The sequence below is a fragment of the Delphinus delphis genome, chromosome 4 (assembly GCF_949987515.2).
Source record: "Delphinus delphis chromosome 4, mDelDel1.2, whole genome shotgun sequence".
NCBI lineage: Eukaryota > Metazoa > Chordata > Mammalia > Artiodactyla > Delphinidae > Delphinus > Delphinus delphis.
This window is the reverse complement of record NC_082686.1, coordinates 103,371,778-103,433,745: the sequence shown is the minus strand read 5'-3', so window position 1 is coordinate 103,433,745 and position 61,968 is coordinate 103,371,778. Positions and strand designations below refer to the sequence as shown.

The following is a 61,968-nucleotide window of genomic DNA, read 5'->3' as shown; positions in this document are numbered from 1 at the left end:
CAAGTCCTGACAAGAAGTGAGCAATTTTAACTAACAGTGGTTTAAGTCCCAATCAGAGTTGTGTGGTTTCACTTGGGGTCCCACTGGCAGGGACCGGTTCACAAGAGTCTGCTGTGGGAAAAAGCGGGAGGGCGCGGAAGGGGCTGGCAGCTCAGCAGTGAGCCAGCCTTTTCCCACGACATCTTCTGACCCTGCTTTTTACCTTTACCTAAATTTGTTCATATATTGTTAAAACATTTATGTTATAAAAGTAATTTATCCTTGTTGTTGAGAATGAAGTAATAAAAGGTACTTCAAAGGGAGCAAAGTCATTGACAGGCAACTCCTGTTAACATTTTGGTATCTCCTGCTTGTTTCTGTTCGGTTTCTACAGGGAGAAAGGGGGAAGGGGGAGAAGGGGGAAGAGTGTTATTTAAAACCTTCGCTGCAGCTGCTGCAGCCTTTTAAGAGAATGATGTTAACTCACCACGAGGGGCCTTGATTTTTCATCTGGGAAATGTCTCAAAGGGGGTACTTTAAGGGGGAAATGTAAGTAGCGCTAACCTCCACCCTCCCTCCCACGTGGTCTAAAGGGTGAGAGTAAAACATAAAAAGGGCTAAGTTGGCAGACGTTTTAGACATTGTTCATTGAAAACCTAAAGGAAGGGTAAGGCTTGCAAATGCGAAGAAAGGGTCACATGTGAGGAGAGACTATCTAAGCGCACGTTTTGTGCTTCCATCACTTACCTTAAATACAGAGCAACGGTATCCATCCTTGTTGGGCCCTACTTTGACTTTACAAGACCCATGAGTCGGCTCTTCCCCTGGGCACAAATTCTGCCAAGGGCCTGCCCACTCAAACTGCCTCTTGGCTTTCGGGGCCCATTTCCCACGCTCGCTTCCATCTCCTACCAACACATCCATCAACACGTGTCACCTGTTTTGACTCCTTAAAGGGTTGGTCCTATATTACCTACACATGGGATAATCAAGCAGCTGATGGAGACTGTGAGAGGGTTCTAATCGCTCACACAAAATCCAGAGGAGCTGACTTAATATAAAGATTAATTCCCAGTGGATTAAAAGAACCCCAAAGACGTCAGATGGGCCTGCCACATTTCTCATACTCACCCTTCCCATCTCTCTCTCCCTCCATCCTGCAATAAATGCCTACCAGACGCCAGGAGGAAAGAGCTTTATCCCCAAGCTCACACTCAGAAATACTGTTATAAATAGCTCAGCTCCGGCTGCTCTTCATCTGGCGAGTTGATGGGAACATGATCATGCCAAGACCATTTAGCGTAGAGCTGGGGAAAGAGTAAGGAGGGTGAAAGGGCAGCCCTCTCAGGAAAGGGCTCAAAGCACCAGATCCAAGTAAGCCAGAAAACCTCTGATGCACTGGGGCCGGCCTCAGAATCCAGGTCCCTGAGCCCCTTCTCCCTTTCACGCACTAGGTGTGGCAGATTACTGTACCCCACTATTCCTTGCCCACCCTGTAAAAGAACACAATATTCCTGGCTGCCAAAAAATGACGTGCACTACTTCCTGTGAGCCCAAACCCCTGCCCCACCCTGCCACGGACACTGGGCTGGGCATGGGCTTTGCTTTGGTCAGCAGATATAGATGTTAGTGTTTCCACCAGCTCTTTCTCCTTCCACCAGCTCTTTGTCCTCTCCCTCTACAAGAACGGCATGTTCCAAACAGGCGTTGCCCTTCAGCTGGGACCCTGAGGTGAGAAGATACACACAGCAGCCAAGGCTGGTAACCAGTAGTGTGCGGTGTGGATGCAAAGAACACATGGTTGTTGTCAACCTCTGAGATCTGGGAGCTGTTCTTGCAGCAGAATCTGGCAAAGGCTAACATGCTGGGGTCACAGACTCAATGCTTACAGGCAAGCAAAGTAAATGAGTGAGGCAGAGAGCAGGTAAGACCACGGGGATGTGGCAGGGCTGTGGATGGCAGAAAAGCAGCCGCCTAAGGTTAGGCTCTGTATTAAACTCTGTTACCAGTTAAAATAAAAGGTGCTATTCATGTGGTTAAACGTCAGAGGCCAAGATTTTAATAACACAGCTGACTAATACTACTTGAAAGCAAACATGAAGTTAAAGACAAAAAATATAACGACCCAACCTCAATGTTTTTCATAATCATTTAACTCTTTAGAGATCTCTTAAGCACCAACCTGCAGTTGAAAAGGAACAATCTTCTAACTGGCAATTACTCACGTTTTACTGCTTTTTTTGGTCTCATCTTAAAGGGAAGGGAAGTTATCTTTTATTTTAAAAGTTTTCCCTCTATAAATTATTTGACTTAGCTTCCCAAATACCAATATAAAGTTAGGCAAATTTGATCAAATCTAATCCTACCATAAAAATACCCACCACCTGTGTCTTAAAGAAAGTGACTCCCGGGGGGTGGGTGGTGGTGGTGGGATAATTTGGGAGACTGGGATTGACATGTATACATTAATAGGTATAAAATAGATAACTAATAAGAACCTGCTGTATAAAAATAAATAAAATTAAAAAGAAAAGAAAGTGACTCCGTACGGATGGGAATTAGCAAGGACATAGATGGATTCCACAGAGTATTTCATTTAATTGATTTTACTGTAACTGGATCAGGTCTGAGAGGAGGGAAATGGAAATAGCCTTGTTATCAAGAATCAAACATTATAATGTTTCTAACTGAAATTAAGCTTTTCTTATAGGAGAATTATAAATATATGAGTATTACAAGAGCTGACTATATATTTTCAAGTTCGTATTTTCTGCCAACAGATTTGATCTTTCACCATCATGTAATCCAGAAAAAAGGAAATCACTTGTCCCGTATCAGGCATAATGGGAAACTGCACAATCCCAAGAACATGGGGGCAAGGAGTGCTTCTCTTGGACCAACCAGCAGGTCAAAGCTGACCTACATCACCACTCCTATGAAAAAACGTGCTTCTCCATGACATGGAAATCAGACTTGATTTTAGACCACATAGTGGGGCTTTCCTCTTGATGTGAAACTAATAACAATAGCAGCAGTGTTTTTTTCTTCCTTTTTATTCTCAAACTGATTGTTAATTTAAAAAAAACACGGAGCAGTTAACAATGCAACTTGAATCTTTAGTCTTCTCTTTCCAGCTCAAGCACTGAAATATGCCACTCCTTTCATAATATTCTGGCCATCACGTTCTCTCTTTTTGGCTTCAGAGTCCTTTCCAAAAGGAAACATGCTGCCTGGCGCTCTACATTACTCCTAATTTCCAGTTGGAACAATGAGACAGATGAAGTGACATCTAAAAACACCAGGGATTATATTTTTAAAAACAAGACAATAATTTAGATCTTCTTGCTTTAATTCTTCTCTATATTACCACGAAGAAATATTTATCAAAGTTCAGGAGATTACTGATATGAAATAATGACCGATATCTACACATTAATGGAGCTATTCATAATAAACTCATCAGTGAAGTAACTGGAAAAGAAGTTTAAATATAAAGAGTGATTTTTCACTATTCTGTTTATACAGTATTGAAACAACCATAACATTCAAACACCCATAAAAGTGCAAAACTTTAAGTACCATTAAATAATAACTGATAACTGAAATACTGCAACATCCTGAAGTATCTTCCGAATGACCAAAAAGAGATGAAATTTTGTTCAGCATAACTTCACTTGTTTTACACACAACTATATATTTTAAAAAACTGTAATCCATGTAAGATATACACAAAACCCTGAACTGACTAGATTGTTCAATGAATAATACTCCACACTGCTTTGTTGTTATGGACAGATGAGCTTATAATTCAACGAAACCCATTTAAGAAGTTTTAATCTATAGAACGACACGTTCAAATTGTTTGGTCCTATGTGTTTTATTAACAAAAACCTCCCATTCCTTTATAAGATGTTTAATTCCTCTGAATATCATCTTTAAAAGGCCTGACTTGATTGTTGTCAAAATAAACCACAGGTCAAGTACAACCCTCCAGTCTCCAGCCTATAGCCTCTTCATGAGTTTCAGTTCCGTGTAAGCCACACAGTGACCTTCCCATGAGTTTTCCATTGGAGATTTCATAGTCTAACTTTAACGTTTTCCACAAAGTGTCCCTCCCTTCTCTAGGCCTTGGGTAGAATGTCAAATTAATAATGGCATGTGGTGTTCCTTAGCATAACCTGCCAAAATGTGATAATTTCCTTGGAAGAAAACCCATGGGCTGCAATCACGCGTCTGAGTTGACAGACATCCAAATGGATCCTATATAAAAAGAAAAGGTTGGTGTCCTCTGGAATGTGAATGTCCACTTTTAATAAATTCAAACAGATCCCAACATAAACATCTTCAAACTTGATGGGTTTTACGTGACTCATCATTTCATAGATTCTTGGCACCAAATCTCTGGACATTATATAACCCAACCCACTGCAGTAGGGAGGAAACACCTTGAAGGGATACTCCTGGTATGAAATATGGGTTTTTTGGTAAAATCCTCTATAGGAATAATTATCAATTAGAGGATAACCTGTGAAAAACTTCTCTGAGTGGTTTAAATTTAAAAGATACTTCACTAAATTGCCAGTATTGATGAAGACATCAGTGTCTGTCTTCATGATGTACCTGGCATTGGGGCAAAACTCAGTTACCCACCTAAATGCCATAATCGTTTTCAAGGTCAGGTTATTGTACGTGTCTAAAAAATCTTGTCTTATTATGTCGCCATAAAGGAGGTGTTCATCCTCTAAGGATAATGTTAACATTTTGTCTTCCCTTTCAGCCTGCTGGCCTAATAAGAAAAATGTAAGAACCTCATATCCCCACCAAGACTTCTTTTCACCCCAAGTAACTCTAATGGCCTGTCTGGCTTTCACATCTGAGGGGTGTGAGGTCACCAGGATGACCAGAAATGGGTTTTGATGAGAGCAGTTCGAATGCTCTCGAAGTGTGAAGCGGAAGTCTTGTCTGTAAATGGGCTCATACTCATAGAAGTACATCCAGTTCACGCGTTCTATCACATTGTAGTGGGGAAGACTGAGGTACCACATCACCAGGAAGCTCAGGAGTGACAGCAGCAGGAGGCTCCATTTCAGGGATCTCAGCGACATCCTACCCGGAAGAGTGGTCAGGAGCGCTGGGGCCATTCACAGCGACTCAGGAGCACGCGAGCCTCGGGTTCTGGAAGATTTATCAAAGACCTGCTTAGCATGCCCCACCCAAAACACATTTTCAAATGATACCTGATCATCTACTTAAGGAAGAAGAGTTGGGAGAACAAAAGCTCCAAAGCAAAACCAAAAATCCTGACCTGAATCTACTTAACTTCATTTAACTAGAAGCAAACAGATACCAACAACCAAAAGTATATTTCAGCTTTTTACATCAAGACCAATGTTAAAAACATATCCTCAATTATTTGAGGAAAATTAATACTTCTTGTTTGACCTAACTGTTGAAATAATTCTTGACTTCTTTTTCATAATGGTAAAGAAGAGAAGCAGTTTGCTTTATTTTTTACTGTAGATTTATCTTGTAACTCCCCCATTACTCATCTTTTCCTGTCCCTCTGGATATCTAGAATAAAATCATTAATGCAAAGAGATATTATCAGCAACATGTCCAAAAAAACCAAGGGTCTTTCTCAGCTGTGTGATCTGATGTGAATTCTAGCAAATCCGGAGGAAGAAAAACCCAACAGCTACAATTATTCACAGTGATCTGCTTGATATGGGATGAGATAAAGGTGGAGATGCTTCCCCTGAAAGGTCAGGCCTCTAAACACAAGAAGAGTAACCATCTCTGGAGTTTTCAAATGCACAAGACTATGAAACAGCGTTTACCTGCCCAAAATACCACCCCAGCCCCCTTTCTACCTCACTAGCTGAACTCAATGCTCAGTTTGGACAGCAAGTGCTTAAATTAAAGGCCTGTCCATAGTATGAGTTTTTGTGAGTTTCCCATTCTAAGCTTACTCCCATCTAATCTAATCTAACTTCCCTGTTCAGAAATCCTGCACCAGATCAGAATCATGGGATGGAACCTCCTAGAACACTTGCTTTTACAGGGAACTTCTAGCTGAGACAAGAAAACTGAGCTAGGAGACACGGTGCATTCACGGTCGCAGCCTCAGCTCTGCTTTGGATCCCAAGGATAAGGTTGGTTTACAATTCGGGATCCCACAGGGCTTTCCTGGTGCCATGATCGTGGGCCTCAGTACAAAGACATTCATGTACTAAGTGTTTACTAGAACTTCAACATCCACAGACTGCACCAGGCACTAAGGAGGCCACAGGAAGAAGGAAATGGGAGGAGTGCAAATCCCAAGGCAACACGTAAACATGTCACAGCAATGTAGTACAGACTGTTTACATCAAATGCTAAAGAACTTCAGAATGAGGGACAGATCAACAACATGAAGGGCAGGTTGAGGAAGCTTCTGACCATGCCCTTTCACCCACAATCAACTGGGGGAGAGATCCTGGGAACCCAGAATTTGCTGTGGAGGGCATACATTAATGTCATTATATGGAAAGGCTGGTCTACCAAGGGTTCTACCTTGGGGCAATCTTAGGTCTTTGGACATACAGTTCTTCTGCCTCTTAATACATATAAAAATGACAGGATCTCAAGACTCTTTGTCCTTTCCCTCTGGCCATATCTTACCTGCCCTGATTACCTCTTGCTACAATATCCTTTCCTACCTCTAATGTTTTTTATATTTTAAGTCACACAATACAATGGAATGTTTCGGCAAACTCTCTAGTTCGGTTTCATGTATACGTGTCTTGCCTTTCCACTTATATTCTATGACCTTGTCGGAAAGAACATTTTTCTTTTGACAAGAGTCAAAGTACAAGACAGAGACCTACAGCAAGAGTGCAATGAACACTGACCTGTCTGATGTGCTATTTCTATTTGTAGAAACATAAAATGTAGGTCTATCCATCCCACCCCCATCCTCCTTTCTCCCCCTTACTAGCCTTACACAGCTAGCTCCCAGAAAAAGCTGAAACAGAATAGACCTAGAACGAGAATTATGGAAGGAATTAATATCTTCTTACACTTTCTCCTCACCTGGCTACTAGACACAGCACAACCCTCGGGAGCTCCATCTAATCTCAGCCATCGATGACCTGTACATTTATTACAACTGTCATCAAATGGCAGTTTTACTTATTCTAACAAACTGGCACATTATAACAAATTTCGGACACATGGAAGGAAAGCATCTGAGTAGGGGGCTTCCTGTATAACTGCACACAGGCAATGGAGGCCCGGCTACTCTTCAATAATGGGAAGAACTCAAATCTTACTATAAAAGTTATCTTTTATGCATTCTACAAGCCACAGTTCATAAATGTGAAATTGTGTCTGTAGTTATGATGTCTACTGCTTATGGGCCTACGAAGAAAATAAAGTAGCAGCAAAAAGAACAGGAACTATCTATTCCAAAAGTGGGGGAAGGTCTTTGAAGGACTGGCTGGAACAGACTTCAGGTTACCCACAACACAGGTGGCTCCAAAGGCAGAGACCAGAGCCCACACCTAGTTCTGTCCTTTGCCAACCAGGGAGAGCTACGGGTATGTTATTTACCTCCGGAAGCCTCAGTTTCCTCATCTCTACAGAATGAAGATGTTAATACAGTGTGAATTAACAGATGGCCCGTGTCAGGTACGCAACAAACAGAAGCTATCGTCGTGAGCCGTGTTCTACGCTTTGCCGCTATTCCATCCTGTTTATGTTCACTAAATTTGATTTTTATTGTCAAAAGGGATTATCCTAAAGAAATAATCTTGATGAATTCTTCCTACTTGATGAATGTTTCGAAGCGTCAAAAGATTTTATTTCTTACCTTCTTGATTTATTTCTTCTGAGTGAAAGACCTTCAATTTCATCAACTGAACATTCAGTAGCAAGTAGTAGTCAAAAATAGTGCTTGAAATTTCTGTAAGATACATAAGAAACTTAACAGCATCTACTTATGGGTCAGGGAATTAGACGTCAAAGAGGGGAACGGAACCCCTTCCCCATTCCAATTTCTTTCTGAACATATGCTGAAATAAAACGTTAAAAAAAGCCCACGAATCCACAGAATTCAGAGAGTTCATGGGTTCATCAGGGAAGAAGAGCACTTGGTATTCAAGACGTAAAACCTCTAAGTCCTCACGTCAGATGGTGTCTTATGACATCCTACCACAGTTCCACTTCCCTGGATAAAGAACTCAGGGTCACTAAAAGAAGTGAAACACGAAACTTCTAAGAGACACTCTGCTGGTATCCTCTCTTTAATTCTCTGTTCCATACACATACACAGAAGGTAACCCTGACATGAGACTGTTAACTACCACTTCCCAATCCACTCCCTCCCCTTTGAACCTCTATCTCTACTTACAAATACCCAAGACACATTAGTAAACCGAAAACTATGAAGCACATCTCATTCCTGCCATGCTTTAGGATGCTCATATATTGATTTTCATCAGTCAAATTTAAAAACCACAACAGGATGTGACAAACAGGAAGGCACTGATGTGTATCACTCCTTATACCAAAAACACTCCAAAGGGATTAAAGATTCAAATGGGAGAAAAATAAACTGCTAGGAGCACAGACACACAAAATATACAAATGAACATTTAACAGTTTTGAAGTGGGGAAGAACTTTTAGTTATCCCATCTAAGGAAACAACCCAGAACTCATAAAGGAAATTTTGATCAAATAAAAATTTCATAAAGTTCTTGAACAAGGTTGAAAAGCAAAAAAACAACGCGATAAAAAGCACAAACAAGGTTAAAAGATTAAAAAAAAAAAGAGGGAAAAAATAAGATATTTATAATAATTTATAAACCAAATAAGAGTTCATACAGCTTAATAAGAAATAGAAAGCAAAAAGAGAATAAACAGCCAAAGGGGAAGTTCTCAAAAGAATTACAAATGAACGATAAAACAAGAAAAGATATTCAAACTCACAAGTAAGCAGAGATATTGACAATAATCTCAAACTGGAAAATTAAGGGGGAAAAATGACAATACTTAGTTTGTGTGAGGAAAAGAGGCATTCTTGTGCACTTTTTGGAGAGATTTATTAAACATGTATCAAAGACTTGAATGTGCACACTCTTCGACCAATATCACTGCTAGCAATTTATCTTAAAGAAATAATCAGGCAACTGTGCATAATTTATAATATAAAAAATTATTTTAAAGTCTCCCAATAGGGAATTGGTTAAACAAAATTATGATACATCCATACAACGGTATACATTTATTCATTATATGCAATGATACTTAGCTATATTCTCTTGATATATTACTTAGTGAAAAATGCAGTAGCAAAATTGCATATGTAGTATGATTCTTTTTGAAAGATGAAAAGACAAGTCTCCAGAATCCACACAGCCACACCTGCAGAGCAAGATGTCTGGAAGGATGTGTCCCAATATGTCAATGGTTTCAATTCTATGGACTTCCTGGAAGATTTCTTTCTCTCTTTCTTTTATCATTTGGATTTTCCACACTATTTGTGTATTGTCTTTGTAAATAGATAAAAACAAAGTAAAAAAATTGGACTTCATGCTTGCGTATCTCAAAGTTCCAATGAATGGGAGTAACCCTAAGCTAGCAGTTAGGATCCCGAGTTTCACCTTATCTCAGCTCTTCTCCCAAGGTGTGAGCATGTACAATTCATGATATTTCTAGTAGGTATTATTCTCTTTTGTCTCAGTAAATATTAACTAAGTACAGTAAGCAATGATTTTTAAAATCCATTCAAAACACTGTAATTCTAATATAACTCTAATAGGATGTATATTAGCTAATAATAATAGCACTACGTACACACACAAAACCGTTTATAAAGTATTTCAACAAATTTTATTAGTTCCCCCCAATAACCCTATATTGTGGGCCAACTGGTTTTACTGTACATATTTTACAGGTGAATTTTAGAGTTCAAGTAAAATGAAGGTGAAATAAAAACACTGTGAAATGGACTAGGACTTATAAAGTGCACAAACTCTAGCTAAAAGGAGTACCAAGGGAATGTATTTTAGTATGAAGAAAAATGAACTCAGGAGGAAGGAACAGAATTCAAGAAACAAAGGTAAGTAAAGAGATTATTGAAAGATAATGAAAACTAATAAATATACATAGTAAAAGAGAGAGAGAGAGAGAGAGCGAAGAACAAAAACTGTTTTTTGGTGTGGTTAAAAAAGTGAAACCAAAATACTACATAAAAATGATGTGGTTGCTTTAAAAAGAGTTTCATTTAATAATGTGTATTAACCTTTAGAGTGACGACCCTGAAAGAACAGATACTGAACATATACATTCCACACAGATTAAGAAATAAAAGAAACAAAGCAAGCTATCAACTCAACAGAGGGCAGGAAAAAAGGAAAAAAGCAGAGAAAACGCATGGCAAATGGAAAACCACAGAAGGAGGTGGCGAAAGTAAATTTAAATGCATCCGATATCAGAGTAAATATAAACGTAAACTCACCTACTGAAAAACAGACTCTCAGATTGGCTTAAAACTCTGCCATATACTACTTATAAGATACATGCCTAAAACAAAACAACACAAGAAGTTTAAAAATTAGGAAATTTTTTAAAAATCAGGAAAATGCCAATCAGAAATCTGCTGTAGTTATTTATTAACCTCATGTATTTAAATGAACAGCATTTAAAAGGGACAAGGAGATTTTGTTACTAATAAAAGGAACCAACATATACATTCCACACAGATCAAGATAATTTAACAATCATGAAGCTATAGAAACATAGAAACAGTCTCAAAATACATAAAGCCAACTCTGAAAAGTATGAGTACAAATGGGAAAATCTATAATCCTAAGAGGAGATTTTTAACAAATCTCTCTAAATAACTAAATACATCAAGCAGAAAAAAATAAGGATGAAAGTGTTTCAAATAAAATTATTATTATTATTAATAGTCTTGATTTAGTACCTTTCATTCAATTAAAAAGAACAGGAATATTCTTTTCAAGACCACACGAAACATTTACTAAAAAACTGATCATGGGCTTCCTTGGTGGCGCAGTGGTTAAGAATCCACCTGCCAATGCAGGGGACACGGGTTTGATCCTTGGTCTGGGAAGATCCCACATGCCGCGGGCTAACTAAGCCCATGCACCACAACTGCTGAGCCTGCATGCCACAACTACCGAAGCCCACATGCTCTGGGGCCTGCATGCCACAACTACTGAGCCTGCATGCTGCAACTACTGAAGCCCGCATGCCTAGAGCCCATGCTCCTCAACAAGAGAAGCCACCGCTCGCTGCAACTAGAGAAAGCCCGTGTGCAGCAACAAAGACCCAGTGAGCCAAAAAAAACAAATATATAAAAATAAATAAAATGATTATACTAAAAAGAAAACTGATCATATTAGGTTACATAAGCTGTCTCCAAAATTCAAAACTTAATTTAACACAGGCCCCATTATCTGATCACAGTATTATTTCAGCTTAACTACCAAAACATATCTTGAAAAACACATAAACAGACAAAAAATCCTGTCAGGAAACTCAAAACCCTTACACACCCAACTTTTGTTTAATCCATAAACTTAAAGAGAACACCACAGTGGTAATCATAAAATACATGCAACTGAATACCAGCAATGTATAACATTTCAATGAGGAAGATATTATACCAGTCCCTTACTTGAAAATTACTGGGGGAGAAGACAAGTCAAATTTTTTCTCTTGTTGTTTTGTTTTAAAGAGTGATTTGTAGTTCAGGGAAGACAAATAGCTCCAAGTGAAAAGGAGAAGCTCTTCTTAATAGAAAACTGCCAATTATGAATGTAGATAGGATGACAGAATAAGAAAACTATCATGTTGCAACCTTTCATGAAATTACTGATTCAGGCAATGATTATCAATCAGAGTTTTAATCATCAAATGAAAGACTGATGGGGAATTATACATCGTATGGTACCAAAGTAACACCACAAAGATTACTTTTTACTTGTAAGGACTGAAAAAAATATAAAATTCACAGTGAAGGAATGCTACCACTCTCATCCATCATCAATCTCAGCATAAATAATGGAACAAACACATATTATGTGTCTCCAAATGAGATACAATGTGAAGTGTACATCCTAGCCAAAATGTTTAACTGGAATCTAATCACATTTTATATGAAATACAGAGAACAGAAGAACAAGCTAAGAACTCCACAGGGAAACACTCCAACAAACCCAGGAGGTGGGGTGTTCTATGGGACAACTAGCATGGTGTCTACAGCTAGTCAATCCCGTAAAACAAGGGATGCCTCAATATTAAAAGAGATTAAGAGACATACACAATTGCAGTGTATGATCCCAGACTGGATCCTGGAGAAACTGAAGACAATGTTGATATTAGGTGATGTGAAAAGGATTATTTATTTTGTTAGGTGTGATCATGTTAACTGGAAATGTTCCTGGGTAAATAAATGTGCTATATCCATACAATGGAATACTATTCAGCTGTAAAAAGAAACAAAGTACTGATACTTTGTTTGGCTATAACATTTTATTTAAGAATTCAGAACATGGGGATGGCTTCACTGGGGAATTTACCAAACATACAAAGAAGAACTTATACCAATCATTCTCAAACTCTTCCAAAAGACTGAAGAGGAGGGAACACTCCCAAAGTCATTCTATGAAGCCACTATCACCCTGATACCAAAATCAGACAAAGCACCAAAAAAGAAAATTACAGGCCAATATCTTTAATGAATATAGATGCAAAAATTCTCAACAAAATACTAGCAAACCAAATTCAAGAACACAAAAAAAAGATCATACAACATGATCAAGTTGGATTCATTCATCCCAGGGTCACAAGGATGGTTCAACGTATGCAAATCAATCAATGTGACACACCACATCCACGAAAGAAAAGACAAAACCATATGATCATTTCAACAGATGCAGAAAAGGCATCTGATAAAATTCAACATACATTCATGTTAATAACTCTTATCAAAGTGAGTATAGAGGGAACATATCTCAACATAATAAAAGCTATTTTTGACAAACCCACAGCCAACATAATACTTGGTAAAAAGCTTAAAACCTTCTCACTAAAATCTGGAAGAAGACGAGGATGCCCACTCTCACCACTTCTATTCAACGTAGTATTGGAAGTCCTAGCCATGGCAATCAGAGAAGAAAAAGAAATAAAAGGTATCCAAGTTGGAAAGGAAGATGTAAAAATTGTCATTATATGTAGATGACATGATACCATATATAAAAAACTCCACACAAAAACTACTAGAATTGATAAACAAACTCAGTACGTTAGCAGGATACAAAATCACCGTACAGAAATCTGTTGCATTTCTTTACACTAACAATGAAATGTAGAAAGGGAAAGTTTTTTTAAAATCCCTTATAAAATTGCATTAAAAAAGAAAAACACTTAGGAATAAACCTCACCAAGGAGGAGAAAGACTTATATATTGAGAACTATAAGACATTGATAAAGGAAACTGAAGCTGATTCAAAGAAATGGAAAGATATACCATGCTATTGGATTAGAAGAATTAATATTGTTAAAATGGCCATACTACCCAAAACAATCTACAGATTTAATGTGATCCCTATCAAATTACACATGACATTTTTCACAGAACCAGAACAAATAATCCTAAAATTTATATGGAATCACAAAAGACCCAGAATTACCAAAGCAATCCTGAGAAAAAAGATCAAAGCTGGAGGCATAACTCTCCCAGACTTCAGACAATACTACAAAGCTACAGTAATCAAAACAGCATGGGCTTCCATGGTGGCGCAGTGGTTGAGAGTCCGCCTGCCGATGCAGGGGACACGGGTTCGTGCCCCAGTCTGGGAAGATCCCACATGCCGCGGAGCGGCTGGGCCCATGAGCCATGGCCACTGAGCCTGTGCATCCGGAGCCTGTGCTCCGCAACGGGAGAGGCCACAACAGTGAGAGGCCTGCGTACCGCAAAAAAAAAAACAAAACAAAAAAACAGCATGGTACTGGCACATAAACAGACATATGGATCAATGGAACAGAACAGAAAGCCCAAAAATAAACCTATACACCTATAGTCAATTAATCTTTGAAAGGAGAAAAGAATATACAATGGAGAAAAGACAGTCTCTTCAGCAAGTGGTGTTGGGAAAGCTGGACAGCCTCATGTAAACCAATGAAGTTAGAACACTCCCTCACACCATACACAAAAAGAAACTCAAAATGGCTTAAAGACTTTATATATAAGATTTGACACCATAAAACTCCTAAAAGAGAACATAGGCAAAACATTCTCTGACATAAATTGTAGCAATATTTTCTTAGGTCAGTCTCCCAAGGCAATAGAAATAAAAGCAAAAATAAGCAAATGGGATATAATGAAACTTACAGGCTTTTGCAAAGCAAAAGAAACTATAAACAAAACAAAAAGACAAATTACAGACTGGGAAAAATATCTGAAAACGATGTAACTGACAAGGGCTTAATTTCCAAAATATACAAAAGCTCACACAACTCAGTTACAAAAAAACAAACAACCCAATAAAAAAAATGGGCAGAAGACCTAAGCAGACATTTCTCCAAAGAAAACATATAGCTGGCCAATAGGCACATGAAAGGATGCTCAACTTCACTAATTATTAGAGAACGACAAATCAAAACTACAATGAGGTATCACCTCACACTGGTCAGAATGGTCATTATCAAAAAGTCTACAAATAATAAATGCCGGAAAGGGAGTGGAGAAAAGGGAACCCTTCTACACTGTTGGTGAGAATGCAAACTGTTGCAGCCACTATGGAAAGCAGTATGGAAGTTCCTTAAAAAACTAAAACTAGAGTTACCATATGATACAGCAAACCCGCTCCTCATTATATCCTGAAAAAAACTCTAGTTTGAAAAGATACATGCACCCCAATGTTCACAGCAGCACTATTTACAATAGCCAAGACGTGGAAGCAACCCTAAATTTCCATTGACAGATGAATGGATAAAGAAAATGTGGAATACAATGGAATGCTACTCAGCCACAGAAAAGAGTGAAATAATGCCATTTGCAGCAACATGGATGGACCTAGAGATCATCACATTAAATGAAGTCAGACAGAGAAAAACAAGTATCATATGGCATCATCTATATGTGGAATCTAAAATATGATACGAATGAACTTATTTACAAAACAGAAACAGACTCACCAACACAGAAAACAAACTTATGGTTACCAAAGGGGAAGGGGGATGTGGGATAAATTAGGAGTCTGGGATTAGCAGATACAAACTACAATATATAAAGTAAATAAACAAGTTCCTACTGTATAGCACAAGGAACTATATCCAATATCCTGTAATAAACCATAATGAAAAAGAATATTTATGTGTGTGTGTATATATATATATGTGTGTGTATATATATATTTACAGACACACACACACACACACATATATATAAATGAATCACTTTGCTGTACACCAGAAACTAACACAACATTGTAAATTAACTACACTTCAAGAAAAAAAAAAAATTATTCAGAAAATGGGTGAACCTAAAAAACATTATGCTAAGTAAATGAAACCCAACACAAAAGACCATATTATCATATGAAATGCCCCTATAGGCAGTAGGTTAGTGGTTACCTGGGGGTGGGTCCGTGACTGACTACAAATGGACACAAAGGATCTTTTTAGGGTAATGGAAATATTTTAAAATTTGACTGTGGTAATGGTTGCAGAACCCTGTAAATTTAGTAAAAATCATTCAGTTGTATAATTAAAATGAAATAATTATATGGTATGTAAGTCATACCTCAATAAAGCTGTTAAAAATTTTTTAAATTTAAAAAATATATTCCTATTTTTAAGAGTCATACACTGATATACTTAGGAGTAGAATGTCACAACATCTATACCTAATTTAAAATATTTCAGTAATAAAAACTAAAGAGAGTTAAGAAAAGAAAAAAATTCCCTCTCTCATGTATTTCTGGTAGAGTAAAAAGTGGTAACACCTCTATGGAGGGCAGTTTGGAAATACACACTTATACAAATTACAAATACTTTTATTATTTTATCAGTAATTTTGTTCCTGAAGTTTATTTCAGATACAGGTGCATATGTCCAAAATGATGCATGTATATAAGGTTATTGGCTGCAAAATTGTTTGTAACAGTAAATAATTAAAAATAAGCCAAGGGATCACAATGAGAGATTTCATATATAAACCATGATACATCCACCCAATAGAAAACTTTACAGCAGTTAAAAAAAAAAAGAATAAGGATGTTCTCTAAGTACTGACATGGAAAGATTTCTAGAATACATCAAGTGAGGAAGTAAGATATAGAACAATGTTTATAATATGTTAACTTTTGTGTTAGAAAGGAATACAAAATAAAACCAATATTTGTATGTACATATGAAAAACAGTGGAAAGACACACAGAGTGGACAGAGGGGAATGCGGTGGATAAGAAAGAAAGGTGAGAGCACTCCTTTTTATACTACTTTGTTATACTACTTGGCATCACTTTGTTATATTACTTAGTAATATCACTTTGTTATATTACATTGTTACCTATATATTTTTTTAAATATTATTTTGACTCTTGAATACATTAAAATTCAAAACAATGAAAACAAAAATTTTCCCTCCTCATTTAAAAAAGTACTACATATGAAAATGCACTAGGTATTACTAAAACAATCCTTACAGAAAATTAACTTTTAAAAATAATGTACTTTTTTAGGACTTCCCTGGTGGCACAGTGGTTAACAATCCGCTTCCCAATGCAAGAGACACGGGTTCGATCCCTGGTCCAGGAAGATCCCACATGCTGCAGAGCAACTGAGCCCGTGCACCACAACTACTGAGCCTGTGCTCTAGAGCCCGCAAGCCACAACTACTGAGCCTGAGCGCCACAACTACTGAAGCCCACATGCCTAGAGCCCATGCTCTGCAACAAGAGAAGGCATCGCAATGAGAAGCATGCACATCGCAACAAAGAGTAGCCCCTACTCGCTGCAACTAGAGAGCCCGTGCACAGCAACGAAGACCCAATGCAGCCAAAAATAAATTTATAAAAGAGGAAAAAAGAAAACATAAAAATAATGCACCTTTTTTAAAAAGTAGAATTACTTTATGTATTTTTTGTATCCATGTGATATATTTTTTGTATCCATGTGATTTTTTTTTACTGGCTTATAATTTACATACAGTAAAATTCATCCATTTTGTTGTACTGTTCTGTAAGTTTTGACGCTTATGTAACCACCAGCACAATCAAGATATGAAACAGTTCCATCACAACAAACATTCTACTGGTGTCCCTTTGTAATCAATCCTTCCCCCAACATGCAGGCAACCACTGATGTTTTTCATCCCTATATTTTTGCCTTTACCAGAATGTCACATAAATGAAATGATATGTTATGCAGAGTTTTTAGTCTGTCTTCTTTCATCAGCATTAACAGATAACATATTTTAAAAAAAAGATTGAAAATAAATGATCTGAGTATAAGAAATTTTAAAAATTCCTATGTTATTACTAAGAAAATAAAAGGAATAATAAAGATAAAACAGAAAATAATGAAAAACAAAAAAACCAACACAGGTGATTATTAAAAAAAAAAATTAGGAATAGAAAGGAAGTTCCTTAACCTATTGAAGAAACCATAGCAAACTTAATGATGAAACTTCAGAAGTATTTCCATTAAAGTCAGGAAAAAGACAAGGATGCCCACTATCACTTCTACTATTCAGTGTTTTTCTAGTGACCCTTACTATCCCCTAAACAAGAAGAGGAAATATGATATAAAAATTGTCAAGGAAGAGAAAAAACTGCCCTTATTTTCATATTATATAATCATCTACATAGAAAACTCAAAGGGAAAAAGATGACATGAAAGAACTAACAGGTTTTTTGTTTTTTTTTTTGTGGTATGCAGGCCTCTCACTGTTGTGGCCTCTTCCGTTGGGGAGCACAGGCCCCGGACGTGCAGGCCCAGCGGCGATGGCTCACGGGCCCAGCCACTTCGCGGCATGTAGGATCTTCCCGGACCAGGGCACGAACCCGTGTCCCCTGCATCTGCAGGCAGACTCTCAACCACTGCGCCACCAGGGAAGCCTGAACTAACAAGTTTACCAAGATGCTGGATATAAGCTTACATACAAATCAGAAACATTAAAACGATAAATAAAATTAAAATCTAACACGAAAAACACAATAGCAACAAAAATTACAGCATCAAATAAAGGTAACAAAAGATGTGCCGAACACTGATGTAGAAAACTTAAAAAATTTCTGAAGAGTATAAAAAAGATGTGAATAAACAAGAGAGATAACATGTTCGGGGATAAGAAAACTCCAATGTAAGATTCCACTTCCCCAAACTGATCAATAAATTCATAGGATTATGAAAGGAACTTAATGATCTAGGAATAACCACCAAAATTTTGAGAACAAAGAATGAAGCTGGTGTTCGGGTGGATTTGGTGTTATCAAATATTTTGCAGAGCTCAGTAATTAAACCAGAGGAATAGAACAATGTATTAAACAGCTGGATAACAAGACCAGAAATAAACCCATCCATCCATAGGGACTTGAAAAATGGCAGAGATGGCTCTTCAAACCAATGGGGAAAGGATTCAATAAACTGTTTTGGAATAAATCTGGAAAAAATAAAATTATATTCATATTTCCAAAATAAAATACCGAGTCGATAAAAGAATTAAATGTAAAAAAAGCAAAACTAATACCACGATAAGAAATACAGAATAGATTTGTGACCTTAGCATGGGGAAAGTCTTTGTAAACAAGTCACAAAAAGCATATCCCATAAAAGAAAGGTGAAAGAGATTGGGTCACAACAAAATATAAAACTACTTATAAGACAAGACACCATAAACACAGTTAAAGGATGAGCCACATGGGACTTCCCTGGTGGTCCAGTGGTTAAGACTCCATGCTTCCACTGCAGGGGGCGTGGGTATGATCCCTGCTCAGGGAACTAAGATCCTGCATGTCACGTGGTGCCACCAAAAATAATAAAATATTTTAAAAAAATTGATGAGCCACAGGCTCAGAGAAGATATTTACAACAAGTAAAAACAAAGGACTGGATATATATTCATTATATAATATATATTTGTAATAATCTGCTGTCATTTTCTGTTTATATGAAGTTTATATAAAACTTACAAATCAAAAGGAAAATGAGTGACATGAACAAGAAGCTCACAGAAGAGGAAATAAAGAGCGGCCAACGGACATGAAAAGAGGGTTGATCTCAAAAGTAATCAGGGAAATGCAAATTAAAGTCAGATACAACATTTTTAAACCATCAAAAAATCTCAAAGTTTAATATTAATCAGGTACTGGAGTAAATGCTATTTGTCACACACTGTGAAGCACAAACTGTTGCAGCCCCTCTGGTAAGCAATAGGGCTGCAACTAGCAAAACTGAAAACCAGTCACTCCTTTTCTGGGAACACACCCTAGAAAAACTCTCATACGTGTACACATGTGGAGACATGTACAAGCGTGCTCATTAGGGGGACTACGAAAGTGGAAAATTCGAGGTAACCTAATTGTCTATCCATAAGATAACATAAATAAAAGCTGGTCTGTCTTCCAGTGGAATCCTACAAGATAGTTACTGGATTTGTACATAGTGTATCAATTTGAAAATAAAAAGTTGAGTAAAAAATACAAGTTGAATGATTACACATATATAAAATACACCATTTAGATAAACAGTTTTAAAGCACACACAAGAAACGGTAAGCTTTCAGAAGCAGCTATAAAACTATTTTTTAAAGGGACCACAGGAACACCTTCCACACTAAGCAGTGTGGGTGTCACTGAAAGGATGAAGGGTGTGTGTGGGGAAAACGGGGAAAAAATAGATTAGACACAAATACTCTAAAATATTAGCAGTTGTTAATTCAGGGTGACAGAAAAATAGGCCTTCTCTTATATTTATAGCTTTCTTTGTAATTTAAATTTATCAAAACAGGAAAAGCAGCATAATAAAAATGCAGTAGGATGGCTCACCCTCAATCTTGTCTGCAGCACTTAATGGCTGTGTGACCTTGGAGAAGTTAACTTCTCAAAAGTGTCTCCTTCCAGATATAAATCATCAATACCAATTTACTTACTGTGAGGTTTATGTGGAGGACATGAATTAACCAGTCAGCACTAGGGCACTCTGTAGTTTCTGAAGTTAAACGACATTCAGCCACGCAGATAAATGCACACACTATGAGGGCACAGAAATCAAGCTGGCCTAGCCTGAGATCTGGGATTGGCTCATTCCCTGACAGTGGGACCACAGGACTTCTTAGGAAGGCTGAACAGGAGGCTTTGTGAACCCTGACACTGTTCTAAATCCCATGTCCCAGGGGAGGGACAGAAAGAAAAACCAAAAACATCAATGCATAGAAAAATATAAAAAGGCCCAATATGGACACTGTTATTTTATTACTGACTTCTTAAATAATAATGTCACATAGCACCGTCAACAAATAAATTATATTTATAATTTAAAAATAATTTTCATTTTATAAAAAATAAACTTGTGATTGTATTACCTGCACACGCATTCACCAACTAGATTCTAAATAATTTACATTAAGCAAACCATCTTCTCTGTCTTACAAGTTTAGCACAACGCTGGGTGCACAGCAGGCCACCAGTAACTATTGTTGATTTGGGGGCTGATCAACAACAGCTGAAGAAACATCTCAAATAATAGAAAAGCCCAGAAAACCTACAGAGACAAAACAGTTGTCAGCTTCCAGATTTATTAAGCGTGCAAGTGCTTTAACCATCAAATGAAACCACTGTCCTCAGAGAAGGAACCAACATCTCAGTTATTAAGCACAGAACTTTATGGCAGCCAAAGATGGCTGCATTTGTGTCTTATCTACAGGTGTTACAGAGCCTCAAAAGGGCTGTGGACCAAAAAACTGGAAATCATTCAAATTATTATTTTTTAATGGAGGGCTTTTCAGAGTTTTTAATGTTAATGTACATTCTCTGAGAAGAGGATATATTACGCAATGTTTCTCAAACTTCACTGAACACAGAACCTATTTTAAGTTTCAGAGCCTCTGGCAGGACTAGAATTCCGCACTTTGGGAAATGCTATCCTAGAATATCTTTGTATTCACTGAATCACGAAACTAATTTTGATGATTTAATAAATAAATATTTAAGTAGTAGTTTGAAGTAAAAAAGGAAACCCAAAAAACTAAACAAACTGGTTTAACTACTTTGGAAAATTTTTTAGTGTTATTCACTAAGATATAACATACATGTACCCAATGACACGGCTACTACACTCTCAGGCAGAACACTCAACAACGTGTATGTCCATAAGGACATCAAAAAATGTTCACTAAAGTTTTTAATACCACACTATTCATGAGAGCCCCAACCTGGAAACAACCCACAGTAGAAGAAAGAAATTTAGAGAATAGCACATTATACAAAATGAAAACGAACAAACTACATCCTCACATGACATCATGGAGAATCTCTCAACCATAAGGTTGAGCTAAAGAAGCCAGGTACATAAAGAACAGACACTATAATGCGATTTATACAAAGTTGAAAAGCAGGCAGAAGTAATCTAAAGCATTAGAATTCAGGACACTGGTAACTTCTGGGGAGAAGGAGGAAATATAATTGGGAGAGACTGGAGGGGACCTTCTGGGGTGTTGGCCATGTGCTGTTTCTGTACCTAGATGGTAGCTACAGCTATGTTCACTCTGATAATTTATCTTCTAACTTGCACACTTTTCTTTCTGCATGCCATACTTCAACAGAAATGTAAAAAGAGCTTGGCAGTCCAATCAATTATCTGTTTATTCAGATACTATGTGCAATCAGTGTAGGCAGGTGTCCACACGATGTGCTGGCCCTGGATGCCCCAGCTATGGGAAGAGCACCAGGTACTAAGCCATGTCATCTTCAAGAGAGCCCACGAATTAAGGAGCTTTAAAGACCTTTACTGTTCACATTTCACAGGTGAGGAAACTAAGGCTTAGAAAGAGTCAGTAACTTGCCCAAAGTTACAGGCTGTAAGTGGTAGAGACAAAAATCAAACAGGACTCCAAACCTCATGTTCTTGGCCACCGCCCTTCCTATCCTGGGGAGTCTGCTGCAGCCCTCTTGACCAGAGCTGTTCTGAGTGGGGTTTAACTTCTTGCAACCATTGAACCTTGAGACAAACAGTAAAGCAGCATCACAGCCTTACCATCTTTACACAGAAACACTCAAGATTCACATTCTCAAAATCTGAAATATGAGTTACTAACAACAGTAATGAATAGTAACTAATAATTCATGCAGGTATGGACCTTTTATTTTGCATCAAAAACATGCAGGGCACAAGAAAATAAACTGGGGAGTGGGCAGAGGGATCAGCTCAAATGCAAGGGCTCTAGAGAAATGGAAAAGAAAATAGAAAAGAAATAGAAAAGTTCAGTTACAGCAATGGTACAATTATTTAAGCAAAAATAACCTGATATTCTTTCCTGGGGTGCAAGAATGTTGGTTATTTTCTACAGAGTGAAAGTAAATTTAATTATTTAAAAAATATATAAAATGTTTCTAATTGCAAATGTAATACATGTTCATCAGAGAACTGTGAATGCAAAAACAAAGCACAAAGATAATAAAAGCTGAAAGATAATGTTAACATTTTTTTTTTTTGGCTGCACCATGCAGCATGCGGGATCTTAGTTCCCAGACCAGGGATCAAATCCGTGCCCCAATTTTTTTCCTTTTTATGGCTGAGTAATATTGCATTGTATATATGTACCACATCGTCTTTATCCATTCCTCTGTTGATGGACATTTAGGTTGTTTCTATGTCCTGGCTATTGTAAATAGTGCTGCAATGAACATTGGGGTGCATGTGTCTTTTTAAATTATGGTTTTCTCTGGGTATATGCCCAGTAGTGGGACTGCTGGGTCACACGGCAGTTCCATTTTTAGTTTTTTAAGGAGCCTCCACACTGTTCTCCATAGCAGCTGTATCAATTTACATTCCCACCAACAGTGTAAGAGGGTTCCCTTTTCTCCACACCCTAATGACTGTCATACAGAGTGAAGTCAGAAAGAGAAAAACAAATATCGTACATTAACCCATATACGTGGAAACTGAAAAAATTGGTATAGATTATCTTATTTACAAAGCAGAAATAGAGCCACAGACGTAGAGAACAAATGTATGGATGCCAAGGGGGAAAAGAGGGGGTGGGATGAATTGGGAGATTGGGATTGACATATACACACTATTGATGCTATGTATAAAATAGATAACTAATGAGAACCTACTGTATAGCACAGGGAACTCTACTCAGTGCTCTGTGGTAACCTAAATGGGAAGGAAATCCAAAAAAGAGGGGATATATGTATACATATAGCTGATTCACTTTGCTGTACAGTATAAACTAACACAACACTGTAAAGCAACTATATTCCAATAAATATTTAAAAAAAAAAAAACATAAGGAACTCTTACAACCCAACAGCAAAAAAAAAAAAAAAAAGATCCAATTAAAACATGGGCAGGGCTTCCCTAGTGGCGCAGTGGTTGAGAGTCCACCTGCCGATGCAGGGGACACAGGTTCGTGCCCCGGTCCGGGAAGATCCCACATGCCGCGGAGTGGCTGGGCCCATGAGCCATGGCCACTGAGCCTGCACGTCCGGAGCCTGTGCTCTGCAATGGGAGAGGCCACAGCAGTGAGAGACCCGCGTACCACACACACAAAAAAAAAACATGGGCAAAAGACTTGAATAGACATTTTTCCAAAGAAGATTTACAAATTTACAAAAGGCCAACGTGTATATGAAAAGGTGTTCAGTATCACTAATCATCAGGGAAATACAAATCAAAACCACAATGAGATATCACCCTACACTTGTTATCTCTTGTGTGTTTTTCATGGTAGCCATTCTAACAGGTGTGAGGTAAGAGGCCCACGTACTGCAAAAAAAAAAAAGAAAACATCCTGCCATTTGTAACAACATGGATGGACCTTGAGATCATTAGGCTAAGGGAAATAAGTCAGAGAAAGACAAATACTGCATGGTCTCACTTATATGTGGAATCTAGAAACATTTAATTCATAGAAACAGTAGAATGGTGGTTTCCAGGAACTAGGGGGTGGGAGAAATGGGGAGATGTTGGTCAAACGGTACAAACTTCCAATTATAAGAATGTGTCTGGGGAATCTAATGTACAATGTGTGGACCATTTAACAATAGTGTATTGTTAGTACTTGAAAGTTGCTAAGAGAGTAAATCTTAACTGTTCTCACCACAAAAAAACAAAAACAAAAAACAACCCACGACGCCTGCAGTGGAAGCACAGAGTCCTAACCACTGGACTGTCAGGGAAGTCCCACAACGTTAACATTTTTGATGAAGATCTATCAAGCCTGTCTCTCCTCAGGAAAACATAAGCCCCCATCCCACCAGCTGCCATTGCCCTCATCCTATCCCTGTTTCAGCCACAAGGGCTTCCTTTCTGATCCCTGACTGCGTCAAACTCTTTCCCTCCCTCAGGGAGTCTGCCCTTGTTCCCCCTCTAACTCAAAAGTTAGAGGTTCTTGGAAAGTCTGGCTCCTTCTCATGCTTTAGGTCTCAGCAAAATGTCATTTAGGATAGTCCTTTCCTAGCCCCTTATCTCAAGTAGTTCCCCCAGCCCCTATCTTCTATCACATTCCTATCACATATCACATTCACATTATTCTCCTCTAAGCCCTTAACCCTACCTGGAATTCTTCGCCTGTTTGTTGTCTGTTCCCTTCACAAGAATGTAAGTTCATGAAGGAAAGGCCTTGCCCATATTGTTCAATGCCATATGCCCAGAGCCTAGCACACAGTAGGTGCTTGATGGATATCTGAATATTGTACAAATGGTCTGGTAATGTGCTTTTATCCACTTAACATATTACGAAAATATTCCCAAGAATAAACTGACTCCAAAAGTAAATTCCTGAGTTTCTGTTAGACTATGCTTACTCTTCTTCAGCTATTTTCTAATACAAAGCCTTATTCTAATAGGCTGCACTGATTCTGATAATGTTCATTTAAAAATAAAAGGTCCAGACAGGAAAAAACAAACACACAAACAAACAAACAAAAAACAAATTTCAATGAAATTCTGGGCCCAAGCATGGTAGATTCAGAGTCATCCAAGGCGAAAACATAAGCTAACTATTAAAGATAATTACTGGAAACTCCCTGGCAGTCCAGTGGTTAGGACTCCACACTTCCACTGCAGGGTTTGATCCCTGGTTGGGGAACGAAGATCCTGCCCGTAAGCAGCCAAAAAAAAAAAAAAAAAAAGATAATTACCAAACTGCTGCCAGTTGTGCAACATTCTGACTTCTTCTGCATAAAACATGATATTACAAAGAAGTATAAATCCTAATTGCCTAAAAAAGGTTCTATGCATATAGGGTTTAATATAAAATGATAGGACTTCCCTCGTGGCACAGTGGTTAAGAATCCACCTGCCAATGCAGGGGACATGGGTTCAATGTCTGGTCCAGGAAGATCCCACATGCCGCGGAGCAACTAAGCCCGTGCGCCACAACTACTAAGCCTGTGCTCTAGAGCCCGCGAGCCACAACTACTGAAGCCCGTGCCCCTAGAGCCCGTTCTCCGCGACAAGAGAAGCCACCACAATGAGAAGACTGCGTACCACAACAAGGACCCAATGCAGCCAAAAATAAAATAAATAAATTTATTTAAAAAATACATATCCTTGGGCTTCTCTGGTGGCGCAGTGGTTGAGGGTTCGCCTGCCGATGCAGGGAACATGGGTTCGTGCCCCGGTCCAGGAAGATCCCACATGCCGCGCAGTGGCTGGGCCCGTGAGCCATAGCCACTGAGCCTGCGCGTCCGGAGCCTGTGCTCCACAGCGGGAGAGGCCACAACAGTGAGAGGCCCGCATACCGCAAAAAAAAATACATATCCTTGAAGAAAATTTCCCTAGTAGTACCCTCTGAAACTGAACACATTAATTCATAAACAATGCAATATAAAATTGTCATTCTTACCTCCTCCAATTATATTAGAAACAGACAGAACCAGTGATGTCTGACCACTACTTCTCTCTTCCCTTTTCTTTCTTAAGCCAGTTGTTCTCAAACTTTATTGCATATTATCATCTCTTGGAGAACTGTTATTATTTTATTTTATTATTTTTTTTTCTTTTTGCGGTACGTGGGCCTCTCACCGCTGGGGCCTCTCCTGTTGCGGAGCACAGGCTCTGGACACGCAGGCTCAGCGGCCATGGCTCATGGGCCCAGCCGCTCCGCGGCTGGTGGGATCCTCCCGGACAGGGGTAATGAACCCGCGTCCCCTGAAACGGCAGGCGGACTCTCAACCACTGTGCCACCAGGGAAGCCCAAGAGAACTGTTATTATTATTACATCTACTGTATGCTCTCTGGAGAACTGGAGAACTACAAAATACATGAACCTTTTCAAACTGAGGTATGAGATATTTAAGAGGCATCAAGCTACTTTAAGGATTAAGCATATTTGATAAGGCTTACATTTCTTCTTACTTTGAAGCACACAGTTGGAAGTATAATAGGGAATCAAATTTTATTTATTGAATGAATGAACTGCAACCACTACATGTGCATAATCTAATAATGCTTAAAAATGAAATATTCTTTACTCTGTCGGGGCGAACAAAGTTAATGTCAAAAAGAACTTGCTTTCTATCTTACCTAACTTCTTCATACTCCCCTCTCTCCGTAACTGTAGCAACAGCACCTGCCTGGTCCTGGCACTATAGTAAGTGCTTTGGAGACCTGCTCCTTAGTCAGGGGCTCACAGGCAGCAGAGCAGGGCTGGAAATCCAGGTGTCCTCACCCCATAAGTGGGGTCTGGAACCTCTGCAGTACAAGGCATCCTTCCTGACTTGTTTTTATCTCTCTAGTCTGATGTCTTCATAGTTTCCTCCATGTAGTGAAGCACCTCTGTTCTTCCCCAGGGATAAAGAGTTTACAAAGCTAAACCACAAACTTAAAAAAAGGGAAATCCTAAATGCAAACACAGTTCAATCTCCAAGCAAATCATGCTCAGCTCTTTCTAATTCTCACCCAAACAATTTTCAACAAGTCTCTTCCAAGTACACTTTTCAGGAAGGGCGGAATTGCTGAGGGGGAATAATGTTAGTGAGTTTATATTCCAAATAACTCTGAATAAGCTCCCACACTTCTGTAAACATTAGTGAACACTTCGACACAGAAGCAGTGGCCATCAGGAGCCAGCAGGGTCGCTAAGAAAATTTCACCTGACTAACCTCATCTCCATATTCAAAAGGGTTCCTTGACCAGAAGATCAAGGGAAGCCTTAGATAACACACAAGAATTAAGCTTCTCTGAAGATGGCAGTGCACTGAAAGGTCCCTCTGAACAAAATGGAAAAAGCTGAGTCCAGTGGCAGTGCCTAGATGGTTCAAAATCAGCTGATCCATCTTGGCCAGTGGCTTTTTCACAGCCAGTCTTTTGTTCAACACACGCCTCTTGGGCGCAAGCTAGAACTGTGAGAATACAGTACTGACCAAAACAGCCAAAGACCTGTCCTCCCATTTATGTTCTAAGGCTGTTAGAGCATCTTTGTCAACCTGGGAGAAAAACTGTAGGGTTTAATCACACGCCTATCTTTAACCTTTTCCTGTTTAACACTTCTTATGAAAGACAAATGAATATGGGTTTATTCAATTTTGAAGGCAAGGCAAAGCAGGAAAAAATAGCAAATTCATTAGAAGATATAATTGCAATCTAAAAAGCTTTCAACAGGTTAGAATAGAGCCAAAGCAAGATGAAATCTGACGGGAAAAAATTTACTGTCCTATATCACAGTTCAAAAAACCAACTGCATAAGAGAGGATGGGAGACCATTTTAACACCCGTCTAAGTTAGGAAGACCTAAAGGTTTTAGTTGAGTATGAATTCAGTATGAAGAAAGGTGATGGTGTAAAGGAATAACTGGAGAGTCAGGAAACAAGGATTCTAGTTCCAGGGGCTGGGGGAGGGGGCAAGTTACTGGATTTAGGGAGTTGCTTCTCTCATCAGAGCCTTTAAGGGATTGGGCCAGGATAACTCTCAGATCCCATCTAGCTCCACCATAACAAAAACAATGCTCACTTCTGTACACTGCTGTGTCCCCAGCACCTAGCACGGAAAGCATTCCCCAGGTGCTTGTAAATGAATGGCAGGGCTAACAGAAATCCTACAGGTTAGTACCATAATGTGCCTCCCTCCCCCAGCTCACACACTAAAACTCCTAACACACTCTTGGGTTCAAGAAAGAGAAAGGAGTCTGGGCAAAAGGGATCATAAACCCATAGCCATATATATGTTCCATTTTAAAAGGATCCTTGGCAAGTTAGATTTACAGTTGAGAGGAAGGTTAAGGGGTTGGTTTCTCAACTCCCATAATAAGAATTGGATGAAGCAGTGGCTGAAGGAACTGAGGAATGTTCTGTTCTGGGGAAAACAAAAGCTTAGAAGGGCCATAGTAGATGCTTTCAGGTATTTTGAACAATACGTCAGTGTAACTCCAGAAGGCAAACGGAAGTCCAAAGATAAAAATCAGTGGGGGACTTCCCTGGTGGCACAGAGGTTAAGAATCCTCCTGCCAATGCAGCGGACACAGGTTCGAGCCCTGGTCCCAGAAGATCCCACATGCCACGGTGCAACTAAGCCCGTGTGCCACAACTACTGAGCCAGTGCTCTAGAGCCCATGAACCACTACTGAGCCCGCACGCCACAACTACTGAGCCAGCGCTCTAGGGCCCGCGAGCCACAACTACTGAAGTCTGCGTGCCTAGAGCCCGTGCTCCGCAACGAGAAGCCGCTGCAATGAGAAGCCTATGCACTGCAACGAAGAGTAGACCCTGCTCACCGCGACTAGAGAAAGCATGCATCGCAATGAAGACCCAACGCAGCCAAAAAAAAAACCCCATGGGAAGGTTCAGTATAGATTACTAGAATGGGCTGCTCCTCACCAACAGAAATCTTCAAGCAGCTGGCAGGAATGTTAAAAAGGTTAATTCCTCACTGAGTTTTAAGTTATTTTAGATAACTTCTAAGGTCCCTTCCAACTCCAAGATTCCATGACTTTGTTATTCATATTTAAAATGTAGTATACAGAAAAGGTTTGGGACTTCCCTGGTGGTCCAGTGGTTAAGAATCCACCTTCCAATGCAGGGAACGCCGGTCGGATCCCTGGTCGGGGAACTAAGACCCCACATGCCGTGGGGCAACTAAGCCCGTGCGCTCTAGAGCCCACGCACCACAACTAGACAGGAGCCTGAGTGCTGCAACAAAGATCCTGCAACTAAGACCCAATGCAGCCAAATAAATAATTTTTTAAAAACCTTTAAAAAGAAAAGGTTTCATTTTGCATAAAATTTTTAAATTGTTCCATTTTTAAGAATGAATCTGAAGTACTCAATGAGTTTAAGAAACCCCCCCATATGAAGCATAACTCTCTGTGGTTGTTATACAGTTTTAGGTAGACAGTGAGTATAAATACCTAATGCTCCATTATTATTTCCCCATTCTGCCCTTGCATCCCCGGCTGGCTGCAGTGATACCACCCTCAGATATTCCGAGATGTATGGGAGAATGCCCTTCATTCTAGCCTCATTAAAATGGAAACCTCCAGCCTCTTGCGTGTTGAGGTAGAAGACACCTGGGTTTTTAAAAACCTATTTTAAAAACACATATCATATACCGTTTGCAAACAAAGTATTTTATTGTAGGAATAACAATATATGGGAACACAGCGCTCTGCAACCATGGGCTCCACTAACTTTGGATCAAAAATATTTTTTTAAAAAATTCCAGAATGTTCCAAAATGCAAAACTTCAATTTGCCATGTATGCTGGCAACTATTTACATATCACTTACATTGTATTTACAACTAACATAACTAAACGTTATGTTTTACATAACATTTACATTACATTAGGTATTACAAGGAACCTAGTGATGATTTAAAGTATATGAAGGATGTGCATGGATTATATGCAAATGCCATGCCATTTTAGGGACTTGAGATGGATTTTGGTATCTGAGGGAGTCCTAGAACCAATCCCCTGCAGATACTGAAGACAACTGTATTTTATAGATTTCTGGGCTTGCGGCATGTAGGATCTTTAGGCTGAGAAAGATGAGGAGAGGCCAAAGGTAGTAGAACATGACAAGGAAAATTTATTTGAGATTTTCTCTTTGCTCTTGCCTTATCTGCACTTGCATCCAACCCACACAAAAAAATGTACTCTTTGTAATAAGTTAGACTTTTTTTTTTTTTGCGGTACGCGGGCCTCTCACTGCTGTGGCCTCTCCCGTTGCGGAGCACAGGCTCCGGACGCGCAGGCTCAGCGGCCATGGCTCACGGGCCCAGCCGCTCCGCTGCATGTGGGACCTTCCCGGACTGGGACACGAACCCGTGTCCCCTGCATCGGCAGGCAGACTCTCAACCACTGCGCCACCAGGGAAGCCCAATGAGTTAGACTTTTAAGCAGGGTGTTTTTTTTTTAAGGTTAACTGGACTCTTGGGCTTAAGTCTGTATCACTTCTACAGCAATTTACAAAGCACATTTCACAACATGGTAAAATGGGTATCACTATCTCATTTTTCAGAGACTGGTACAGCCCAGATACAAGGAGACCTGGAACCCAAACTTAGGTTCAACTCCAACTGCTGTGCTCCGCCTCCAGAGCACAGTGCCTGTAGAAGAGCCCAACCTCACACCCAATCCCATAGCCTCTTGAGATTCCTGGGTAGGGAGCAAAGAGTACAACAAAAGTGGACTCACTCTGCCCTGAGTGGTAGGCAGTCTGAGGGAGCCATGTGACAGAGCGGCCTATGGGAAGAGGCAACAGGATAACCAGGTTCAGAGAAGCTAGGAAAACTGGAGCAGAGCAAAGATGACACAAGTCAGGCAGAGGAGCACCAAGGCCGCCTTGAGAGCTGGGCTGCCTGTCTCTGTTTTGCTACAAACAGCTTTACTCATTGGAGGAAGAGGACAGTGCAAGCTGCTCTAGTTAACACTTCTTCCCATTGTTGCCCTAGGTGAGTAGTATTACAGATCTTTGTCATTCTTGTCTGTTAAGCTAAGTTACTGCTTCCCTTGTCCTTAGCTATTTGAATGTATTTCATTCAGTCATTCGATATGCCAGACATGTGTTACAGGCTAGGCTGCCTGGCCCTCAAGTTGCTGACACCATGCAGAGCATGGACAGTCATGAAAAGGTTCATGACTCCAAGTTTTAGATTGAACATTATGAGCAAAGCCCACCTGGAGAAGATGGAGGGACACCCCCCCCCCAGCCCCAGCTCAAATGTCTCCAAACCTGCGGCCACCGGACATGACAAGGTGCTGAGTTTGCACTCTCAGAATGTGTAGATGCCCGCCAAAGTGCAAATTATACAAATTATATCAGTTTAGAGAATGAAACTAATACTGAGATAAGAGTTGATTATAATTTTTTCTCTCAACAAGTGGGTAACTCCGTTCTTGAAAACAAATTCTGTTACCGAAATAATAGCCAAATATAGCTCCAGATAAGAGACATGGTTGGAGCCCTCACTGTCATGCTGGTAGTAGGTGGTTGCAGACTTGTGAAATGTTTAACGGGAGCAGTACTTCCTTAATTCAAACTTAAAAGAGCCTACTTAAAGTGCACTGATTTGGAGGTTAGCAGAAATCTATGTTCTAGCCAAGGAGTGGGCAAATTTTTTAAAAGTAAAAGGCTAGGGCTTCCCTGGTGGCGCGGTGGTTGAGAGTCCGCCTGCCGATGCAGGGGACATGGGTTCGTGCCCCGGTCTGGGAAGATCCCACGTGCCGCGGAGTGGCTGAGCCCATGAGCCATGGCCGCTGAGCCTGCGCGTCCGGAGCCTGTACTCCGCAGCGGGAGAGGCCACAACAGTGAGAGGCCCGCGTACCGCAAAAAATAAAAATAAAAAAAATAAAAGGCCAAATGGCAAACATTTTCTGTGGGCCACATGGTCTCTATCCCAGCTATCTGATTCTGCCTTTGTAGCGAAAATGGAGCCGTAGACATTATTAAACATAAAGATGTGACTGTGCTCCAATAAAACTATTTTCAAAATAGGCTGCTGGTCTGAAAGTGTTTGTCTAGCCCCATGAAATGGCATCTCAGAACAGCAACAAAACCTCCTAAGGTCTCTCTTCTCTATGTTTCCTCATTACCCCAGAAGGCTATGTCACTGAAAAGGGGATCCTAGTGCTCATAACATGTTCCTTACATGAAATGGTTCCTGGAGGGTAGCAGGGCTGAGAAGTATTAAACTAGGCTGTGGATGCTATAAGGGGACAACAAAAGGCCTTGACTTCCTGACTAACTACCTGTGTCAGGGTCAGATCCACACAGAATGGGAAACAATCTACTCTAGCTCTGTTTTTTATTCCTTAATTTCTCAGTTTCAAGGAGTGCAAGTTACACCCCTAGCCAAATCTTCTATCCTGTTGCCCCTTAGGGTCCCACACTACAGACTGTTCTGCGGCTTCATCTCCCCCTCACCTAGACATGCCCCCTACAAGTTGCTTCTAACTTATACCATCGCCTTCCCTCTTCTAATTCACAATGTATCAAAAGCTCCGATTGCAAAAGCAAATCGATATTTATAATATGCAACTTTTTACTAAAGCAAAATCATTGCTCATAGTCCAAAAAAAGATATCTGCCAAAGAACCTATTAAATGAACTGCAACTTTTGAATTTATCTGCTGTGCCAGGTCATTTAAGAGCATCCTGTTTGACCCTCCAGTTTTGACCTCATTCATGAAGCTGTAGTGTGTTTTATCTACTACACAGTGAGCAGGGATGAGCAACGATAGCTGTTTTCTGATGTAACAGAGAAGCATATTTGGCCTGGACATATTATGGTTGCAGAAGGAATAAAGGCATTTCCTAAAATGGGATTCTACCTGTATCATCCAATGGTGGACAGAACAGAGCTGGAGACTGGGCACAAAGACAAGGCAAATCATTTGAAAGGGAAGGAAAAGAGAGAAAAGTAACCACTGGTGTATTTTCTTAGGGATAAAGAGAGTTGAGTCTGATCTTGAGTTGAATATGACCACTAAAATAAGTTTATATAGTTAAGTTTTCCTGAGATACCATGGTATTTTAATAATGATTCAATTTTTTAAAAAATATATATATATAACCTAAAATGGTTTAATTGAGCTTAACTCTTCCAACTCCTCAAATCCTTTAGGGAAGAAATATACTAGAATATATAACAAAACATGTAGCTGCATAAATGATCCTTAAAATCTTATAAAGGAGACTATTATGGTCAATTTTAACCGATAAGGATAATTTCTCACTTAAAATAAGAGGAACTTACCTGTAGAATTTCAGATGAGACTAAAACACTAGCTGAAGTTTTTTGTTTTCCGTATTCCATGCTTTAATTAAAAGATATGCCGTGCACTACTGAACAGAAGAACAGAAAAAGAATATATCTCAGTCATAACTTAACAACATTGGGCATGAGACATCTAAAATTAATGTTCTATACCTAGCAAGCTGCTATAGGAGCAAACCATTATATATCAACATTCTTTTCATTTTTGGAAAAGCTTTGATCCTCTCTTCTTCCTCCTTGCTCTCAAATCACTTCATGCATCTCATCTGGAATTATACTTGGCCACTGTCTTGTTAACAGGCTTTATTTTCAGGACTGGAATTACCCAACAACCATTCATTTGAATGAACTTTCTAGTCAGGAGAAAAAAAAAAGGTCTTAGACTCTTATCTCTAAATAGTAAATAGTTCCCTTCTCTACACTGATACAGGTTCAATGTATGCTTTTATCAGGCATCAACACATTCTGAGAGCACAAAATCAGCTCCCTACCTCTGTCTAAGCCGCCTGGGGAAAGCTAAAACACAAAGCTGTTCCCAGGTGAAGACTGCAAACTCAAATCTTCCTCACCTCTGAAAACAGAAAAAAAGACATGGTTTGGTAATTTGTTCCTTATTGATAGCTCTACCTGACAAACCAGCCACCTCCTAAACGCTGGTACTAAGTGCAAAACACATGAAGGAAAGAAAACCGTCTCTGCTTTGCACATTCTCCTTCCTACAACAGTGGAAGACAGAGAAGAAACACGGAATGCCACTCTTGCTTGCTGCTGGCATCATTCCCTATTGCTTGAAAAGTGAGGCTCCATTGCACCTTAAAGATTTCCTTTAAAATGCCTTGTATGCTTGCTAAGACCCCTTTTAAAAATCTTGTAGCCCTAGCCTCTTCGGGTTTCCTCCTCTCTCTGGCCAATTCGCCCATTCTCCTCCTTAGGTCCACATTCCTCCCCACCCCTCCCCAGGAGGAACAAGCCTCCCACAATTCGGCTGCTGGGCCCTTCCGTAACTCCTTGTCAAGGCTTTACCCCAGGCCTGCTTGGGGAATCCGACACCGAATCACCGTCCCCGTCCGCTCCCCCGCCGACCCGCCCAACTTGCTTCGTGCTGCTCCCCGAGGAGACGGGAAGGGAGTAGTCTGCGCGCTGGGGCAGAGCAGGGCGGACAGCATGCTCCTCTCAGCCTCGGCCTGGCCCTACCACGCACCCCGGCGCTCCTAGGTGTCGCCCGCGGCCCCACCTCCCGCGCTCACCTGGTGGGGGAACAAATAGTCGCGGAGGCCCAAGCATCTGGGCGCGGCCGCTCGCGGCTCAACCCCGGCCGCGCTCCGAGAGAGAGCCGGAAGAGTGGGCGGCGCCTCCCGGCCCAGCTGTCCGGGCCTCGGTGTCCCGGAGGAGGGCACGTCACCGGCGGAGCAGGTCCCAGCGCCACGCCCGCCACCCAGCCCGAGGGCCTCCGAGGCCTCCGCGCCGCCCCAGCACCCACCCCGGACCACACTCACCCACCCGCGTGGCGCGCACCGTGCTCCGACGTGGGCGGATGGCCTAAGCTCCAGCCCCGCGCGCACACGCAGCCTCACCGCAGCCGCACGCGCGGCCGGGCGCGCGCAGACCACGCGCCGGGCCCTAAGCCCCTTGTCCTCTCGCTCGCACGCACGCACGCGCGGGCCCTGACCCCCCAGGAGGGCGGTGTCGCGCGGCACCCAGGCCTCCGCGCTAATCTGGGCGCGACCTCGGGATTCTCGGCTTCACCTTGCATTCCATGCACCGGGGTGCTAGGTAGTCATTTTACATTTGAGCTTGGCAGCGGTTAGTCGATGGGCTGACCTCGGGAAGGATTTCTGTTGAAGACTCGCTTCTCTTTGCCCCGGCTTGCCCTGTTTTCAAGTTGCGTAAGTGCCCGGCCTCGCGGCAGTCCGGGAGGTATTTACTTACTAAAATTCGCACAGAGCTATGAAAGGAAGAAGACATCTTGGGAAGTTCTTTGCTCTTGCAGACGAAATGCGCGTTCTCCTTCTAGAATCAATAGAAAAAGAAGGCTGGGGATACGTCGGGGTTGCAATGGTCTGGGGTGTGAACAGGAGTCCCGGGAGTCGCATGCTCTCGAGAAATGCCTCTCAAAACCCTCCTTTGGTCTGGAGAATTCAAAGGTCTGTCCCACCCTGAGTTGTCACTAACTGTTGCTTCTTGGGAGGAACGGAGAAGCTTTGAGGCGCGGGAGCTGAGTGTGCTGTATGGGCTCTGGTTGCACCGGCCTCTGGGTGGAGGTTGTTGAATTAATTCAGAAATAGTATTTAGTCTCCTCTCTTGGCACCCCTGAAACAGTGCCATCTGAAAACAGTTCCCCATTCAGGCCGCTTGTCTGTGGCACGGTGAACAGGTCGGCAGAGGCATCACGGTGTGAAAAGTTGAAATAATAGTTCAGTGAACAGCCATGTACATTCCTCCGAGAATGAATAACTCAACATTTTGAGGTAACTGCTTTCTTTCTCTCTCGCCTAAGTAAAGACAAAGACATTCCCCTATGCAACCACATAAGAAACTAAATTACATCTAAGAAACTTAATAATTTGACATCACCTAATATCCAGCCCATATGCAAATTTCTCCAGTTAGCAAAAAAAGTCATATATTGGTTTTGTAGAAAGGTAGTCCCATGGCGTCCAGTTCTTATGTAAGGGATGCAATATCTTCTCTTACCGAATGGATAATAAGACAAATCTCAGGACTTTCTCTTTTAAGTTTCCTCTGTTTCCTGAATTGTCTATTTAATCTTTTTTTATTGTTTTAAGCTCTTTCAAGTTAAAGACTTTTTTTCAAATTTGTGTGGATCTCTGCTTAACATTTACATTAAAGACTGCTGCTAGTCAAAAGCAAAAAAAAAGAGAGTCCTGTGAAGATGCATGCATTGTATTTGTTATGGTTGTCTCTCTCTTTTTTTTTTTTGGCGGTATGCGGGCCTCTCACTGGTGTGGCCTCTCCCGTTGCGGAGCACAGGCTCCGGATGCGCAGGCTCAGCGACCATGGCTCACGGGCCCAGCCGCTCCGCGGCACGTGGGATCCTCCCGGACCGGGGCACGAACCCGCGTCCGCTGCATCTGCAGGCGGACCCTCAACCACTGCGCCACCAGGGAAGCCCTGGTTGTATCTTTTAATGTGGAGCAATCCTCCACCTGTTTTGTTTTTGTGGTATTAACTTTTTAAAGAGTCTTTTGGCAGAGGATTCTACTTTCGCAATTTGTCTGACCTTGTTTTCCTCCTGATGTCATTTAATTTTTTCTCTAGATTCCATATTTCCTGTAAGCTCGAAGGAAGGTTGAGAGGTTTGATTAGATGGCAAGAATCCTTCTAAGATAGTACACTTTATGAGGTGCTCTTATTGTTTTCCATCAGCAAGAACATAATAATAAATATTAAACCCCTGTTATTTTTATATGCATAATATTAGGTTGTCCCAGTATCAGTGGTCACTGAAATCTGAAGTGTTCTCCAGATTTCTCTATTAAACTACATTTTCTCTTTTGTGGTTAATAGGTAATCTGTGGGGTGGAGACTTTGGATCTGTTTGGAGGAGAAAGTCTTAGATCCCTGCAAGGAGGACATGGGTTACAAATCCATTCACCTAGGTGGATAGAGTAATCATCTGGATCATTCTGGTACCCAGTGTTAGGCGCTTCACTGAATTAGGTACTAGCTTCATTCAAAGAACAGTAAAACTCTGGACTCTGTGGAGTTTGGGCCACTGTAGGGTTCCTGTGGATAATTCTGGTAAAAGCAGTGATACTTTCTACAAGGTCTTGTGATGTCTGTTTTAAGAAGGCTTGATAAAATCCAAGAGGAGTTTCCTATATGTAACTGGGCATACCTGAAACTAAACCCCCAGTTCCATTCTAACAACAGAAACAAATCAAGAATATGTAATACTGTGTGTAAACTCTGTCTGTGATCACCTGGTCTCTGGCTCATATCAAACACCTGGGGGTGTGAGCTCATCCATTTAAGCTTATAAGCCCCACTGGGTGAGATCTATGTCAAGTTTACTCTGTATAACAATGACCACTTCAGCTCCCACAAGAGGAGTCTCAAAGGGCATCTTCTATTCCACAGACAAATGTAGGGTTCTAAACAGAGAGCCTGTATCTCCACTTTTATAATTTTTAGTGAGTCAGTCAGTGGATCACATCAGTGGTTTTTGTTTGCATCAGCAAATTCGTGTCTGCTCATGCCTCTGCCAGTTGATCTGAATTTCATCAGAGTCAGCTTTCTAAAAGTCCAAGGCAGAAGCTGCAAGGCAGAAGCTAGACTTGAAAGTTATGTTGCATCATTTTTGTGACATTTTATTGGTCAATAGGAAGCATAGGACTGTTCAAGATTCAAGGGGAGGGATTCAGACAAGGCGTGAACACGAGGAGATAAGGCTCACTGCGGAGTCGGAGGGAAAATATTTGGAAAGGAGCTACCACACTGCTCTAGGCCAAATGCAAACTTAGATGTGTAGTATTGATCATAGTGGTGCTTTGCTCAAAATCAGGTGGGTCTGGATCATCTGTTTAACTTCAAGCCTCGTCATAACCACCCATCCCCAATTGTGATCTACACATTTACGTGAAGACTATAAATATGGGCCCCCATTTCTTTTTTTTTTAATTAATTAATTTATTATTTAAGTTTGGCTGCGTTGGGTCTTCATTGCCACGCACGGGCTTTCTCTAGTTGCGTCAAGCGGGGGCTACTCTTCATTGCGGTGTGTGGGCTTCTCATTGCGGTGGCTTCTCTTGTTGCGGAACACGGGCTCTAGGTGCGGGAGCTCAGTAGCTGTGGCTCACAGGCACTAGAGCACAGGCTCAGTAGTTGTGGTGCACGGGCTTAGTTGCTCCGCAGCACGTGGGATCTTCCTGGACCAGGGATTGAACCCGTGTACCCTGCATTGGCAGGCAGATTCTTAACCACTGCGCCACCAGGGAAGTACCCCCCCCCCCCGCCCCCCGTTTCTTTTTGTTTACAGATTTCTTGGTTCAACTGCTTCTCCCTTACAAAAGCATTGTTTTTTTGTTTTTTTTTTTTCCCCTATGGGAAGGAAAAAGAATAGGGGCGTGAAATGTACATTTAAAAATTATTTATGGTATTTTGGAGGTTCTCTGAAAATAATAGAGGTGGAAATAGGAGTTAAAATGGGTGTACAACAAAATTATTTGTGGATAGTAGCAGTGTAAGTCTAGGCACTGGACTTCTTTGACACTGTGTAAATATTCAGATCTGAATCCCTGGTTGTGATTCTTTTTCTGGCTCCAGCCCTGGCAGGTAGCTGTGCCCTTTGCAAAGGGTAAAGTGATTGCTACCTGCTGATGCCTTTATCACAACCATTCTTCACCTCACCTTGGCTGACACTTCACCTCACTAAGTAAAGGAAATCCATTGGTAACAAAACTAGGAAGGGTCCATTGCAAATAGAGTAATATACGGAAAAAAATAGACCTCTGTATTTGGAAGGATGCTTTAGGACACTGATATTATATCTTACAAATTCTGTATTTTTATTTTTGAAAAGTTATATTCCGATACCTGTTTTTAAAATGTTTTGAATGTCCTATGAATAATGAGTGGATATATGTGCTCATAGATGGCAAAACCTCCCTAGGATGCAAAACAGAGCCATGGACAGCAGACTAGGGGGACGAAATCCTCTCAAGTGAAATGATTGGGAAGAAAAGGTCCAAAACCTTCGAGAGCTTATTTCCTTCGAGGCAGTTTCCTTGTTCCTTGTGTAGCGTTTATTCAGCTTGTGATTCAGTTATCTATTGCATCTCATATATTAAAAATATCCATTTAATATTTCTCACGATTCTGAGGGTTGGTTGGCTGACTCCTCTGTGGTTTTGTCTGGATTTACTCACACAGTTATATTCAGCTCTAACAGGGGCTGGCAAAAGTTTCTGTAAGGGGTGGTAGCTCGTGCATATTTTAGGTTTTGTGTCTGTTGCATATTCTTCTTTGTTATTCATTGATAATTTTTTTTTTTTTTTTTACAAACCTTTAAAAAGCAAAAGCTATTCGTAGCTCAAGGGCCCTACAAAGAAACAGGCTGAGGGCCAGATTTGGTCTGCAGGCTGTGGTTTGCCAACCCCTGAACTGGAAAGTCAGCTAAGCTGAGGGTCAAAGGTGACCTCACTTACATGTCTGGCACTTGGTGATGCCATCCACTGAAGGCCATGGTTCGCCTTCTGGAGAATCTTCAGGGCTTCTCGTCCTCCAGGGGCTCCATTGTCAGTCTGTGGGCAGCATCCAAGACAGTGGAGGTGGAAGCTGTCAGACTCGTTAAGGCATAGCTGGGGAATCACACAGGGTCACATATGCCACATTCTGTGGATTAGAGGAGACCACGAGGCCAGCCCAGATTGAAGGGATGGGCAGCCAGACTCCCTGTCAGTGGGAGGAGCTGCCGATGTCCTGGCCACAGCCAGCTTAACTAAGTGGAGGATTTCTGCTGTCCGCATCACCCAGGGAGATGGAGGGCTGATGCTGACCTTGACATTAGCTTGGCTCTCAGAGCCTTATTCAGATAACTTCACATTGAGTCATAAAACTATGGATTCCTGATCTCTGATGGCAGCTACTGTTCTTACTCTTCCTTTTGACCATATCACCCCAGACTGTTTTGAATTCTGTGAGCACTCACTCATTTCCCTCAGTACTAGTTTATAGGTGTCTCTGCTAAGAGATATCAGCTCCTTGAAGGAAGGACCATGCCCTACCACTCTGCCTTGCTGTGATATATCTTCAATAGATAGGTACGGAATTTAATTAAATAGCCTAACTAAGGTTTAACATCAGGTTATTTGCTTACTTCACAAAAGCAAAACTAATTTAAGAATCTTGCACATTACCTCCAAATTCTGGAAGAACAGCATGCATCAAAGAGTTACGTTTCACACCCAAATACTGTCTAATCAATCACATAGTTAAACTTCCTAGCAGTTTTCCAAACATATAATCAAACGTTAGGAAGCAGTATGCTTAATGACAAGTTTGAACTAGCAATCAGCTTTAAGGACATATTACATTTTAACTCTGTGTCTGCAGATGAAAATCAAAATGTAGCAGCATAGGGAGCTCAGCTTGGTGCTCTGTGATGGCCTAGTTGGGTGGGATGTGGGTGCAGGCGGGGAGGTCCAAGAGGGAGGGGATGTGTATGCGTATGACTGATTCACTTCGCTGTGTGGCAGAAACTAACACAACATTGTAAAGCAATTATACTCCAATAAAAAAAATTAATAAGTGGAGGAGGGGAGAATGTTAAAAATCTGAGCCCATTAAGAGTGAGGTTAAGGGGAGAAAAACAAATCCAATAAATATATGCTATCAAGTAAAAAAAAAAAAAAAAGTAACAGCAGTTTGGAATATATGCTATGTATGTTCCAAGGCAGAAGTAATTCTGGAGAGAGTTTCTAATCTACAGTAAATGCTGCTACTAATTGCTTAGTTGAATTTTTTAATATGTGTTTTCTCCCAGATCTCATTGTAACTCCATCTTCTTCCACTTGATGGAAAGCTTTGACAATTTATTATGTTTAGAAGCAGCTGGGGTGTATTTCTAATTGATGATTTGTTATCCTGTATTTCTTACTTGACTATCCACATTTTTCATTCTCTTCAGCATTTTCCTCCAGCATCTTCTGTCTCACTGAACTAGATGGATGGTGCTCCTTTTGTGCAAACGCAGGCAGTATTTCAGTCCCTCCCCTGCTTCTTCCTTCCATCGGACCTCAGATACATACAGGACTGATGCTAGATAACATGTATATGACACTTAAACATTAACAAAGTGTATTCACATATCTGTATCAGTTGATTATTAATACATCAGTCCTGTGGGACAGATGCTACCACTACCTTCATTTAGCAGGTAGGGAGACTGGTGAACAACTGTCCCAGAATACTTCAAGAATGTGTCCAAGCCAACTTCAGTACCTTCCCGTAAAATCTGTTTATTCTTCTGGATTTGGTTAAAGCAGCCCCATTTATCAGTCACCCAAGTCTGACCCTCAATTCTTCCCTCTCCATTACTCCACATGTCCAGACAGCCACCAAGATCCTGTGGATTTTCTGTCTCTGAGACCCTGACCTTCTGATCCTCTGCTCCCCCAAAAGCCTCACTTCTCACTTGGGTTTGTGTCAGAGCTTTCTGTCTGCTCCCCTGACTTCTGAGTTGCCTATCTAGTCCTTCACATTACCATGAGGGCTGTCTTCCTCAAACCCAGATCTTTCCATGCACTTCTGGTTTTACATGGGTCAGTGGTTCCCCACAGGGCACAGTCTAAAGGGTTACAAAGCTCATGAGACTGAGGAACTGAATTTTTAATTTTACTTAATTTAAATTAATGTAGCTGCTATATTGAACAATAAGGCTAAGTGGCCACCATATTGAACAATGCAGATCTATGTGAATCCCTTTTTGTCTGTCAAAACTCAGTTCAAACATGGCTCAGCCTAAGGACCAGCTACACAATTTGTGGAGCCCAGTGCAAAATGAAAATGCAGGGCCCCTTGTAAGAAATTATTAAGAATTTCAAAACAGCACCAGCAGAGCATTAAACAAAGCACAAGGCCCTTCTAAGTGCAGGGCCCTGTGTGACTACACAGTTTCCATGCTCATGCAAATGGGCAGTAGAAAAATTCACAAAGGGTATGAAGAAGCAATTTACAGAAGAGGAAATCTGCATGGCCAGTAAATATCTGAAAAGATGCACATTTTCATAGGAATCAAGGAAATGCAAATTAAAGCCACAATGAGACAGTTTTATACCTACTCATTGCCAGAAATTTTAAAGTCCAATAATATTAAATTGTCAGGTAGTAATCACTGCTGATGATTGTATAAATCACTTATCTAATAAAATTGAAGATGTGCATATCCTGTAAACCAGCGGTTCCACTCTTAGATGTCTTCCCTGGAGAAACATGCACATGTGCACAAGAAGGTGTGTACAACAATGTTTATGACAGCTTTCTTTTAACTGAGAGGCATCTGAAACACACTAATATGCACAAATGGGAGGATTGATAAATAAATGCAGCATGTTTTAGGAAAATTTCATGTAATAATTAAAATGGATAGATTAGAGTTATATCTCTCAGCTTGGATAAATTTCAAAAATATAATGTTGATCAAAGAAAGCAAGTTCCAGAAAGGCGTTATTTATGAATATGTTTTACAAATGTGAAAAACATAATTATATTATTGTTTGTAAATATATATATGTATTGTAAATATATATGTATTATAAATTTATATATGCATTATAAGTATATATATCATATATAGTAAACATATATAACCAAAGCACAGGAGTGATTACCTCTAGTGAGGGGTAAGGGGACAGAGACTAGGGTGGCACAGGGCACTTCACTGAAGCTACAGTGATTTATTTCTTAAAAAATAATCACAACTGAAATACACACAGACACACAAAGAACATAATGCAAGTAGTAGAAGAAAGTGTGAATGAATTGCTATATAACATAAGAAAGGGAAAACCCCACAAAATATGACTCAAAATGAAGAAGCAATAAAAGATTCATAAATGCATTTATACATAAGCTTTTAAAAGAACACTTTTCATGAGGAAAAACTATAAGCAAGTAAAAAATCCTGACAACTTGGAGAAAATATTTGTAATGTCTATCATTAGAGGGCTAATATTTTCCCCAATATTTCATTATGAAAATTTTCAAACATACAGCAAATTTGAAAAAATTTTGTAGAGAACACGCACCCTCTAGATCCTACCATCAACATTTTACTTGCCTTATCATGTATGTAATTTATCTCTATCCATCCGTCAATCTATATTATTTTTTGTTGTGTTTCAAAATAAATCACAAACCGGTATATTGATGCATGTATATTATTAACCAGAATTCAGTATTTGTGTAAGGTGTTTCTTGTGATATAAAATTTAAATAGAATGAAATACACAAATCTTAATTGTACACTCTCTGATTTTTGACAAATACATATACCTCTGTGACTGAAACCTCAACCCAGAAGGCTAATATTAGTAATATATAAAGAGCTCCTAAAAATTGAGAGAAAAATGCCAACGGTGCAATAGAAAAATGAGTAAAAAATATGAACAGACAATTCCACAGAAAAAGAAATACAAATGGCCTTTAAACACACGAAAAGGGGGCTTACCTGGTGGTGCTGTGGTTGAGAGTCAGCCTGCTGATGCAGGGGACAGGGTTTCATGCCCCGGTCTGGGAGGATCCCACATGCCGCGGAGCAGCTGGGCCCGTGAGCCATGGCCGCTGAGGCTGTGCGTCCGGAGCCTGTGCTCCGCAACGGGAGAGGCCACAACAGTGAGAGGCCTGTGTACTGCAAAAAAAAAAAAAAAAAAAAAAACCACACACGAAAAGGTGCTCAGCCTGCCCATCGTAAGAGAAATATTTTACAATGAACAGTGTGAAAAGGAAATTAAGAAAACAATTCCATTTATAATAGCATCAAAAAGAATAAAAATACTTGGGAATTAACTTAACCAAGTAAGTGAAAGAGTTGTATACTGAAAACTATAAAACATCGCACAGAGAAATGAAAGAAGACACAAATAAATGCAAAAAAACATCTTGTGTTCATGGAATGAAAAATTTAATATTGTTAAGATTTCAGTACCACCCAAAGTGATCTACAGATTGAATGCAATCCCTATCAGAATCCTAACATTTTTTGCAGAAAAATACATCTTAAAATACATGTGGACTCTCATGGGACCCCAAATAACAGAAACAATCTTGAAAAAGAAGAAAAATGTTGTAGGTCTCACACTTCCTGAATTCAAAACTTATTACAGAGTTACAGTAATTAAAACACTGTGAACTGGCATAAAGACAAACATATAGACCAATGGAATAGAATAGAGAGCCTAGAAATAACCCCTTATATATATGGTCAGATGATTTTCAACAAGGGTGCCAATACCATTCATGGTGAAAGGACTTTTTCAACAAATGCTGCTGGGAAAACTGGATATCCATTTCCAAATTAATGAAGTTGGACCCTCATCCAACATCATATATAAAAATTAACTCAAAATTGGGAATGTAGTGGTGGTCCAGTGTTTAGGACTCTGTGCTTTCACTTCAAGGGCCCGAGTTCAGTCCCTGGTCGGGGAACTAAGATCCCACAAGCTGTGTGTTGTGGTCAAAAATAAATAAATAAATAAACAAACTCAAAATGGATTGAAGACCTATACATAAAAGCTAAAACTATAAAAACTCAGATGAAAACAGAGAACAATCTTCATGACATCAGATTTGGCAATAATTTCTTTGATATGGTACCAACAGCATAAGTAACAAAAGAAAAAAAAAGACAAATTGGACTTCATCAAAATTAAAAACTTATGTATGCTAAAGGACACTATCAATGGAGTAAAAAGGCAGTTCACAGAATGAGAAAAAATATTTTCAAATCATATATCTGATAAGGATTAATATCCAGAATATATAAAGGACTCCTAAAAGTCAACAACACACACACACACACACAACTCTAGTTCAAAAATGGGCAAAGGACTTGAAAAGACAATTCTCCAAAGAAGATATACAGATGACCAATAAGCACATGAAAAGATGTTCAACATCACTAATAATGAGGGAAGTGCAGATCAAAACCACAATGAAATACCACTTCAGACCCATTAGAATTGTTATTATCAAAAAACCCAGAAAACAAGTGTTGACAAAAATGTGGAGAAATTGGATCCCTTGGGCGTTGCTGGTGGCAATGTAAAGTCATGCAGCTGCTGTGAAAAAAAAATATGACAGTTCCTCAAAAAATTAAACATAGAATTACCATATGATCCAACAGTTCCACTTCTGGGTATATATACAAAAGAATTGAAAGCAGGGATTTGAACAGATGCTTGTAAACTAATATTCATAGCAGCATTATTCACAATAGCCAAAAGATGGAAACAACCCCACTGTCTATCAATGGATGAATAAATAAACAAGATGGAGCATATACATACTGTGGAATATTATTTAGCCTTAAAAAGGAGTGAAATTCTAATACATGCTACAGCATGGATGAACCTTGAGGATATACTGTTAAGTAAAATAAGCCAGACACAAATATACAAATATTGTAAGATTCCACTTAACATGAGGTACCTAGAATACTTAAATACATAGAGACAGAAGGTAGAACACAGGTTACCAGGGGATGAGGGGAAGGAGGAGTGGGGAGTTATTGTTTAATAGGTATAGAGTTTCAGCTTAGGATGATGAAAGTTCTCTAGATGGACAGTGGCGATAGTCAATGTGCACATACTTAATGCCACTGAACTGTCCACTTAAAAGTGGTTTAAAAGTTAAAACTTACGTATATTTTACTACAATGAAAAACATTTTAAAAAGTAAAAACTAAATTAAAACAAAGAAATGCTAAATAACACTGCACTGAGTTGCCATTTCTCACCTATCAGATTGACAAAAATCCAAAACTTTGACTATGTGAGGCTGTGAGGAAACAGGCCTTCTCATTGCTAGTGGCAAGGCAAAAAAATGTAGTATAACCGCTATGGTGAGGAGTTTGGCAATGTCTAGAAAAATTACATGAGCAGTTACACTTTGACCCAACACCTGCTCATTCCAGGAAAGTTTCCTGGAGACATACTTGCAAAAATATGAAATTGTTATGACATATAGCAATTTATGTTTATGTCATAACATAAATTGTTATTACATAAAAATTATTATAATAGGCATAAAGCTACTTATGGTGGCATTGTTTGCTATAGTAAAAACAAAACAAAACAAAACAAAAACAAAACTGGAAACAACCCAAATGTTCAGTGATAGGGAAATGGTCTAGTAAACTATGGGGCATCCAAGCAATGGAGAACTACACAACTAAAAAGGAGTGAGGAAGGCCTCTATATATTGGTATGGAACTATCACTAGGCGATTGTTAAATGAGATAAAGCAAGATGCAGGACGGTGTTTATGTTGTGCTACGTTTTGTGTGAGAAACAGGTAAATAAATCATAAACATATTTGTGATATTTTTCAAAAGGTAACAATGAAATGATACATCAAAAACTAATGAGAGGGCTTCCCTGGTGGCGCAGTGGTTGAGAGTCTGCCTGCCGATGCAGGCGACACGGGTTCGTGCCCTGGTCTGGGAAGATCCCACATGCCGCGGAGCAGCTGGGCCCTTGAGCCATGGCCGCTGAGCCTGTGCGTCTGGAGCCTGTGCTCAGCAACGGGAGAGGCCACAACAGAGAGAGGCCCGCGTACCGCAGAAAAAAACAAAACAAACAAACAAACTAATGAGAACGGTTTCCTAGATTGGAAGAGAGGGTGCAAGATGAAGGGGCAAGGACAGAAGAAAAAGTTCTGTGGGTGCATTTTTGGCTTTGGAACCATATAAATGTTATATAATTCAAAAATGGGAAAAAACAAATCCCTAAAATTGAACACAAATGGAAACAAATGAACTTAACCATATATCAATTTGATGCCACAGTGGCATAGAGAAAATAACTCCTTATTTAAAAATATAGGATACCCTTAGTGGCGTATAGTCTAAAGAAGAAAAGAACCACAAAGAAATTTTATATTGCATTCTTTTTTGTAACACTAATAGTGACATGATGTAGGAAAAACAACAAATAGTTGTGTTAATGCTATTAGAAACTTAGATTTCCACAGCAAGAGAAAAGAGATACAAGTGTAAAAATTTAAAAGTTAAGTAAAAACAGGATAATGACTGCAACAGATTGAAACATCAAATATATATAAATCTGAATTCATGATGATTTATATGAATTTAAAAACACACTGGTTACCATTGGAGGTTGCTAGATTACTAAGTCACTACTCTAAACATTGATGAATCAAGGGAAAAACATCAAGGATCCTACCTTTCCCATATAAATGAAATAATTAATGAGGAAAAGTCCTCTTTTATAGATGAATTTCAGCTAATGAATAAAGAAGCAGTGATAGAATAGCCCTCCACCATTTTGCAACCTCTAATGAAATAAAGGCTATCTAGCTACCCAAAATATTAGGTAAAATGTTGATAGGGAACGTTAAAGTGGAGAAAATTGGCCGACACCACCAGAATCCGAAGACGTTTAGCAACAATAAAACTAGAACAGCTGGTAATGTGTGCCTCGTGGTAAAATGTAATTTGAAGCACACAACACCATTGGTGAAGTATTCTTGGATAAAAATCTAATCAGGCTTCTAGATCTAAGTCTACTTTATAGGAAATATAGGAGTTAGAGGAAGAATTAACAGTTAAAGCAGTGATAGGAGGAAAATCAATAGCCTAAAATAATATTATCAGTAAAAATGGAAGATCAAAAAATAAATGAACTAAAATTTCAATTCCAAACCTAGAAAGAGAAGAGTAAAATAAACCAAAAGAAAACAGGGAGAAGAAAATAATAAAGATTAGAAAGCAGAAATTAATTATTACAATAGGAAAAATAAATAAATCTTTGGGAAAAATAATCTAAATTGTTCTTTGAAAAAACAATTAAATAGACAAACCACCAGCTAACCTAATCATGAAAAGAAAACAAGGGAGAAAATGTACAAAACAAGAAATGACAAGGGATATGTAAGCATTGAAAGAGAAGAAAATGTTAAACATTTAAGACACCACTCTGCACAGTTTCATGCAAATACATTTGAAAACCTAGTTGAAATAAATAATTCCCTTGGAAAATAAAAATTTCCAAAATTGTCACTAAAGTTTAAACAAATCAATTTTCAGAGAAGAAATAGAGAACTGCCTAAAATGCCCATCTATATAAGATTAGTTGAACAAATGATGGTACATCCAAACAATGGAATATTATACAGCAAAGATCTCTATGTACTGATAAGGAGTGTTTTCAAGGAATATTTTGTTAAATGAAAAAAAGCAAGGTATGAAAGAGTATATTTAATGTAAACATATGAAAGGAGATAAATAAGACTACATATATATTTGCTTATAATTTTAAAAAATATGGGAAGGATAAAGCAGCAACTAACAAAAATGTTGAAAATGAAATGCAAGTTCTTTGAGCTTAGTGCTTTATATAGTTTTCACTTTTGAACCATTAAATGTTTTGCATATTAAATCAACAAAAATTTAAAAGGCAAGTCCTAACATTGAACACAAACAGCCACAAATTAACCTAATTAATGAAACTATCAAATTGATACCATGGCCATTCAGAAGAAAGAATTAATTCAACTGACTTTTGAGCAGTGTACTCCCTAAATAAAATGTATTTTAAGTACAAAAAGAATTACAGAGAAATACTGATCTTTTCTTAGGTTTGTTTTTTATAATGATATCAGTGAAGAAATTTTGAAAATATTTTGTATCTATTATAGGTTAGAGAAAATTGTTGGAAACCAGGTTTTTTCTCACTATGGCAGAAGGGAGATACCAGTTGTAATAGGAGAAGGTTAGGAAGAATCATTTTCTTAAAATTTTGATTTGATTTGCATTGGAGTTATCAATATTAACTCATGGTTTAATATTTTCTAGCTCTGAAATTTTTATTTTCTAGGCTCCTGAAAAGCCTAGAAGCAATAATATTTCAATAACATTGGGCATACCTAGTATGCAGATGCTGACTTCTAAATATTGTTCTCCACTGAAAGGAACTCAGGTTCTTTGGAGAAGTGGCTGATTCCAAGTCTGGGATACAGAAAGTACACAGTAAGTTGGAGACATCTGGTGCACAAACGTGAGGAAGTGCTCACAATTAATGGGGACATGTCAGAGGATATAGGAGCTAGCTTAAAGTTGTTCCCGCTGGCCAAGTTTGTGATAAGTTGACCATCAAAAAGAATAATGATGGTAATGGTTATATTATCTTGAGTTAGAAAAGAACCCATGATTCCAAAGTGACTCAGAAAACTAAAAATAGAACTACCATATGACCCAGCAATTCTATTTCTGAGGATATACCCCCAAAAAACTAAAACACTAATTCAAAAAGATACATGCACTCCAATGTTCATAGCAGCATTATTTACAATTGTCAATATATGGAAACAACCTCAGTGTCCATCAACAGATGAATGTATAAGGAAGATGTGGTACATACATATAATGGAATACTACTTAGCCATAAAAAAGAATGAAATAATGCCATTTGCAGGATTATTGAGCAATAGGATATTCACATGTTATCATGTATCACCCACAGTTACTTATTGATTACAATACAATACACACACACACACACACACACACACACACACCTGGAATGTGTTGAGACTAGTATGCTGATCTTTATAAACCTTCAGTAGCCTGGAAATGGGAGGAGCTCTTTTATGAGTTCTTCAACAGTAATCTTCATTGGAAGAAGAGACTTCCGTTTGTCTTTGGGTATGTTGTTTTGGAATGCTTCTACCTCTAGAGACACAAAAATATTGTTACTGAGGGAGACTGAGGCTATCAGAGTAGAGATGTTGAGAAGCTAAACCAAGTGCTTTATTTTGTAATGTAAATCTGGTGTGTCTTGCCCCAAAGAGGTATTTTAGCAAAGCCAAGACCTTGCAGAATTGTGTCTTCCACAGGAGAAAGGATTCTTTTCCATATTTGGATTTAGACTGTGCTCTGTTTGGTTATTTCGCTGGAGATGTGTGTATGTTCTTCTTTGTGGAGTAATGCACAGAGACTCAGGAGCAGAACCTCTAAAGCTGCAGGAGAGATATGCACACCTGATCTTCCTCTGGGACTTTGAAGTGAGCTGGACTAGGTCCAGTGTAGCACAGAGTGGATTGTGGATACACCCACTGAGATTCCATAATCCAGATTGTGCTGATACTAGGTTTTATGTTGTAATTGTCCTGAGGGTTGAGAGGGGATGGAGCTCAGGATAACCAAAGCCCTGAGGGTTAGGGTGGGAATTCTTTTGAAGGGAAACATAATTCCACTGGCAGTCATCCACCTAAATAATGGAGTGTGTACCCATTATTCATTGGCTGTCTGCCCTTCTTATAATAGGTCCACAATTATAAATTCCTGGGGTGTAAAACTTCAGCATGGAAGCGGGGGGGAACTAGAGAGGAAGGAGAACTTTTCCCTTGGTTTGGGTCCTTGTTGAGAGTTTGGTGTGGACCTTGAGGCATCAAGATATTTGGGAGCCCAACTGGGAGGCAGTCAAGGCAGGGCCCACTGGGGGTGGCGTCTCTGAGAGAAGCCTCTTCTAAGAGCATCTGGAAGGGCGTGACTGCCTGTGCTAAACTTCCCTGACAGCCTGTCTCAGCTGTGCTGAGGTGATTAAGGAAAGGACCTGCCCCAGCTAGGGGGACGGTGGTAAAGGGCAAAACACTACCTCTCCCCTGGAGCCAAAGGGGAGATAGCAGAGATGTTGCCAGTTAGCAAAGATACAAACATACTTTCCAAAGGGTAGAGGTCATCAGGCATAAATTCTGTGTGTCTGTTAATTAATGGAGTATGTACCCATTACTCATTGGTTGTCTCTCCCTTATAATAGGTCCACAATCTCCTATCAGTAATTCTGAAATCCCAATGAATTTGAAAAAATATTTTTTTCATAAGTTTGCAACTGTCTCATCTGGTGGCAAAACTTGACTGGAACTTATGTGAGATTATTTATACTCTTTATTTATCTCACTTGATTTCTGAAAATGTATATGCTTTGCTACAGAAAAATTGATGTGTTTGTTAATAGGGTACTGCCTCGGAGTTCTCTGGGGCCCATAAATCTGAAAAATTAAAAACCTGAAAACTGCTGAATTCCAAAACCTGTCTGGCCGCAAGGGATGAGGATTTAGACCTAGATATGGGATTTGTAGCAGTATGAACTTTCCTTTAAGCTGGCGATCTGCTTCAGGACCCTTAGGGAAGCAGGGCCTGTTTCTTTTGATCCTTGGATATAAACTCCACCCCACCCCGCCTCCTGCTCTAGGATAGGACCTGTGCCTAGTCTGCACAGGTTTAAAATATTTGAATGTGTTGCCAACAGTAAAAACTCAGGAGGTTACACATAAACGTCTAGATTTCTAGTGTCTATTGGGAAGTTGGAAAGCTAGCAGTACTGACTTTGCATTCTGACAGATCAGAAATTTGCTGGGACTGAAAAGCAGCTGCCCTGTTTGCTGGGAAGTTATCTATTTGCCACAGTTTCCACCACTCTCAACTATGATATGAGACTCAACTTAGTCACAACCTAGAAATCCATCTTTCTTTAAGTTGGTAGTTATTAATATATTTTTTTTTCCAGAGGGATGGACAGGGGTGGTGGGGCAAAGGCTTCTAGTCACCCTACTCACATCATTTATTTTTATTATGCCTCCAGCTACTGAAGGCATTTCAGTTTTCGATCCCTACTATACCCCAGAGTCAAAGCTTTTTCCTCAGAGTCCCTGGACTCCACCTGGGTTGCCATCCTAGCTGTAGCTCTGACCCACCAATGACCTTAAGTTGACAGAGCCCACGGCGTTTTCCATAAGGGGCTTGCTCCCCCGGACTCACTCCTTGTCTGTTCCTTTCTCCAGGCCTGGGATATCTTCCCAAGAACTGGCTGTCTTCACCGAAGCCCTTTCCAGTAAGTGCATTTCTTTCCACCTGCCCTGTAGATGCCCTGTAGCTTTTCAGCCTGTGCCAGCTGGTGCCGTTCTCACTCTTTTACACTGTGGTCCTGGCCCTGGTGGCAAGGCGTGCTGCAGAATGAGTGACCCTCTCCTGCGTTTCTGGCTTTGATGAGGTGCTCTGTTCTGATCCTAAATGATTTCCTGTTCTTTGTGTTTCCAACCCCCGCCTGGTCACCTGTATTATTATTTCCCCTCAAGCCAGCACTTTTGTTAACCCCACTGCATATCTCAGCCAGAAGGACCCAAGGCCTTCATCCTGACACATGATGGAAAAACAGCACTCAGCCAGGAGCCAGGAGATCTGGCCTCTACTCCCAACTACACCCTTGTCGGTAGAAAGTCCATGAACAATCACTTTCCTCTCTGGCCCTTGGATTTCTCAATTGTAAAATGAGGCAATTTTGCTGTAGGTATACTCAATATCTTTTTTTTTTTTTTTTTTTTTTTTTTGCGGTACACAGGCCTCACTGTTGTGGCCTCTCCCGTTGCGGAGCACAGGCTCCGGACACGCAGGCTCAGCGGCCATGGCTCATGGGCCCAGCCGCTCCACGGCATGTGGGATCTTCCCGGACTGGGGCACGAACCCGTGTCCCCTGCATCGGCAGGCAGACTCTCAACCACTGCGCCACCAGGGAAGCCCTCAATATCCTTTTAATCCTGCATACTGGGCATCCCCCTCCCAGTGGATAAAACATGCTTGATTTATTGGTGTGCAGCCCCCTTTTTTCCTGTTGGTCTTGGTTGGAGGAAGAAAACATTGGTGTTGATAGAAGAAAACATTCATTTCCTTATTCAGTGCCTGAGGAACCTCTCACATAATAGTATACCGTATATACTCCAGAACTGGCCTCTCTCCTGGGTGCTGACATAGGGCCTGAGTAAAACCAGATCCACCGTCTGGGAGGGGCTGGGCCCCAGACCTTAAGATCAAGTGCTGGGCAGGCAAGTGCTCTGGAGCAGTGGTCCCCAACCTTTCTGGCACCAGGGACCGGTTTCGTGGAAGACAATTTTTCCACGGATGGGGGCGGGTGGGGGGGGATGATTTCGGGATGATTCAAGCGCATTACATTTATTGTGCACCTTATTTCTATTACTATTACATTGTAATATGTAATAAAATAATTATACAACTACTATAATGCAGAATCAGTGGGATCCCTGAGCTTGTTGTCACTCGCCACTCACTGATGGGCTTTTGATATGAGTCTGCAAGCAATTGATTTATTATGGTCTCTGTGCAGTCAAACCTCTCTGCTAATGATAATCTGTATTTGCAGCCACTCCCCAGTGCTAGCATCACTGCCTCAGCTCCACCTCAGATCATCAGGCATTAGATCCTCATGAGGAGTGTGCAACCTAGATCCCTCGCACACGCAGTTCACAGTAGGGTTCACCCTCCTATGAGAATCTAATGCCGCTGCTGATCTGACAGGAGGCAGAGCTCAGGCGGTAATGCGAGCAGTGGGGAGCGGCTGTAAATACAGGTGAAGCTTCGCTGGCTCACCCACTGCTCACCTCCTGCTGTGCGGCCTGGTTCCTAACAGGCCACGGACTGGTACCAGTCCATGGCCTGGGGGTTGGGGATCCCTGCTCTGGAGAACAACAGGTGGAAAGAGGTGTAATTTAACCTCATCATCACTTTACATTTCCTGCCAGGTAGTCTGCTGCTGTTCTTGAGGTCAGAGATAGGCCTCATTTCTCATGGAGAAGGGCAAGAGCAAGGATCTCTGTTTGGATCACAGCTTAACCACTTACTGCTGTGTGACCTTGAGCCTTTTACTTCACCTCTCCTAGTCTGAAAAAGAGGGCAATTACAATGCCTTCTGCATAGGAATGTTAGGATTAAATGGGATAATGTATGTAAGGCTCTTAGCACAGAGCCTGGCACATATTAAGTATCCGAAAGGTGTTATATACCTTAATCATTGTTAGCACACTTTATTTCCCAACAGCCTCTAGGTCTATCAGGGAAAAATTGTATTCCATCTCAGGAGTATGCAAAAAAAAAAATCATTCTCAAAAATTAGCTTATGAAGAAGTCTCTCCCATTTAACCCTTGCCCTTTGCCCTAGTGGTTCCCACTGACAACCTGAGTAGATACTTTTAGCTGTATTTAATCAGAGAACAATTAAAAGCCACTACCAGAGCTCCATTCAACCTAGAAAAATCAATTCCAAACTAAAAATCCAGTTTTATTGTACCTTTGCATGGAGCTCATAATGTAAGCTACAGATATTCTTAAAGCTCTTCTTTCAATATAAGAACATTTAGTGATCATGACATTTCATTCCTTTAAAAAAAAGTTTTTTCCTTGAACAACGAACAGGAATATTTTATTGAATCCAGTGAGGATTTTTCTGGATTTGTATTTATTTTCAATCACACACGTAACACTTTAATACATTCTGGTAAAACAATTCAAACAATGCAAATGAAAAGAAAGTGTGAAAGTCCTTCTTAACACCATCCCCATTAGAAGTAGCTTTCCTACCCCAGTGGTAGCCGTCTTTTCACCCCTATCTGAGGGGATTAACCCTGACTTGTCTGAGGAAACTGTAATGGCCTCCCCTGAGGCAATTGCCAAACAAGGCAATGCTGGTTCTCCTCATAACCCACTCCCACTACCCCTCTCTGCTTCTAGACCTATAACTAGACTCAAGTCCCAGCAGCCCTAAAAGTGAGATGCAAAGTGTAACCCATGAGAAGGTGTGCTATACTCCAAAAGAACTAATTTGAGTTTTATAATTTGTACAGAAAGAAATCTGGAGAATATGTTTGGGAATGGATATTAAGGTGTGGGATAGTGGTGGAAGGAACATAAAGTTGGATCGGGCCACATGTGTTGCTACGGTCTCTCTAAGCAGAAATTCTGCATTTAATATTGCAGCTTGAAGTGTTAGGAAGAGCTCTAGCAGTTTGCCTGCTTTGTTGGCTGAAACATGGATCAAAAAGGGGCCCACGATGAGCATATTAGAAATTAGAAATGGTAGACATGCCTTGGTTTAACGTAGAGGGAGGGATTCAAAGGCTTAGGGAGTTTGGAATAGTAGACTGGATTTGTCATTTAAGACCTACTTACCCACACTGGAGGGTCCAGAAGATATACCAGTCATCACTACTGCGAGAAATAAATTTGAGAGAGGAGCCCCAGCATTCTTAAAGAGTTCTGTGACTGGTCTTCTCTGTACACCAGACCTTACAGTGGGGACCGTAGTCACTGAATTGGGAAACCTAAGGGCAGTAGGATCTGTGGATGGCAAGGGCCAAATTGCTACATTCAACCCTCCCTGTGGACAGAACTTTGAGCATTGAACTAAGTTGTTCACTTTGCTTGGAAGGAGATGTGGCCTGACATGTGATTATATACTCGTTCATGGCTGTGGCCAGTGGTTTTCCTGGATAGTCAGGGACTTGGAAGGAACATGATGAGAAATTTGGTGACAAGGAAATCTAGGGAAGAGGGATATAGATAAATGTCTCTGAATAGACAAAAACATGAAGGTATTTGAGTCCCATATGAATGCTCACCAAAGGGTGACCTAAGCAGAGGAGGATATTAATGATTAAGTAGGTAGGATGACCCTTTCTATGGAAACCAGTCAGCCTCTTTCCCAGCCACTCCTGTCATCTCAACGGGCTTATGAGCAAAGTGGCCATGGTGGCAGGGATGAATGTTATACATGGGCTCAGCACCATGAACTTCAACTCAACAAGGCTGACCTGGCTATGGCCACTGCTGAGTGCCCAATCTGCCAGCAACAGAGACCAACAATGAGTCCTAGATATGGCACTGTTCCCCAGGGTGCTCAGCCAGCTGCCTGGTCGCAGGTTGATTACATTGGACCAATTCCATCATGGAAGGGGCAGCATCTTGTTCTTCCTGGAACAGATCCATTCTCTGGATACAGATTTGCTTTCTTGGCACACAATGCTTCTGTCAGAACTACCATCCTACTTACAGGATACTGTATTTACCATCATGGTAGTCTACACAGCATTGTTTCTGATCAAAGAACTCACCTCACAGCAAAAGAAGTGTGGCAATGTCCCCGTGCTCATGGAATTCACTGGCCTTACCTGTTCCCCACTATCCTGAAGCAGCTGGCTTGATGGAATGGTGGGATGGCCTTTTGAAGACTCGGTTACAGCATCCACTAGATGGCAATACGTTGCGGGACTGGGCCGAATTTCTCCAGAAGGTTGTGAATGCTCTGAATCAGTGTCCAGCATATGTCGCTATGTCTCCTAAAGCTAAGATTCATGAGTCAAGGGGTGAGAATGGGAGCAGCTCTACTCATTATTATCCCTAGTGACCCGCTAGAAAAATTTTTGCTTCTTGTTCCCATGACCTAATGCTCTATTGGCTTAGAGATCTTAGGCCAGAGAGAAAAATGCTTCCACCAGGAGACACAATAATGATTCCATTGAGCTGAAAGTTAAAATTGCTGTCTGGCCACTTTGGACTCCTCATGCCTCTGACTCAGCAGGCAAAGTAGTGAGTTACTGTGCTGGCTGGGACAACTGATCCTGACTACCAAGAGGAAACTGTACTTCTACACCACGACAGAGATATGGAAGAGTATGTCTGGAATACAGGAGATCCCTTAAGAAGGCTCTTAGTATTACCATTCCTTGCGATTAAGGTCATTAGGAAACAACAACCCAATCCAGGCAGGACTACTAATGGCCCAGATCCTTCGGGAATGAAGGTTTGTATCACTTCGGTGTGTAAGGAACCACCACCAGCTGAGGTGTGTACCGAAGACAAAGGGAATATAGTATGGGTAGTGGAGGAAGGTAGTTATAAATACCAGCTATGATCATGTGACCAGTTACAGATGTGGGGACTGTAACTGTCATGAGTATTCCTCCTTATTTTGTTATGAATATGTGTGTGTATTTTAAAACAAACATCTTTGTTTTCTTCCCTCTCTTATTCCCTAATTGTGTAACATAAGATATATTGACTTTATATCACAGTATTTAAGTTATAGGATATCAAGGAGAAGAGTAAACATCACTCAAGGACATTATATTACCTCTTCTGGGGAAGGGATTAGTACGTTTCTGGTTATACACAGAACAGTTGTATCATGTTAGGTGGAATTATGATCTTGTTAATGTATTTTTTGGAGATTAAGTATAGTTTAAGAAGGTGCATATGAGTGCCAGGTTGACAAGGAGTGGACTTGTGATGATTAATTTTGTGTGTCAACAATACATAGGGGGACTTCCCTGGTGGCTCAGTGGTTAAGAATCCACCTGCCAGTGCAGGGGGCACAAGTCTGAGCCCCGGTCCGGGACGATCCCACATGCTACGGAGCAACGAAGCCCATGCACCACAACTACTGAGCCTGCGCTCTAGAGCCTGTGAGCCACAACTACTAAGCCCACGTGCCATAACTACTGAAGCCCACGCACCTAGAGCCCATGCCCGACAACCAGAGAAGCCACTGCAATGAGAAGCCCGTGCATTGCAATGAAGAGCAGCCCCCGCTCGCCGCAACTAGAGAAAGGCTGTGTGCAGCAACGAAGACCCAACACAGCCAAAAATAAATAAATAAATAAATAAATTGATTAATTAATTAAAAAACACACAGAACAATACATACGGTGCCCAGATATTTGGTTAAACATTATTTTTGGATGAGATTAACATCTGAAACAGTAGACTGAGTAAGGCAGATTGCTCTTCCCAATGTGGGGGAGCTTCATCCAATCCACTGAAGGCCTGTATAGAATAAAAAGCTGAGTACAAAAGAATTCTTTCTCTCTGCCTGACTATTTTCAAGCTGGAACATCAGTCTTCTTCTGCCTTTGAACTCTTGGACTTGGAACTTATGCCATCAGCTCTCTGGGGTTTCAGGCCTTTGGACTTGGACTGGAACTTACACTGTAGGCGCTCTCGAGTCTACAGCTTGCCAACTGCAGATGTTGGACTTCTCAGCCTCCATGATTGCATGAGCCAATTCCTTAAAATAAATGTGTAGATATAGATGTAAATAAATGTGTAGATATAGATGTAGATATTGATACAGATACAGATATAGATGTATAGAGGTAGGTATCTATTTATGTATTTAGAGGATATATATTTATTGATTGTGTTTCTCTGGAGAACCCAGACTATATACTAGATAACCAATGCACTCCTTCTTTCATAAAATACCTGGTCAGGGAGAGCTTTCCTGTCATACATTTACAACAGCCTCATTCTTTGTAACTGCTGCATGATATCCCTAGTTCTATGGTATTTTGAACCATTTCCTTTTTAATGGGTACTTAAGTTCTTTCGGTGCTCTGTTCTCAGAATAACTGCTCACAGCATCATTGCAGAGTGGGTTGCTTCCATGATAGACTGAGTTTTGCTGAGTCAGCCCTGGCCACAAAGTGGAACACATATGAGAGGAAAATGGAAGTATCTTCCACAGTGAGTTTTTGTTCATCCTGTACCTTAGGAAAATAGCTCCCATCCTTGTGGCTTTGTGACCTTGTTTTGCCAATGTCAAAGGACATTATTAAAAAAGCAAAATAAAACAAAAAGCTTTCTACCTGTTACCATCATAATTTTTTTTTTAAAGCCATTCTAACATAAAAGCACAAAGACAACCTTAGAATAATAGATGGTCAAATTGGATAAATTCAATCTTATTAAAAATTCACAGCACTGTCATTTTTCTCTCTGTGTCAGCAGGTGAAAACTCTCTCACTCGCCTGTTTCACTTTCCATCTGCATTAGAAGGAACTGCCTTAATATTTTTCTGACTTCTAAATTAACAAAGAATTGGGAAGAAAGCTAAAGTGAGAACTTCTTGCTCTCTTTTTTTTTTTAACTTTTTATTTTATATTGGAGTATAGCCAATTAACAATGTTGTGATAATTTCAGGTGCACAGCAAAGGGACTCAGCCATACATATACATGTATCTATTCTCCCTCAGACTCCCTCCCGTCCAGGCTGCCACATAACATTGAGCAGAGGTCCCTGTGCTATACAGTAGGTCCTTGTTAGTTATTCATTTTAAATATAGCAGTGTGTACACGTTGATCCCAAACTCCCTAACTATCCCTTCCCCCCATCCTTCCCCACCCTGCCCCCCAGTAACCATAAGTTCAGAGAACTTCTTGCTTTCTAAGAGGGAGATCACAGTCTAGTAAAAGCGGGTTAAAGATGTTTCCTTGGACTCGGGCCTAGGAAGTGATTCTAGGATGAGTTGGAAAGAATTCAAGCCTTAGTTCCTGAGACCTTAACCGAAAGGAGGCCTGGGATGAAAAGATGAGCATGAAGTAGGTGTGGGGTTGTGTGAAGAGATTGCAAACCCATTGGAGATGAATGGTGGTGTGGTCCACAATGGAAATCAAAGAGCTGTCGTAAAACAATTAAAGGTACTAGAATGACCTATTTAGAGAATAACATCTGAATCTATTAAATCATCTCTATTCTGCTTTCTTTAACACATTTTCCTTCTCTGGCATGGAAAAACTGTGAGGAGAGACTTTCCTAGTGGTCCAGTGGTTAAGACTCCACACTCCCAATGCAGGGGACCCAGGTTCAATCCCTGGTCAGGTAACTAGAGTCCACATGCTGCAACTAAAAGATCCTGCATCCTGCAACTAACACCCAGTGCAGCCAAATAAATAAATAAAGTGTATTTAAAAAAAAAAAACTGAGGAAAAAAAATTATATATTTTTTATAGCTTATGTGAAGTGAAAAAATTGGTGGTTGCTTTTTGAAATAAAATAGCCAGTTTTATTGGTTGTAGCAACTGTTCTGTTTTAAACATAAAGAGAGGAAGGGGAAGAAATGCTAGCCCTGCAGATGGACAGGTGCTTTCTGTGGTTAGAAAAGTCCCTGGAGCATTTAAAGCCTGGAGCATCAGTTCAGCTAGAGCTGTGGTTTTCCCCACTCTAATCATACCTGAGGTATCGGGATGCAGGGTGAGACCCCAGCTGAACATCTGTGATTTTCAGTCAATTCTGCCACCCTCAGAACCAGCTGTTTTGTCTCACTGATCCTTCATTCACTCCCCTAAAAAAATTGGGGTAATAAGATTGCCTTATGTGACAAGAGAATACAGTAAAATCCCTCTGAAAGTTATGAAGTGTTATACAAACAAATTATAATATTTACAAAACCCAGAAAGCAAGGGGTGGGACAAGGAGAGGGCATGCCAATGTGCAATGAACTGTTTTCAGAACTTCATGTGGCAGATCCAGAGGTCAGGGCCATTTGTTCTGGGCCTCAAGTTCAAGGGAGTCTCAAATTGTGACTTCCATTCAGTAGAAGTATGTGCAAAGGATTAAGATAAAGCTGCACCACAAATGATGATTTGATTTGATTTTTATTTTTGGCTGTGTTGGGTCTTTGCTGCTGCCTGTGGGCTTTCTCTAGTTGTGGTGAGCAGGGGTTACTCTTCATTGTTGTGTGCGGGCTTCTCATTGCTGTGGCTTCTCTTGTTGTGGAGCACAGGCTCTAGGTGCATGGGCTTTGGTAGTTACAGCACATGGGCTCAGTAGTTGCAGCATGCGGGCCCTAGAGCATGCAGGCTTCAGTAGTTGTGGCACATGGGCTCAGTAGTTGTGGCTTGCGGGCTCTAGAGCACAGGCTCAGTAGTTGTGGCGCCTGGGCTTAGTTGCTCCGCCCCGGGATTGAACCCATGTCCCCTGCATTGGCAGGTGGATTCTTTTTTTTTTTTTTTTAAACTTTTTTTTTTTTTTTTTTTTTTTTTTTGCGGTACGCGGGCCTCTCTCTGTTGCGGCCTCTCCCGTTGTGGAGCAAAGGCTCCGGACGCGCAGGCTCAGCGGCCATGGCTCACGGGCCCAGCCGCTCCACGGCATGTGGGATCCTCCCGGACCGGGGCACGAACCTGCGTCTCCTGCATCGGCAGGCAGACTCCCAACCACTGCGCCACCAGGGAAGCCCCGGCAGGTGGATTCTTAACCACTGCACTACCAGGGAAGTCCCCAAATGATGATTTTAAATGATATCCATCTAACTAAATCCAAGCGGTGAGTGGTCTCACATTTTAAAGCTGCTTGGGCCTCCCCGAGATTTTGTAAAGCCTAATTATTTTGTAAACTTAAAAAAATAAGGTGATATTCAGCTTCAGTAATGCTCATTGGTTAAGTAGCTGCCTCCACAATTTTTAGACATAGGACGAATAAAATAATTGCATCTAGACACACATCTAATATGTGGTGTTCACCCTTGGACAGCGTCTCATTTTGCCATATTTGAAACCAGCCTCAATACTGGACTCAGCACTTCGTTTCATCTGGCCCCTACCCTCCTCACTTCTGGCTCATTTTGCCCCAGTCATGCTGCCCTTGTTTCCTTCTGTTAAACATCCTACCTCTGGACATTTGCATTTGCTGTTCCCTCTGCCTAGAGTGCTTTTCTCCCAGATTTCTGCATGGCTCAGTTCTTTCTAACATTCACCTTTCTCTTGAAAGATGACTTCAGAGAGACACCTGAAATAATTATGCTGCTTCTAAGCTGCACTTTTATTTTATTTTTTAAAAACATTTTAACCTCTCTGAACCTGAGATGCATTTAACAACTGCTAGCGTCTTATGATTGTGATTAATGAAGCAGCAGGCATGACTGCTGCAGTTTTCATTGCTTGTGTGCAAAATCAGATGTTATTACTGGTAGATCTACTGGCCACCTGCCTCACCTTGACAATTCAGTCAACAGATCTGGGACACCAGATTCTGGAACTTGCATATCCAGGAAAGAACACTCAAGTGATAGTTTAAAGATCCAGATCTACTTCAGGATGATTCTTTTTTTTTTTTTTTTCTTTGTGGTATGTGGGCCTCTCACTGTTGTGGCCTCTCCTGTTGCAGAGCACAGGCTCCGGACGCGCAGTTTCAACAGCCATGGCTCACTGGCCCAG

The 61,968-nt window shown here is 40.4% G+C and overlaps 1 protein-coding gene across 12 annotated transcripts; it reads right to left on the bottom strand.

The window, feature by feature from the left end:
* Window positions 1–2,137: 2,137 nt before the first annotated feature.
* B3GALNT1 (beta-1,3-N-acetylgalactosaminyltransferase 1 (Globoside blood group)) lies at window positions 2,138–35,256 on the bottom strand. 12 transcript variants are annotated; one of them, XM_060011192.1, is made up of 6 exons: window positions 35,181–35,256; window positions 33,926–34,005; window positions 33,414–33,502; window positions 10,479–10,543; window positions 7,829–7,921; window positions 2,138–5,154 (listed from the first exon to the last, which is right to left on the bottom strand). In XM_060011192.1, the coding sequence occupies exon 6, from the start codon at window positions 5,118–5,120 to the stop codon at window positions 4,125–4,127; it is 996 nt and encodes a 331-aa protein (XP_059867175.1). In that variant the 5' UTR covers window positions 5,121–5,154; window positions 7,829–7,921; window positions 10,479–10,543; window positions 33,414–33,502; window positions 33,926–34,005; window positions 35,181–35,256; the 3' UTR covers window positions 2,138–4,124. The 12 variants fall into 12 exon arrangements, with proteins under 12 accessions (XP_059867175.1, XP_059867177.1, XP_059867173.1 ...); XM_060011194.1 differs by lacking the exon at window positions 35,181–35,256 and adding an exon at window positions 34,931–35,143; XM_060011190.1 differs by lacking the exon at window positions 35,181–35,256 and adding an exon at window positions 34,682–34,920.
* Between the last annotated feature and the right edge of the window lie 26,712 nt (window positions 35,257–61,968).

What these genes read in the sequence shown, in the direction of transcription:
- B3GALNT1 (XM_060011192.1), bottom strand. Translation starts at nt 5,120, where the DNA reads ATGGCCCCAGCGCTCCTGACCACTCTTCCGGGTAGGATGTCGCTGAGA.